This window comes from Castanea sativa, chromosome 9 (genome assembly GCF_040712315.1).
Source record: "Castanea sativa cultivar Marrone di Chiusa Pesio chromosome 9, ASM4071231v1".
In the NCBI taxonomy this organism is placed as follows: Eukaryota; Viridiplantae; Streptophyta; class Magnoliopsida; order Fagales; family Fagaceae; genus Castanea; species Castanea sativa.
Window position 1 is genome coordinate 41909594 of NC_134021.1, and position 72089 is coordinate 41981682.

The 72089-nt window shown below is 33.6% G+C and overlaps 2 protein-coding genes and 7 pseudogenes across 2 annotated transcripts; all 9 read right to left on the minus strand.

The window, feature by feature from the left end:
- Nucleotides 1-605: 605 nt before the first annotated feature.
- Nucleotides 606-4531, minus strand: LOC142609248 (glucan endo-1,3-beta-glucosidase, basic isoform-like; annotated as a pseudogene).
- A 4748-nt stretch (nt 4532-9279) lies between these two features.
- Nucleotides 9280-15132, minus strand: LOC142611166 (glucan endo-1,3-beta-glucosidase, basic isoform-like; annotated as a pseudogene).
- LOC142610420 (glucan endo-1,3-beta-glucosidase, basic isoform-like) lies at nt 11598-13273 on the minus strand (annotated as a pseudogene).
- Nucleotides 15133-24220: 9088 nt separating the features above from the next.
- LOC142610047 (glucan endo-1,3-beta-glucosidase, basic isoform-like) lies at nt 24221-27346 on the minus strand (annotated as a pseudogene).
- Nucleotides 27347-28023: 677 nt separating this feature from the next.
- Nucleotides 28024-29217, minus strand: LOC142610992 (glucan endo-1,3-beta-glucosidase, basic isoform-like; annotated as a pseudogene).
- Nucleotides 29218-37298: 8081 nt separating this feature from the next.
- Nucleotides 37299-40168, minus strand: LOC142610059 (glucan endo-1,3-beta-glucosidase, basic isoform-like; annotated as a pseudogene).
- A 715-nt stretch (nt 40169-40883) lies between these two features.
- On the minus strand, nt 40884-43648 carry LOC142609564 (glucan endo-1,3-beta-glucosidase, basic isoform-like). Its single transcript, XM_075781181.1, has 2 exons — nt 43493-43648; nt 40884-42035 (listed from the first exon to the last, which is right to left on the minus strand). Exons 1-2 carry the CDS (start codon nt 43584-43586, stop codon nt 41092-41094), a joined length of 1038 nt encoding a protein of 345 aa, XP_075637296.1. The 5' UTR covers nt 43587-43648; the 3' UTR covers nt 40884-41091.
- Nucleotides 43649-54120: 10472 nt separating this feature from the next.
- LOC142611170 (glucan endo-1,3-beta-glucosidase, basic isoform-like) lies at nt 54121-55164 on the minus strand. The gene has a single exon (XM_075783218.1). The coding sequence runs from the start codon at nt 55140-55142 to the stop codon at nt 54228-54230; it is 915 nt and encodes a 304-aa protein (XP_075639333.1). The 5' UTR covers nt 55143-55164; the 3' UTR covers nt 54121-54227.
- Nucleotides 55165-71320: 16156 nt separating this feature from the next.
- The window catches only part of LOC142609249 (glucan endo-1,3-beta-glucosidase, basic isoform-like), a 1956-nt pseudogene continuing 1187 nt past the window's right edge, over nt 71321-72089 (minus strand).

Genomic DNA, 72089 nt, shown 5'->3' on the forward strand with positions numbered 1-72089 from the left:
AAGAATGGGAGAAATATTTTCTCCATTTAGGCTCAGAGCAAGAAGGCTTCTTAGAAAGCTTTTTGTACAACATCCTCTCTTTTGAAAGTCGTTCATCAAAGGGTACGTATTTATAGGTAGGTAAAAGTTTAGGTTAAATCAATTTGCAAAATTGGTTCTCACTTGAGCAAAGGTCGAGCAAAGTCTCGATCTGCCTAGTTTTTTTTTAAGTGAGTCCCGAGCTAGCTCGAGGGAACCATCTAAAACTTGAGATCTTCAGCGATTCCTAATTTTAAAATTGACCTAAATTTTTTGCAATGATTACAACCCTCATTAGCACCTGTTTTGGCACATGGAATTTTGCAGCACAACATAAGTCCTAGCAATCTTCTCCTTTGACAATTCTCTAATAAGACATTACATATAACTCAATAAAACAAAACGCGACCCTAAAACCAAAAAAACTAGGACTATTAATTTTGCAAGATTGACCACCAATCTTGATGCCAAAGATTAGCGTGAAGTCATTAGGTATAAAGTTACCTTGCCTACATTTAAAAGTGAAAGGTATTTGGTGGTTTCCCAGAATAATTCTCCTAGAGCACTAAATATAATCAAATCCTTACTCATGATCGATGATGATCTTCTTTCATCGTGATAGCATCGATGATGATCTTCTTTGGAGTTCCTCCCTTCACATGTTGAATCAAATTGTTGATGTAAGTTCTTTCATTATCAAGTGTTGTCGTCGTCCCTCCAGCTGAAGGCCAACCAGTCTCCGATATAACAATCACCAAAGACCCCCCACCGGCCCTCTCTAAAGCCGTGTAAACAGCATCGAGAATGGCATTGAAAAGGTTGCGATAACTGACTGGAGGATCACTCACTACAGTTGAAGGAGCAGTGAAAAGATCATAGTCAAGGCGGATGCTATTGAGGTTATCCTTGTAACTAATACAAGGGTACAAGTTAACAAGTAATGGGGACTTGTTGTTCACTAAGAAGCTGATGATAGGATCAAGAAATGGTCAAAATTCGGGCTTAAGGGAGCCATTTGATGGAGGGTAGGATACTATTAGGATTCCGGTGTCAACGGCAGTGGAAACTTTGATTTGGTTGCCAAGGCCAGCAGTGGAAATTGCATTTTGTATGTTTCTCAAGGCAGGGACAACAAACCTTGCATTTGGACCTAAGGGGTCTACTTCATTTCCAACTGCAATGTTTTTGAATTTGACATTGCCATACTTTTTCACATGGTTTTGGATCCATGTGTTTGCATTGGCTTGGTTGGAAGCAATGTTTCCAAGCTGACCATTGGGGACACCAAGGATGAGCTCAATATTGGCGCCTATGAGGGCTTGTAGAGCAGCTTGGTTTGGATCATAGAGTCTCCTTCTTTGGATATTATATTGGTTGTAAAGCGCTACCACTTCTCGTTGTGGTGGTAGGTTGCCAAGCATTCCATAACAAACACCTATTTGGGCACCTACAGTACATCATACAAGAAGTCAGTAATTGTACACATGTTCTTTCTGAACGAATATTTTTGAGTAGGGATGACCATACCCATTGGGTAATGGATATCCAACCTTACCCGATCCAAATATTCCGGGTAATACCTGGTTCTTCATGGATAGAGCTTAACCGGGTAGGGTATGGATATTACCCGAATTGTTTGGGTAGGGTATGGATATTATCCAAACCCGACCTGTACTAAAAAAAAACCTAAACCTCTCTCACCGTCACTCACACTCTCTCTCTCTGGCAATAAGATTAGCTTTGGCGGAGCAGAGAGAGTACGAGATTTTGATACATTCATGAATGAGTGAGTATAACAGAATGTGAAAGATTAAGAGAGAGATAGAAACTCACTTGCTACCAATAAAATGACGACGTGCTGTGGAATTCCCTTTCTCCTAACCCGGAGCCAAGCTTTTTCTTTTAACCGGAGTCGTTTCTTATACACTTCTCAACACTCGCTCTCCTCTTCTTTTTCTTCAATACCTGGGACACCGCTCTAACTTAAGCTCTTTACTTGTCCCTCACTCACCACAGGAAAGAATTTTTTATTGTTTATTTCTTTAAAATCACCAAGATTCAATATAAAAACAATTTTTCCTTGGATTTTTTTTTAATTTTTAATTTTTTTATACACACAACAAGAATGGAGATGTCTTTGGGATACAAACTAACATATAATTTTGTAAAATTTTTTTTTATTGATTAGTTTTTTCTTTTTTAAGATTGGTTAGTTTTTACTTTTACGTTAAAATGTTTTGAATTAAAAAAAAAATAAATGGGCTTTGGGTTTCTGGAAGGGTATGGATATCCATGGATAATATATTCGGGTAAGATTCGGATATGGATACTAATGGGTATTGATATTCGGGTATCCATGGGCAGACTATTGGATAGGGTATGGGTATACCTGATCCATACCCTACCCATGGCCATCCCTATTTTTGAGGATGTTGTATTAATTAAACTACTAAGTTACCCCGTGCGATGCATGGATAGTTTTGTAATATTTTATGTAAGACGGTTTTAGATAATATTGTATATATATTATAAAGAAAAAGTAAACTAAATCAAAGTAAAGAAATATATACATTTTGAGATATTAAAAATTAGTTTAGTAGCTTCACTGTATATTTGTAGCCTTCTTAAGGTAAGATTATTATTATTTTTTTAAATCATAAAACAAAAAATAAATGCAAAAAAGTAACGGAACTATGAAAATCAACTAATTTGTGTTGTGTTCTCATTAAAGTACGTCCAACTCTCTGACCGTCTTCCACTTATCGATAGTGCGACATTAAGACATGGTGTGGGCAAGTGTGCATGCATGTGTCTTATAGATAATTTAAAATTAATCATGGTATAATATGACTTTACATTCCGCACCAAATTTTCTCTCTACTTATATACCCAAAGCAAAAACTATCCAATCAAATTATCTAAACCTAAATTATATTTAAGGCCCTAATTAAAAAAAAAAATTACTCGTAGGGGTTTTGGTGTCTTGATGGTGGTGGGAGGCTAGTATAACGGAGGTGATGATCCTTCAGAATCCTTTTTCTCTCTGTTTCAAATGTTTTGTTAGTCTCAAGTCTTTTATTTTGGTTATATATAGTGAAATAGTGCGTTTCATTTAACAACCCACACATTTTTGTGTCTCTCTATCTCTCTCCAAGGCCTTATCCAGTTAATTATTACTATTAGTCCTTACTTATTATTATTATTATTATTATTATTATTATTATTATTATTATTATTATTATTATTTGCTTTTAAAAAAAAAAACTAAAACAGTAGATATGCTAAAAGACATGAAGAATAGAGAAATGTGTGGTGTAAGCTTAGGCAATTAATGACATATTAATGAGATAACAGTAAAATTAGTTAATGTTAACTTTTGGGTAATAGTAAAAAAAACTTAATGAAAGAGGTAAAAAAAATGTTAAATACAAAATTAGAGCACCACTTGGCAAGACTTCATGCACTTTCATATGAGGTCTTTGCATATATATATTATTGATTAGGAATAAAAAACTATGAATGTATGGAATAAGATCCTCTAGAGTTTTTAGAGTAACTCTACCACAAAGTTCCTAAAATGACATAGCGAAATCTAATCCATTCATTTCAAAATGAATTCATTAGATATTTAGGAACATCGTAGTAGAGTTACGTAAGAGACTTTTAACGATCCTAATCTGAGGGCCTAGAAAAAGGATCATGATCCCACAAATGCTAAGATGGGGTTAAGAGAGATTTTAGGACACACATATGGTGCAAATTGAGAGAGACCTGTTACACAGATCCACAACTCAAAAGAGAGAGAGGGGAGATGCCTTTGTCATTATTTGGTATAATAGAAAGTCTATACAGACACAAATACAATTTAATGCCAAAGTAGCCAATAAAGCCAGTTATTATTAATACTAACTTTCTCTAGAAAGATCAATAGGAAGAGGGAAGCCACTATTGCTCATTAATGCTTCTTATTATCAAAAGTCACAAAAGATAAACCTTTTCCTCAGCCTTGAGTAATCCTGTCCTTATCATCTTCATTCCTACAGCTGCATAGAATTTCAAGGCATTTACGCCACAGGTGACCTCATCCGCAAGTCCAAAACCTTGCCCTGATTTTGGACTTGATCGAGCCTGGAAATAAAAGGTAATACGAGAAGGTAGACGGATTTCATCCTCACTACAACTGATAAAAAAAATAACATAAATAAAGAGGTTAAAAATGACCAAATATATCGTCTTCAACCTGATTAAGAAAAACAATAAGAGTTTGAGATTCGCATAATGAGTAATTGATTTTTCTAAGTGCTTGGGTCATTATTTGGGATTAAGTAAAACAATAAGAGTTTGAGATTGGCATAATGAGTAATTGATTTTTCTAATGAGCAATATGACCTGTGACACTAAGCCATATCATGAGGTACCCAAATAAGTTCAAGATTGCCCCAATTAAGAGGACCAACCATGGGGGTGTGATCTCGTTGATAAGCCCAGATAGGATTCCAAGGTTTCCACCCATTAAGGTTTAAGATAAGCACTCTCGAGGCATGGACTTACTTATGAGGAGGGAGTTAAGTACTTGCAATTTATATGGGAATGTGTATCTTATTTTATATTCTTTCAAGGCCTTTACTGGCATCTATTTAGATGGGTGCATGGTGGGCAGCTGCAATATATCAGTTTTGTTTGAAAAGGTTCATGTAATATACTTATATGCCAAAAAAAAAAAAAATTCACACACAAATACATTCAATATGGCGGTGCAGTTTTGTTCGAGTCCAAATCTTCTGTCCCACTTTTCCTGCTCTACTCTATACTCCACCAATAAAACTTGCCACGTGTTCATCTAATTAATTAAATACTATCATTATTGACTTATTAATGCTACAGTTATTAATTAATAGTAGTATTTAATTAATTAGGTGAACACGTGGCAAGTTTTTATTGGTGGAGTATAGAGTGGAGCAGGAAAAGTGGGACAGAAGATTTGGACTCGTTTTGTTCTGCCCTCCCACCAAAAAAACACAAAAAAAAACACTAAATATTTACAATTATATGTTTTGATATGCACATTTTAACACAAAAATATAATTTTTATACATTTATGTCATGGAAAGAGAGTGAAGGGGGAATGGGGGATGCCTTTGTCATTATTTGGTATAATAGAAAGTCTATACAGACACATAAATACAATTTAATGCCAAAGTACCCAATAAAGCCAGTTATTATTAATACTAACTTTCTCTAGAAAGATCAATAGGAAGAGGGAAGCCACCATTTTTATTTATTTATTTAGGTGAACAACAACAACAAAGCCTTAGTCCCAAATCTTTTGGGGTGGGCTATAGATCTACAACAAATTAATTAGGGTTGGCTATATGTATTCTTTTCCTCCATTCTATGCTATTCAAAGTCATAATCATTGTAACTTCCTTAATTGACACGTCTTTTTTTACTACTAATACAACTACTACTAATATTATTTTTCGTTCTCATCTACCATTTTTTGTTCTCTCAACTTAAATTAACTCACTCTTTCTTACCTGTGCATTAATCGCTTTCCTCTGAGCATGATAAAAAAAATATGTTGTTTTAATTACTCGATATTTTTAGGTTAGATGTCAGTTCCTGTTAGTTCATGTGTTAATAATCGTCAACTCTGGCATTAAAGTCAACGATCAACCATGCAAAAAGTCAACGGTCAAAGTTAACTAGAGGCGGTCAATAGAAGTCAGTCGAGATGACGTCAGCAAGATGATGTAAGCGGCTAATGTAAGCAAGTGATTGGATGCTGACGTAAGTTAGGGCTAACATGGCCCTGATAATGTCACGGGTGACGTCAGCCTGGGCGACATGTGAGGGTGCGTGAAGGCTTTGATGGTTGCAAGACTTCCAAAATTGAGAAGATCGGGGCAAATGGTACAAAACTAGAGACTATGAATGAGAGACGTTGGAGATTCAACGGCAAATGGCTGCAGTGGTGGCTGTGATGGCGGAAGCGACTGTGAGTTTGGAGTAACACCAAAGAGAGACAAGACTGTTAAGAAAATGTCAGAACAGTGACTCTAATACCATGTTAGAAATACTGAATGAATTGTATTGTATTTCACAAGTAATAAAATATATATGAGTTCTTTTATATAAGAGGTAAAGTATGCAGTACAAGATGCGTGCTATACAAGTAAAATAAGGTGGGCCTATGACCCATAGCCTTTTACAAGTTAATAGTCATATATACACTAATGGTTAAATTTACATGTATAGTTAGACTTTAACCCTATGTTTGGATTGTGGGAGATGAAGGGAGAGTAGAAGAGAGGAAAATGGAAGATGACTAGAATACAATAAATTTTAGTATATTTGCCCACTTTCCTCTCTCCCTCTATCTTTATTCGTGTCAAACAGTGTAAAAGTATCATACTACCCTATAGCTTTTTATGAGATCATTTTTACCAAATTTATAATTGGAGAGACATTTAATATATATTACCCACGTATCTGTCATTATCATGCTAAACAAATATCAAGATGATTAAAAATTATTTTCTCTATAAGTTTATAAAATATTCAAATCATGGTTTTATATATTATGCTTTATAAATAAACTAAAAACATGACTAGAATTGGATATTAAATAATTTTTTACTAAGGTAACATTTGGCATACAATACACAAGAATAAAGAGTCCATGTTACCAATTTTTTGGTTTTCTAAGATTATCTCTCATGTCATACATGTTAAATGTTCCAATAATGTTGCTTACACAAATAATTTCACAATTTTTTTTTTTAACTTTTGAGGTGACAGGTTATGATTAGTATAATTTCATATAGAAACATAATTGGAATTACTTCATTGTATATTAATCATTACCTGTCACCTAAGCTATTGTGAAATTTTTTGTGATTTTCACTTATCGAAATTGTTCAAGCAATACATGGAATATATATGGTTTATGAGAATTTATAAAGTGATCTTATAGAGGTTTTACTTTGTAAAAAGGTCTAGGGACAACTTTTGCCATAACTCGTGTGGTTGACTATAGTGGTGGAGAAAAGGTGGTGGATTTATTACCACTCATAGTCGACCAAACATCAAGTTGTGGCAAATGGTGTGCTTCCAGAAGGATTATTTACTTTGACTAGTTTTGATTTGGGAGCCTAATGTATATTGTGCAAAAGGAGTGAGAGAGAGGGAGAGAGAAAGAGGGACCCATTATGTCTAGGCTAGCCATCCGCATCACAAACATTAGCATTAAGGACATTGCTAAAGGGCTGTTCCCAGTTGAATAATACTTATCCATTGACAAAAACATAGAAGAGAAACGTAGACTAAGAGCTTGGATTGAAAGCAATTATGCTTCCAACACCATTTTTATAGAGAGGGATGCTTGTGCTTGAGATTGAGATTTTTGAGTGACTATAGCTAGTCAAGCACTCCATGGAAATGGGTTGTTTAATAGTTATATGCCACCACAATTTAACCCGTCAAGCACTCCATGAAAATTAACACAAAACTATCATCGGAAACCAAGTGTATCACTTAAAGCTCGTCTAACTGGTTGTTATTTTGGACTTTGTCTTTCCTCTAGAAAATGTTAGGCTTCTCAACCTTGCGATTTGAGAATGATTACATATTGAAATGACCTATTTCATCATAACCGGTTGCCTTTCTACGAGGTCATTATGGGTAACAGAAGCTCTAATATTAGTTCTAGTGTGATAGGATTTTAAATTTATATCATTTAGAGCAACCGCATCAGTCTGCCAAATTTTTTCATCTATTTTACATTAAGAACTTACTTTTTTCTATTTTACACTACCACTTTTCCAAAACACTCATATCAGTTCATCTATTTTACAATCTATTCTATTTAAATAATAATATTTTTATTATTATCTTATCCTTTTCTACTTTCCTTATCTTTTTCTTTTGTCCTTATCCCATTTCATTTGATCTCATTTTTTCACTCTCACGGTCAGATTACCTTTCCACCACAAGTCAAGCACAACCATCTTCTTCTTCTTTTTCTTCCTTTTCTTTTTTCTTCTTTGTCTCATGGTCCGATCAACTCTCCACCACAAGAACCAATCTCCACCACAAGCACCAATCTCAAAGATCTAAAGAAATCCCTCTCTGTCGAAGCTTGCATGGTTGAACCTCGCTCATTTGTTTTCAAGTGTTCTACCACCATTGAGTTTGTATTTTGATTCTAATTTTGGGTTTGGGTTATGGGTTTTCAGCTGATGGTTTGATTTTAAGTTGATTTTTTGGGTTTTTTGTGGATTTTGGGTAGATCAAGTTTAATTTTCGTTGTATTTTAGGTTTCTGTTATTTTAAAGGGTTTTGGTGGTGGTGGTGGTTGTTTTAACGGGTGATGGTGGTGGTGGTTGGGTGGTGATGGTTGGACAGTGTCGGGTGGATGGTGGGATCTGCGTTTTGGTGGTGGTGCTTTTGCAGGTTCTGTGCGTCTATGTGGGTGTGTTTGTGTTTGTGTGTATCAAAGGAAGAAGAAGATGATGACTCTGAGTTGGTTTTGCAGATGGAGAAGAGAGAAAAAAAAAAAAAAAGGAGCCAAACGTGAAATTAATAAAATAATAGGATACACATCTACAGTAACCGTGTATATATGCACGGTTACTGTAGCAAATGTGTAAATATACACAATTTTAAAAGGACTGATGTGGAAGATTTTTTGGACAAAATGTGTAAATTTGGTTAGTTTTTGCATTTTGCAAACTTTTACATCTATTGAAGCGAATGCTCTTACTCTCTAGTGATTGTTCATTCTCATCAAGTCAAGAAGCGAACAAGTTTCTTTTTAGCAAAGGTAGAATTCTAGACCCTTTATATAATAATAAGAAATTTTACTAATTAAGCTAATTGTTGAAATTCACGTATCACAAACATTTTGATTTTGAGATTTTCAATTTGCATATGCTATGATAATAACTAACGTACACAAATAGTTCATCTTATGTTATGAAAAATACTTATAACTCTAGCCCCAACCAAAAAAAAAAAAAACACTAGTCAATCCAACAAGCTCTGAAATAATATTTTGTAGATATTCAATACATCAATGAAACATGCCTAAACATTACATTAGAGATAAATGATTCTTAATAATATTACATCAGAGATATTGCACTCTTTTATTTATTGCCTGCGAGGTGATTACTTCTTATTTATTGTGAGTTAGCAAAAACTCTTACTTATTATAATAATAATTGTTATCCACCATAATAAGTTGCTCTTATTCCTTGATGCACTTAATAAAGCCCTCTTCTTAACTGAAATTGACTTGGAACTTAGGCTATTTGTTTGGAGAAAAGAGCCCCCAGTGTTTCTCAAAATCTGGAGTCTTGTTGTTCTCATCAAACATGGCAAACACATAAGTTTCAATAGGCCTTCCAGGCTGCTTTGGTGTCCCTCCCTTCACATGTTGAACCAAATTGGTAATGTAAGTTCTTTTATTATCAAGTGATGTTGCTACTCCATCATCTGAAGGCCAACCACTCTCTGATATAACAATCACCAATGATCCCCCGCTGGCCTTCTCTAAAGCCATGTAAATAGTGTCAAGAATGGCATCGAAAATGTTACGATAACTTAGTGGGGGATCATTCACAACAGGTGAAGGAGCTGTGAAAAAGCATAGTCAAGACGAATGTCTTTGGTGTTACCAGTGTAACTAAAATATGGGTACAAGTTAACAAGTAATGGGGACCCATTGTTCACTAAGAAGTGAATGAAAGGATCAAGAATTGGCCTATAATCGGCTCTGAAGAGCCTTTAGATGGAGGGAAAGAATCTGATCATGAAAGGACTCCAGTGTCAATGGCAGTGGAAACTTGGATTTGGTTTAGTCTAGCCCCAGAAATTGCATTTTGAATGTTTTGCATGGTGGGGCAAGGAATTGTGCAAATGAATCCAAAGGCTTTACTTCATTTCCAACTGCAATGTATTTGAATCTGACATTTCCAAAGTTTTTCACATTGTTTTGGACCCAAGCATTTGCATTGTTTTGGCTTGAAGCAATCTCTTGAAGCTTGTCATTTGGAAGGCCTAGCATGAGCTCAATATCGGAGCCTCCAAGGGCTCAGAGAGCATCTTGGTTTGGATCATAGAGCCTCATTCTTTGGATGTTGTTTTGTCTATAGAGTGCTACAACTTCTATTGGTGGTGGTAGGTTGTTACCAAGCATTCCATAACAAACACCAACTTGGGCACCTGCATTAGATTAGACAATAAGTCAATGGTTTTACATGCATACATATGCTTATGCAATTTATCTCATTCAGGGACTCAGGGAAGGAATGTTATAAATATATTGAAAGTGGAAGATTCATTGGGTTTGTAGGCTGACATAATATAATAATATATTAAAAGTGAAAGATTCATTGGATAATAATAGTGATGTTAGAGATATTATACATAAGACTTACTAACTGACGCGTTACCAATTATAAAAAATAATAATTCAAATATTCTTTCATTAAGTTGTTAAAATCCACCAATCACATTAATATGTAAACTTATTGTAATAAAATATGGACTAGCGTAGCATTTTCTACAAGATATATACTATATGATTAAGTAATCATGAAAATTTTCATTTGTTCAACTAATTGTTGCCACTTGCCACCACCATGAATTGGCTAGCGTAGCATTTTCTTGAAATAGACACATTTTTTGCAAGATCCATACTCTTTCTCCTTGTGGATTCAAAGATCCTTTTGAGATTCGAGGTTATTTTTCTTGAAATAGATGCATTTTGTTTTTTGTAGCTTCCACACCATGCACATCAAGTTTTTGAGAAAATTCATTGTTGTAATCATATATGCTTTTGTCAACCCTTCAAAATCTCTTATTGAAATACAAATTGTGACAGGCTTTCAGAATTTGCCGCATCTCTTTTCTAGTTGAAGCCATTTAATCTTTTAGGTACATAAGTTGAGAAATACCTTTTTCCACCCTTGTTATTGGTATATTTTTGGTGGTGTTCTTTTAATTCTAAGCTTAGCAAAGAGTTCCTTGGTATACACTTGGAATGAATAGTAGCTTGTTTGGAAGAACCTATTTTGAAATGTCTTTAAGTCTCCACTTATCCATCATTTTAAAGAAATGTGTTCTAATGAACAAATCAAAGGAAATTTCTCTCAAACATGATTTTCTACCATGGAATAAAAGCACCCTGATTCCCTATGGCCATTTAAAATTTTTCTGTAAAGGATTTGACTTGATAGACTATGCATGACGCCATAGAATTTTTCAAACAGAGATTAAGAAACAAAGGCCTCGGTCCTAATATGTAAAACTATGATGGTGTCAGAACTCCCGATTCATTAATAATTTTGAATACAAAATGAATGTGGTATTGTACCAAATATGCAAACATGCAAAAGTGATGATCATATTGTGACAAGAACAACACTTTATTAAGACTATTTTCACATCTTGGATAGATACAAATACAACAAACTTGGTTCCCTGCCATGCAAAGGAACTACAAGTCTTATTTATAGTGATAATACACATAAAAGCTTGCCTTATTATAAGTGCACTAGCTAGACTTGCTCATTCTAGTTAAACTCAATTTGGTATTTAGGCTGTTTGTTTGGATAAAAGAGCCCCCAATTGTTCTCAATACCAGGAGGAGTCTTCTGATTCTCATTAAACATGGCGAAAATGTAAGTTTTTATAGGCTTGTTAGGCCTCTTTGGAGTCCTTGTCTTCACATGCCTAATCAAATTTGAGTTGTAACTCTTTGCATATTCAGAACTTGTTGCATGTCCTCCTTCAGTGGGCCAACCAGTCTCAGACACAACGATCTTCAAAGACCCTCCATTGGCCTTCTCTAATGCTGAGTAAAAGGCATCCAAAATGGCATCAAAAATATTTTGGTATCCATGTTCGCCATCTTGCACTACGACTGATGGAGAAGTAAAAAGAGCATACTCAAGACGAATGTTTTGAGTGTCCCCAATGTAACTAAAGTATGAATACATGTTAACGAGTAATGGGTACTTATACTTCACTAAGAAGCCGATGATAGGACCAAGAAGTGATCCGGTATTCAGACGTAAAGGAGCCTATTGATGGAGGGTAGGACTGTGCAAGGGCAGGTTGATAAATGGGAGTGGAGACTTTAATATTCTTATATCCAAGGCCAGCATTATATATTGTAGTTCGAATGTTTTGCATAACAGGGAAAAGAAATTGTGCATATGGACCGCCAGGCTTTATTTCATTGTCAACTGCAATGTATTTGAATGTGACATCTCCATAGTTTTGCACATTGTTTTGGATCCATGTGTTTGTTTAATCTTGACTTGAAGCAATGCTTTGAAGCTCTTCATCAGGGACACCAAGCATTAGCTCAATTTTGGTGCCTCTAAGGGCCTGAAGAGCATCTTGGTTTTGGTTATAGAGTCGCATCCTTCCTATGTTGTATTGTTTGTACATATCTATAACTTCTCTTGCAGATGGTAAGTTGTTGCCAACCGTTCCGTAGCAAACACCTATCTTGGCAGCTGATTTAGATAGAACAACATGTCAAATTATGTACTAACCATATATGCTTGCCAAATATTTAATAAATCTACATTCAAGAACTCCCTGGATATTCATATAGTTTTGAAATTTTAAGTTTATTTATATAAAGAAAATGCGATATATATGGATGGAAGGGTAATTGACAAATGATTGATTTGAGGTTGTGCATGCATGATTTATCCACGGAGTGTAAATAAAGGTCTTATAGGTGTAAGGCCTAAGGCCATCCCAAAAAAAGTATTCAAGCTCCTAAGATAACTTTTCTCTTGCTGCCCCAAGCTCAAACCCAAGCCCTCCTACTCCATTCAAATTGGCCCTAGGGCTTTGAGAGGTGCTGGTTCGCCCAACAAGTGCGGTGGTAACTAGTAGTTTTACATATGGCGTGCAAGAATATAAGCATGATGTAAAAGAGTGTAAACACGGTTGAATGTGAAGAATCAAAATCCTTCTCAGGATATATGGAATATGTACTATTTATATGAACTTATAAATTGATCATATAGAGGTTTTATTTGATTAGTTTTGATTTTGGAGCATAATGTATAACATGAGAGAGAGAGAGAGAGAGAGAGAGAGAGAGAGAGAGAGAGAGAGAGAGAGTTGTTATGTCTATGCTAGCCATCAGCATCACAAACAGTAGCATTAAGGACATTGCTGAAGGACTATTTCTAGTTGAATTAAACTTAGCCATTAAAAAAAACATGGAAGAGAAGACTAATAACTTGGAATGAAAAGCAACTATGCCGCCAAATACTCTTTTTATAGAGAGAGATGCTTGTGCTTGAGATCAAGATTTTTGATTGACTATAGCTAGTGAAACACTCCATGGAAATCGATTGCTTAGTAGTCATGACACTACAAGCACTCCATGTAAATTAAGTTATACAAAATTATCTACAGCAACCAAGCGTATCACTTAGAGCTTGTCTAACTGGTTGTTATTTTGTTGGACTTTGCCCTTCCTCAAGAAAATTTAGGCTTCTCTACATTGCGTTGTGAGAATGTTTATTTATATGCTTATGCAATTTATCTCATTTAGAGACTCAGGGCAGGAATGTTATAAATATATTGAAAGTGGAAGATTCATTGGGTTTGTAGGCTGGCATAGTATAATAATATATTAAAAGTAAAAGATTCATTGGATAATAATAGTGATGTTAGAGATATTATACATAAGATTTACTAACTGACGCAATACCAATTATAAAAAATAATAATTCAAATATTCTTTCATTAAGTTGTTAAAATCTACCTATCACATTAATATGTAAACTTATTGTAATAAAATATGGACTAGTGTAGCATTTTCTGCAAGATATATACTATATGATTAAGTAATCATGAAAATTTTCATTTGTTCAGCTAATTGTTGCCACTTGCCACCACCATGAATTGGCTATTTTGTCTTCTAACTTCCCAGTTGAATCCACAAGGAATAAGTAATAACTAGAATTCAACGGAAAGAAAGGAGAAAAATATTTTTGAAAAATTCTTATTCATGGAATTCTGACCTGAATTTTTGTTTATATATTATACGCCTATTTAAAGGCTTATGAAAACTTATTTTTCTAGTAATATGATTATATTTTGACTAGCAGACCCTTAAACCTAGAATCAAGAAACTAAAATCCTGGGTACTAAGATAGCGATAATTATATAAAAATTAAAAAACTAACAAATGATAAACATTAAACCCCATATGTTGTCCTATATCACTTAGTAAAATGTCCTAGTTCTACACATGATTTTATTGGACTCCCCTCTCCCTTCTTTCTCAACCCATTATTTTGAGAGAGAGAGAGAGCCAAAACCAAACAAAACAAATGAAGAAAGGTCCCCCACACGCACACACACCCAGAGCTAAATACAACTAATGGGGTAGTTCTTAATTTAGAAGGCTAGTTGTGGCTCATTAAAGAGAAGTAATTTGGTGGCTTCCTTTTATTAGGTGCCCACTCTAAAGACACCTATTGAGTTAAGTGACGCTTAATTAAATGCTATTATTACATTCCAGGCTACTTTTGGTGAGCATGCAACGTGAACGTGCTTCAATTCTAAAAATGGCATGACCACCAAGACCGATTTGTGGAGATTGGACTAAGGTTGGTTCAATCAAGCTTAGCTCAAAGGAAAATCTATTGCCTAGAGGGCAACAATAATTGATTTAGGAGCCCGTCAACATTGGTGGTTTCTACTTTCTACTCTTATAGTTCCAGGGATAGTACTATATGGTGCCTTAATAATTGTACATCCTCTCACAACAACATAGAACCCACATGTGGGTGCAAGAGGCCAGGCAGTACACTGTGGGTGTGTGACAATATCACAGCTCCTCAACCTTGGGTTAATTAAGACACAAAAGCATTTGATTTGGGCTGTAAAAGGCTTTAAAATCATGTATCAATATGAGAGAGAGAGAGAGAGAGAGAGAGAGAGAGAGAGAGACCTGTTGTGCCTAGGGTAGCCATTAGCAGCCCAAGCACCAGCTTTATTGTAAAAATCATGGAAGGGCTTTTATCAGCATGACCGGATTTAGCCATTGAGAAAACTATATATGGAAGGAATAAGATAGCCAACTATGCCTTATACCATTGTTCAGCTGCCCTTTTATAGAGTGAGAGATATAGATGGATGCTTGTACTATATATTTTTTTGAGTGACTATAAGGATATCCACATTCTACATTTTTGTTGGTCGGGCACTCTACGTGAACCAAGTTGTACACGAACCAACTTGCATCATTCAAGTCACATCTAACTGGTCATTAATTTGTGGAAATTTCTCCCCATGCCTTGGAATTGTCTTCAATTTTTCAATGACCCACTGTGTTTGGTTTTATTTGAGACAACCAGTCTTATTGGTTGCCTTCCTACGGAAATTTACATGTTTATGTGAAGGACGCATAGAGCTTTCCAATTGGATGGTATTTGAAATGGATTCATTTAATTTATGGTTCAAATTAAATATTATAAATCTAAAAGTATATCTAGTCTTATGGTATGAAAATTGTACACCGTTAAATAAAGATGATTTTGTTTTTTAGAGAGTTTCAACCTATGACATCCGCTCTTAATGATCGCTTTTTATCATCAGACCAAGACACCAATCAGTTTTTGGTGTAGGCAGGGATTGAACCCTAGGTCTCTTATACAACCATCAGAGATTTTACCGGTTAATTGCTTGGAACCCACTAAATAGAGATGATCTTGTTCCTATGTTTTTACATCCTTGCAACATTTAATGGATGGACTGTGTCTTTCATTTCTACAATCAATCATTTTCCAATTTTATTTGTATCATGTACAAAAGTTGGATCACTTGTAGTGCTATTAGATGTAAAAGAACGTTGCTTCTACAAGGACTCCTTTTTATCAAGGGAGTACTCCCATGGAAGTGAATAATTTTTCATATCAAAGACCATTCGGCAATTGGCACACCTCCGACATTCTCAATAGCAACATTTAGGATCTAGGGTCTCCACCCCTCAATTTAACAAAAGGATATATAGTAACACATTTTTAGCAAATTTTATATATTTTGTATTACGCTTTATTTGGTAGGAAATAAAAGAGAGAGAGAGAACGAATAAGAATCGCGTCAAGATTAAAAGTTTTTCTATTGTTTAAATGAGTAGAAAATAAGTGGGAAAGCAAAAAGAGTGGATGCTAATTTCCACCAGGTCCACTGTAGGGTCATTGGGCCCAGTAATATGTGTGGGGTGGCCCAAGAGTATTCTTTGGGCTAAAGGCCCAATCCGAGGACACTAAATGGTCCGAGAATGTATGAATGCCAACTCATAAAGCAATACTAAATAGTAAAATGGTAATGCCTTAACAAGTATGCCCAAGAAGTGATAACGCCATAAAATGTATACTCATTGTATATTTATGTGGACGTTATCTCCTTATTACTATGCTTAATTTGTATAAGTAAGTCATGATTTGCATTAATCCCTATTATTTATCTTTACATAATTTCTTGAATAAGATGTCATTCATTGTGTGTAATTTTCTACTTTCAGGAAATTATGTGAGAAAGATAAGTTTACAGGTATTTGTGAGAGAATGGAGGCCAAACTAGAATTAAAGTGGAGCTAAAGGACCATGCTTAAATGTCTAAGGAGGTGCAATTGGAGTACTTGGATCATCTACTCTGATTGAAAGCTTCAAATAAGAAAAGAAACCAAAGAGGCAGAATCTGAAAAGGAAAAATCTGATTTGAGCATTGATCAGCATTTTGGGCGTATCTCTCTCATAAAAAATCCAATTGACACAAGTTCAGATGGATTGGAATTGTGACTTAATTATTTACAACTTTCCAGTTTTATATTTTTCGAAATTCTCAATTTTTGAAGGCCGAAATTAACTCACAAGTTACCGCTGTAAACCTAGACAGGAATTAAAATAGAAAAAAGTTTTATTTTCTTTGGACACTTAGACATTAGGGTTTCGAAAGGGAGGCTGTGAGAATGAATTTTGGACAAAGAAAACTTGTATTTTCCTTTCTCTAATGGCAGCCTAAACTCTTTGCTAGGGTTAGGGGTTATGTTTCTTCTATACGGTATGAATATTCAATGTGATTCTTTCTAGGATTTTATCAACGACATATTTCAAATGTTCAAATAGATTTCTTTTAATGTATTAGTTCTTCCATGCTTTCAATAAGTTCAATCATGTTTTTCTTATTGTTTAGATGAATTTCTAATAGTTTCAAATAGAAATCAGATTTTAAAGTGAATGGGTTTTTCTGAAAAATTTTTCTAACCGCATTACTAATTGAGGTTATAATGCGTTCTTGAATTGTCTCAGTTCAACCGAATCATAAGTTTTTAATTGTATAAGAACAATCAATTATAAAATAGATATTTTCTTAGATCACAAAGAATTTCGTGTCGATATATGGAAACACCTCGATGCCCTAGTATTTACATTATTGATTTGAATCAGTTTTTATTATTATTCTTGTTAACAATCACCAAGCAAAAGTATTTTTTTTTCTTCACTCAAATTGTCATTTAGTTATATTGTCTTTGAATTTACCTTGCTCCTTGTGGTTCAACCTTGGTACTCCGAGAATTATATTACTACGATCTCCTGCACTTGGGAGTGAACAAGGAAGAAGATGGTCCGAGGAAGATTATGTCCTCGACTATGTAAAGCCAAGGTAGGTAAAGGGCTGGTTAACATTCACAGGCAATGTTCTAGAAAATCCTATAGGTAAGGGTAAACATGGTAAACGGAAGATAAGAGGAAGGGCGGTGGAATATTTAGAATAAAGTTGTTACCACCGCCCCCGCATTGAATGCTCTGCAACTGTTGTTCTGGCCGCATTACTAGGGAAATGAGACCTGAGCATTAGAGTTTAGCCTAACTCCTGTCTCCAAAGACTTCAGGGGAGATGGATGGGACAAGTATCTAAACTCGCAATCTAACCCTGACATGGAGGATGAAGAGGAGAAGAAGGATGGGATATAAAAGGAAGAAGGGACCTTCAGCAAAAGGGGGCAGAAAAGGAGAGAAAAAACATTGTATACGTCGATATACATAATTGTAATCTATCAATTTTGTTATCTATATCTCTAGAACTTAGATTTCAAGCTCACTCTCTACAAATTTAATTGTAAAAAGGCCTTTAAGGTCCATCCCCTTCAAACTGTAGGTTAGGGCCCAAATTGTGTCCTTACACTATAGTCATATGGGCCGAAAACCAAATAGTAATTAGATTTAATTAATATGCATTATGGAAAATTTTCACTGACTTCCCTAAGGATTTTTTTTTTTTTTTATATTACACTCACCTCTCCTTTAATTTTTAATTAGAAACTCACCTCCCATAAATTACAAACTATTGACACTAACCTCCCTAGATGATTGAAATATATAATTTAAAAATCTTGAAATAAAAAATTTTTTTTAAAAAAAAAATTCAAATTTCCCATTAGAGGGGGTATACAAGTTGAGGGTAAAATAGAAAATTCAAGATTTTTAAATTCTTTTTTCAGTTATCCAAAATTATCTACGGCAACCAAGTGCATCACTTAGAGCTCGCCTAACTAGTCCATGGAAATTAAGTTATACAAAATTATCTACGGCAGCCAAGTGCATCACTTAGAGCTCGTCTAATTGGTTGTTATTTTGTTGGACTTTGCCCTCCCTTTGGAAAATTTAGGCTTCTCTACATTGCGTTGTGAAAATGTTTATCTATATAAATGATCTCTCACTATAGCATGTTGCCTTTTACGAGGTGCTCATTTAATAATAGAAGCTCTGATACAGTTGTGTGATAGTGAAAACTCTAATATGAAATAACATTTGTGCAAATACTAGAAGTTCTAGTATCTCTTGTGCAATAAGACTCATAGATTGGAGCAAATAACAGAAAAGACAAATAACGCACCAAGCACACAAAAATGCAAGAAATTATGTGGTTTAACAAGTAGCCTATCTCCATGGAAAGAGAAATCAAATCCACTATATTCAATAATAATTGCAATGCACGATCTCTCTTACTCTCATCTGGGTATTCTTTTAACTCCATAGAATAATCGATTATAAAAAAAAAAATCCATAGAATGATCGAATTGCTCTTCTTCTAAAATTAATTTTCTCCTAGGAGAATTCTTCTTCTAATAATCTTCTCTTCTTCTCAAGGAATCCAAATCCCCAAGATTTACCTTAAACTTTAACAAAAGACACAAGACAAGAAAAAATTCAAGCAAGACTACAATAGTAGCACAATAACTATTTCAAGAAACCCAAATCCCACAGTTTGCCTTAAACTTTTCCTAATGACACAAGACAAGAAAACAATGATGCGGCACTCTCACTCTCACTCTCACATACACTAAAACTAAATAGGTGGCTTTGTATATATACATGATTATAGTGGCTGGAGTGCACGATACATTGTTTGCCACCTACTTTAAGAATTGGCTAATAGTAGTCTTGTTATGGGCAAGGTGCTTATAATGTAGTGACAATAAAGCCATTATAACAAATTCCTATTTGGACTTGGGTCCTGTTTGACTTTTCAACTTTTCATGGCATGAAAAAGAAGTTGACTTGATTACTTTTTTGAAGTTTTTTTTTGTATAGAAGGAAACTTTATTCATTGTCAAAAATTAAAGTATTATTCTTCAAAAAAAGTAATTAACATTTGTTTGTTAAGAGCCTTGTAGTTTAATTGATTGACATCTCCTGATATTTTTAGTGAAGACATTTAGGGTTCAAATCCCCTTTTCCCTATTATAACTATCAAATTATATTATATAGTGCACAAAAATTAGTGTAAGTAGTACTGTATTACAGTTTCAGCTATCACACAATAGGCTTCCAAGCTATACAAAAATGGGCTCTCTTCCTCTGTGAATTAGATTTTTTTCCTAGGAAATGAAAAATCCAACTACAGATATATGAGGTGCAAATAACAAAGGATAAACATAATATATATATAAAAAAAAAATCAAAGTAAACACATTAATCATGTAGTTTTCCTTAAAATTTTTTTTTTATGAAGATTAACTTAACGAATTTCAAGGATCATGGATATATATACTGAAAAATTCAATATTGATCCTAGTAATCTAATTATCGCATTTTTTGCCACTTGTATCCTAATTAATCATTAACAATTTAACAATGACCATGATAAAACACCAACATGAATATCACCACAATCCAAAAGCAATAAAATAAAGCAAAAATATGACACAAGAATTTTCATGATGAGTGGAAAACTTTTGTAGAACTTTTAAAAGAAAATCCACTTCGGATAACCAATCCCACATGAAGTTTCACGATAAGATAAGATTCTTACTGCTAGCCTATACTTACAAAACTTTGCAAAGTCAGAATTGATGTGTCACCTAGCAAATGACCGATTTGTCTCCCACTGCAGATTAGAATCTCCACCATGAATGAACTCATTTGCACCAATCCAAAACTTCAGTATGATAGTGTACTCACTGACAAAGGTTCAGAATTTCTGTTCTTTGGATGGAAATCAGTTTAGGTTCACAGTGTGAAAAGAATGGGAGAAATATTTTCTCCATTTAGGCTCAGAGCAAGAAGGCTTCTTAGAAAGCTTTTTGTACAACATCCTCTCTTTTGAAAGTCGTTCATCAAAGGGTACGTATTTATAGGTAGGTAAAAGTTTAGGTTAAATCAATTTGCAAAATTGGTTCTCACTTGAGCAAAGGTCGAGCAAAGTCTCGATCTGCCTAGTTTTTTTTTAAGTGAGTCCCGAGCTAGCTCGAGGGAACCATCTAAAACTTGAGATCTTCAGCAATTCCTAATTTTAAAATTGACCTAACTTATTTTGCAATGATTACAACCCTCATTTGCACCTGTTTTGGCACATGGAATTTTGCAGCACAACATAAGTCCTAGCAATCTTCTCCTTTGACAATTCTCTAATAAGACATTACATATAACTCAATAAAACAAAACGCGACCCTAAAACCAAAAAAACTAGGACTATTAATTTTGCAAGATTGACCACCAATCTTGATGCCAAAGATTAGCGTGAAGTCATTAGGTATAAAGTTACCTTGCCTACATTTAAAAGTGAAAGGTATAAGTCATTAGGTGTAACCGTGCAAGTCCTAGAGCACTAAATATAATCAAATCCTTACTCATGATCGATGATGATCTTCTTTCATCGTGATAGCATCAAGGAAATATCCAAAACCTGCTGCACAAATCTTGGCTTCAACTTCTGAACAAGCCCTAAACCACCATGAAGAGGAATGGCACAAGGACCCTTGATTCTTGCAAGTCTGGGCTTACTACGACAAAGACAGAGTGAGTTATGTATGAGATTCCAAAATAGTGCACGCTCAATCACATGCACATCATGATCATGCAACTGATGCAAGCATGCCATTCCATCAATGACATCACACCAATACACGACTCATGGAATCAATTTGAAATAATTTCAAATCGTGCCAAGACTTGTACACATATCTCATGCAACCAGGCATATATATGTTATGCCCCAATCTCAATTGTAAAGTATTGCACTTAATGACATCAACTACATTGCAAGATTTATCATTTGGAAAAGGTTACGTGTCTTCATTAAGTCACGTTATCAAAAATTTCAAAAGGTAAGAAGATGGCTCATGTTAAGGTTTCTTTCAAACTTCATGGAATACTGTGTTTCATCAAAGTCACGTATAAGTGTAATGAGCTTTGTCACCTAAAAGTCCAACATTGCCAAGAATGATCTTTGATTTTAAAATAATATTTTATTTACTGAAAACAAACAAAATTCTAAGAAGAATTCATGTACAAATTCTCAAAAAAATAATGATTTTCTATCGTTGTGGCATTTTATCAAGCATGTGATATGCAACGAAGACTAACCAGATTTTCAGGTGCGTTCAACCAAGTAGTGCAAACTAAATCTCCGAGCAAATTTATCGAAATATAATCAAGACTCATCAAGAACAAGTCACATGCATCAAGAAATCATTGCAAACCTATAAAAACACAAGAAAAACAAGCAGGAACTTCAAGCAACATCATTGTGGAAACCCCATAGGGTAAAAATCTAGAATTTTTCTCAAGAAACAAAGGCTAAAGATAAGAAAATTGACTAAAAGATTTATGAATTTGGGTTCTTGCAATAGCTTATGCTCCTCATTTGTTGGTGAGAATCACATCCTTGTTCACATTCTTTCTTGATGGATGGAGTGTGGGGTTGAGTTTATGAAGAGGAAGAAATTGGGCAAAATGTGCTTAATAGTACTTTTTTAGAAAAAAAATTTGGGTGAATAGCATATGTTTGAAGTTTTTTAGTTTGTTGGACTATTTTTGTAAGTCGAGTTTGTGAGTTTGGGTTAGAAGTTGAGTTTGACAAACTCGACTTCCAAGCATTATTGATGCATCCTACTTCGTCCTACTTGGAAGTCGAGTTTGTCAAACTCAACTTCCAGCTGAAACTCGAGTTTGCCAAACTTGACTTCCAAAAACAGTTTAACTAATTAAATAACTCCTTTGAAGTACTGCTTTCCTAAAATTTTTCTAAAGACATTATTTGGCAAATTTTGTCGAAGAAATTGTGTTTGAAAGTTTGAAGGAAGAGGAGAGGAGAGGCAAGGTGAGTGGTTTTTTTAGTAGTGTGAGATGAAATAATAAAGACATTTAAACAACCGACATACTTCTTTTTTCTTCTTTTGTACAATTTAAAGAAATATATATATTTATAAAGATAAAATTGACAATTCAATTTTTTTTGGTTAAAATGCAAATTGTATCCCAACGTTTGAATGAAATTCATTTTATCTTCTGACTTTACTTTCGTTAAATTAAGTTATCTAAATTCCAAATTTATTAAATTTAGGCTTCTAATCCAATTTTACTAAAATATTGTGATTAAGTATGCAATTAACTAACGAAAAAAAAAATTGAAAAAAAATCTCACATAAAAAATCTATAAAATACTTTTATTAATTTTATAGATTTTTTTTCATGTGAGAAAAATAAATTTAAAATGGAAATTAAAAAAAAAAAGGATGAAATGCTTGAGTTGAATAAATTTAAAATTTAGAAGACTAAGTTGAACAAAAATAAAATTAGAGGACTGAAATGAATTTTATTCATACTCAAAGGGTTCATATATATATTTATATATATGGAGAAAATTAACATTGTTGGCATAAGTAGCCAAAACTAGTAAAATAATTATCTTAAAGTTGCTTTGATTTCCTGCTAAGACTGTACTGGTTCCCTAGTAAAGCTTCAGATTCTTACTAAAGATACACTTATATATATATATATATATATATATATATATATATATATATATATATATATATATATATATATATATATATATATATATATATATAGTGGAACCCTCTCCTCCCCTCCAAATTCCCCTATTTGAAGGATTTGGAATTGAAAGATATCTCACCCTCTTTAAATCCCTTCAAAACCTCTTCTCCTTCCCTTCAAAAATCACTTCCAAAAACATAAAATCAAAACTTTCAATTTAATTTAATCTAGTCATATTTTTCAAAAGACTAGTCAATTCGAAATTAGGATTCCTTGTAATCACTTATAAACCCATAATTCATCTAATAAACATCTAATGTGGGATTCGACACACATGCATAATACAAACTCAAATAAACAAATCCAATCAAATTCATTTAAAAAATAAAAACATGTGTTCTTATGACAAATCATGTGAAAACATTTTCTACCATGGAAGAGAAGCACCCTGATTTCTTTGTGGCCGTTTTAAAGTTTCCCATAATGGATTTGAGTTGATAGACTATGCAGGGTGCCATAGAATTTTCCAAAAAGATTAAGAAACAAAGGCCTTGGTCTTAATATGTAAAACTATGAATCTGAAAAAACCCTCTTTTTTTTTTGACGTTAAGATGATAGAACTTTAATTCACGTATAATTTTGAATATATAAAGTGAATGTGGTATTGTACCAAATTAATATGCAAACATACAAAAGAGATTATCATATTTCGATAAGAACAAAATTTTATTAAGACTATTTTTCATATCTTGGATATATACATAAACTTGATTGCCTGCCATGAAAAGGAACAACAAGTAAGTCTTATTTATAGCTATAATACACATAAAAGCTGTCCTTATTCCAAAGTGAAATAGCTAGTGCTATTCTTAACTAAACTTAATTTGGAATTTAGGCTGTTTGTTTGGAGAAAAGAGCCCCAAGTTTTTCTCATAATCAGGAGTCTTCAGATTCTCATTAAACATGGCAAACATGTAAGTTTCTATAGGCCCGTTGGGCCTCTTTAGAGTCCCTCCCTTGACATGCCTAATCAAATTTGAGTTGTAAGTGCTTGCATATTCAAAACTTGTTGCTGGTCCCCCTTAAGAGGGCCAACCAGTCTCTAGACACAACGATTTTCAAAGACCCCCCATTTGGCCTTCTCTAATGTTGAGTAAAAGGCATAAAAAATGGCATAAAAAATGTTTCGGTATGCATGTTCTCCACCTTGCACTTCAATTGAGGGAGTAGTTAAAAAAGCATACTCAAGACGAATGTTTTGAATATTGCCAATGTAGCTAAAGTATGGATACATGTTAACGAGTAATGGGTACTTATGCTTCACTAAGAAGCTTATGATGGGATCAAGAAGTGATCGGTACTCAGACGTGAAGTAGCCTATTGATGGAGGATAGGACTCTGCAAGGGCAGCTTGATAATTGGGAGTGGAGACTTTAATATTCTTATATCCAAGGTCAGCATTATAAATTACAGTTTGAATGTTTTCCATGGCTGAGAAAAGAAATTGTGCATATGGATCGTTGGGTTTATTTCGTTGCCAACTGCAGTATGTATCTGAAATTGACATCTCCATAGTTTTGGATCCATGTGTTTGCATAGTCTTGGCTTGAAGCAGTGCTTTGAAGGTCTTCATTATGGACACCAAGCATGAGCTCAATATTAGTGCCTCTAAGGGCTTGGAAAGCACCATAGTTTTGGCCATAGAGTCGCATTCTTCCGATGTTATATTGTTTGTACATATTTATAACTTCTCCTGGGGACAGTAAGTTGTTGCCAAGCATTACATGGCAAACAATTATCTTGACAGCTAATTAAAATAGAACATGTCAAATTTTGTGCCTTGACCATATTTCCATCATATGCTCACAAAGTACATAATAAATCTACGGTCAATAACTACCTGATTCATATAGTGTTGAAATTTAAGTTTATTTATCATAACATTTCAAATTAGTAATTCAAAATCAAATCGTTTGTTGGATTGTCGGTGACGATAGCAAGCCTCAATATTATAGCCAAGACGTTTGCAAAAATTACAAAATAGTTTGTTGGATTGTCGACGATGATTATTGTGACAAGAAGAAGACATTTCCTTGTTCTTCATTTAGAAGAAAAATATGAAAAAACGGACTGCAAAAATGAAATCTATGCGAAAATCTGGATAAGGAACACATTGATTGCAAAAAGTCAACTCTAGCATTAAAGTCAATGGTCAACCATGCAAAAGTCAACAATCAAAGTCAACTAGAGCCGGTCAATAGAAGTCAATAGAGATGATGTCAGCAAGATGACATAAGTAGGTGACTGGATGCTAACGTAAGTTAGGGCTGACATGGCACTGATAACGTCATAGGTGACGTCAACTTGGAGTAGAAGACATCGTGTTATACGTGCGCTCTCACGCAGATTGCTTGGGCAACGTGTGAGGGTGCGTGAAGACTTCAATGGCTGCAAGACTTCCACAATTGAGTAGATATGATCACAGTGGTACTTGCAAAAGCATAATTGCGCTAGATTCATGGTAGCGAAAATAATGGCATTGGTCCTTGTGGTGTGAGACTCCTAAATGACGACAGTTGTACGTCCAGAACTAGAGACAATGACTAAGAGACGTCAGAGATTCAACGGCAAATGGCTGCAGCGGTAGCTGTGATGGCGAAAGTGACTATGAGTTTGGAGCAACACCAAAGAGAAATAAGACTGATGAGAAAAGGTCAGACCATTGATTCTAATATCATGTTAGAAATAATGAATGAATTGTATTGTATTTCATAAGTAATAAAATATACATGAGTTCCTTTATTTATATAGGAGGTAAAGTGTGTAGTACAAGTATGTGTGCTATACAAGTAAAATAAGTTGTGCCTACGGCCTATAGCCTTTTACAAGTTAACTGTCATATGTACACTTATGGTTAAATTTACATGTATAGTTAGACTTTAACCTTATGTTTGGATTGTGGGAGATGGGAGAGTAGAAGAGAGCAAAATGGAAGATGACTATAATACAATAAATTTTTGTATATTCGACACTTTCCTCTCTCCCTCCATCTTTCTCTGTTTCAAACATAGTGTAAAAGTATCATACCCTATAGCATGTTATGAGATCATTTTTACCAAATTTATAATGCAGACTCAGTTTTACCAAATTTATAATTGGAGAGATATTTAATATATATATTACCCACGTGTCTGTCATTATCATGCTAAACAAATATCAAGATGATTAAAAATTATTTTCTCTATAAGTTTATAAAATTTTCAAAATCATGGTTTTATTATGCTTTATAAACAAACTAAAAACATGACTAGAAGTGGATATTAATTTTTTTTTTTACTATGGTAACATTTGGCATAAAATACACAAGAATAGAGTCCATGTTACCAAATTCTTGGTTTTCTAAGATTTTCTCTCATGTCATACATGTTAAATGTTCTAATAATGCTGCATACACAAATAATTTCACAATTTTTTTATTACAACTTTTGACGTGATAGGTTATGATTAGTATAATTTCATATAGAAACATAATTGTCATTACTTTATTGTATATTAATCATTACCTGTCACTTAAGTTATTGTGAAATTTTTTGTGATCTCCACTTATCGAAATTGTTCAAGCAATACATGGAATATGTATGGTTTATGAGAATTTATAAAGTGATTTTATAGAGGTTTTATTTTGTAAAAAGGTCTAGGGACAACTTTTGCCACAACTCTTGAGTGGTTGACTGTAGTGGTGGAGAAAAGGTGGTGGATTTATTACCATTCATAGTCGACCACACATCAAATTGTGGCAAATGGTGTGCTTCCAGAAGAATTATTTACTTTGACTAGTTTTGATTTGGGAGCTTAATGTATAACGTGCAAAAGGAGTGAGAGAGAGGGAGAGAGAAAGAGGGACCTATTATGTCTAGGCTAGCCATTCGCATCACAAACATTAGCATTAAGGACATCGTTGAAGGGCTATTCCCAGTTGAATAAGATTTATCCATTGACAAAAATATAGAAGAGAAACATAGACTAAGAGCTTGGATTGAAAGCAATTATGCTTCCAACACTATTTTTATAGAGAGATGCTTGTGCTTGAGATTGAGATTTTTGAGTGACTAGCTAGTCAAGCCCTCCATGGAAATGGATTGTTTAATAGTTATATGCCACCACAATTTAACCCTTCAAGCACTCCATAGAAATTAAGTAACACAAAATTATCTACGACAACCAAGTTCATCACTTAAAGCTCGTCTAACTGGTTGTTATTTTGGACATTGTCTTTCCTCTTAAAAATGTTAGGCTTCTCTACCTTGCGATTTGAGAATGTTTACATATTGAAATGAACTATCTCATCATAACCGGTTGCCTTTCTACGAGGTAACAGAAGCTCTAATATTAGTTCTTGTGTGATAGAATTTAAAATTTACAGCATTTACTCTATGGTGATTTTTATTTCTCATCAAGTCAAGAAGCCAAAAAGTTTCTTTTTAGCATAGGTATATTTCGAGATCCCTTATACAATAATAAGAGATTTTACTAATTGAGCTAATTGTTAGAATTCGCGTATCACTAACATTTTGATTTTGAGATTTTCAATTTGCATATGCTATGATAATAACTAACGTACACAAATAGTTCATCTTATGTTATGAAAAATACATATAACTCTAGGCCCAACCAAAAAGCAACAAAACACTAGTCAATCCAACAAGCTCTGAAATAATATTTTGCAGATATAAAATACATCAATGAAACATACCTAAACATTACATTAGAGATATTGCACTCATCTTTATTGTCTGCGAGGTGATTACTTCTTATTTATTGTGAGTTAGCAAAAACTCTTACTTATTGTAATAATAATTGTTATGCACCATAATAAGTTGCTCTTATTCCTTGATGCACTTAATAAAGCCCTCTTCTTAACTGAAATTGACTCGGAACTTAGGTTGTTTGTTTGGAGAAAAGAGCCCCCTAGTATTTCTCAAATTCTGGAGTCTTGTTATTCTCATCAAACATGGCAAACAAATAAGTTTCAATAGGCCTTCCGGGCTTCTTTGGTGTCCCTCCCTTCACATGTTGAACCAAATTTGTAATGTAAGTTCTTTCATTATCAAGTGTTGTTGCTGTTCCACTAGCCGAAGGCCAACCACTCTCTGATATAACAATCACCAACGATCCCCCGCCGGCCTTCTCTAAAGCCAAGTAAACAGTATCAAGAATGGCATCGAAAAGGTTGCGATAACTTAGCGGGGAATCATTCACAATAGGTGAAGGAGCTGTGAAAAGAGCATAGTCAAGACGAATGTCTTTGGTGTTATAAATGTAACTAAAATATGGGTACAAGTTAACAAGTAATGGGGACCCATTGTTCACTAAGAAGCGAATGACAGGATCAAGAATTGGCCTATAATCGGCTCTGAATGAGCCTTTAGATGGAGGGAAAGAATCTGATGAAAGGACTCCAGTGTCAATGGCAGTGGAAACTTTGATTTGGTTCAGTCCAGCCCTAGAAATTGCATTTTGAATGTTTTGCATGGCGGGGACAAGGAACTGTGCAAATGAATCTGCAGGCTTTACTTCATTTCCAACTCAATATATTTGAATCTGACATTTCCAAAGTTTTTCACATTGTTTTGGACCAAAGTATTTGCATTATTTTGGCTTGAAGCAATCTCTTGAAGTTTGTCATTTGGAAGGCCTAGCATGAGCTCAATATTGGAGCCTCCAAGGGCTCGGAGAGCATCTTGGTTTGGATTATAGAGCCTCATTCTTTGGATGTTGTTTTGTCTATAGAGAGCTACAACTTCTGTTGGTGGTGGTAGGTTGTTACCAAGCATTCCGTAACAAACACCAACTTGGGCACCTGCATTAGATTAGACAAGAAATCAACGGTTTTACATACATAAATATGCTTACGCACTTTATCTTAGTCAGGGACTCAGGACAAGAACGTTATAAATATATTGAAAGTAGAAGATTCATTGGGTTTGTAGGCTGGCATAATATAATAATATATTAAAAGTGAAAGATTCATTGGATAATAATAGCGATGTTAGAAATATGCTTACGCACTTACAAACTGATGCGTTATTATAAAAAATAATAATTCAAATATTTTTTTTATTAAGTTGTTAAAATCCACCAATCACATTAATGTGTAAACTTATTGTAATAAAAATATGGACTAGCTTAGCATTTTCTACAAGATATACCATATGATTAAGTAATCATGGACATTTTCAATTGTTCAACTGATTATTGCCACTTGTCACAACAATGAATTGACTATTTTGTCTTCTAACTTCCCAGTTGAATCCACAATGAATAACTAGAATTCAACGGAAAGAAATGAGAAAAATATTTTTGAAATTCTTATTCATGAAATTCTGACCTAAATTTTTGTTTACATATTATATGCCTATTTAAATGCTTAAGAAAACTTATTTTTCAAGTAATATGATTATATTTTGACTAGCAGACCCTTAAAAACACCTAGAATCAAGAAAATAAAATCCTCTATTCTAAGATAGCAATAATTATATAAAAAATTAAAAAATTAACAAATGATAAACATTAAACCCCATATGTTGTCCTATATCACTTGGTAAAATATCATAGTTCTACACATGATTTTATTGGACTCCCCTCTCCCTTCTTTCTCATCCCATTATTTTGAGAGAGAGAGAGAGAGAGACAACACCAAATAAAACAAATGAAAAAAGGTCCCCCCCCCCCCCCCAAAAAAAACACACACGCACACACACACACACACACACACACGCATAGAGCTAAATACTACTAATGGGGTAGTTCTTAATTAATTTAAATGCTTAGAAGGCTAGTTGTGGCTCATTTAAGAGAAGTAATTTAATGACTTCCTTTTATTAGGTGCTCACTCTAAAGACAACTATTAGAGTGGCGCTTAATTAAATGCTATTATTACATTCTAGGCTCCTTTTGGTGAGCATGCAACGTGAACGTGCTTCAATTCTAAAAATGACATGACGACCAAGACCGATTTGTGGAGATTGGACTAAGGTTGGTTCAATCAAGCTTAGCTCAAAGGAAAATCTATTGCCTAGAGGGCAACATTAATTGATTTAGGAGCCCTTCAACATTGGTGGTTTCTACTTTCTACTCCTATAGTTCCAGGGATAGTACTATATGGTGTATTAATAAGTGTACATCCTCTCACAACAACATAGAACCCACATGGGGGTGCAAGAGGCCAGGCAGTACACTGTGGGTGTGTGACAATATCACAGCTCCTCAACCTTGGGTTAATTAAGACACAAAAGCATTTGATTTGGGCTGTAAAAGACTTTAAAATCATGTATCAATATGTGAGAGAGAGAGAGAGAGAGAGAGAGAGAGAGACCTGTTGTGCTTAGGGTAGCCATTAGCAGCCCATGCACCAACATTATTGTGGAGATGATGGAAGGGCTTTTACCAGCACGACCAGATTTTGCCATTGAGAAAACTATATATGGAAGGAATTGGAAACAAAAAGCTAAGATAGCCAACCATGCTTTATACCATTGTTCAGCTGCCCTTTTATAAAGTGAGAGATATAGATGGATGCTTGTACTATATATTTTTTTGAGTGACTATAACTATATCCACATTCTACATTTTTGTTGGTCGGGCACTCTACGTGAACCAAGTTGTACACGTACCAACTTGCATCATTCAAGGCACATCTAACTGCTCATTAGTTTGTGGAAATTTCTCCCAATGGCTTTGAATTGTCTGTGTTTGGTTTTATTTGAGACAACCAGTCTTATTGGTTGCCTTCCTATGGAAATTTACATGTTTATGTGATGGACGCATAGGGCTTTCCAATTGGATGGTATTTGAAATAGATCATTTAATTTATGGTTTAAATTAAATATTATAAATCTAAAAGTATATCTAGTCTTATGGTATGAAAATTGTACACTGTTAAATAAAGATGATATTTTTTTTTAGAGAGTTTCAACCTATGACATCTGCTTCTGATGATCGCTTTTTATCATCAAACCAAGACATCAATCAGTTTTTGGTGTAGGCGGGGATTGAACCCTAGATCTCTTATACAACCATCAGAGATTTTACTAGTTGAGCTAACTAGAACCCATTAAATAAAGATGATCTTGTTCCTATGTTTTTACATCTATGCAACATTTAATGGATGTACTGTGTCTTTCATTTCTACAATCAATCATTTTCCAATTTTATTTGTATCATGTGCAAAGTTTGGATCACTTGTCGTGCTATTAGATGTAAAAGAATGTTGCTTCTACAAGGACTCCTTGTTACCAAGGGAGTACTCCCATGGAAGTGAATAATTTTTCTTATCAAAGACCATTCGGCAATTGGCACACCTCTGACGTTCTCAATAGCAACATTTAGGATCTGGGGTCTCCACCCCTCAATTTAACAAAAGGATATATAGTAACACATTTTTAGCAAATTTTATTTATTTTGTATTACGCTTTATTTGGTAGGAAAGAAAAGAGAGAGAGAGAACGAATAAAAACCGTGTCAAGATTAAAAGTTTTTCTATTGTTTAAATGAGTAGAAAATAAGTGGGAAAGCAAAGAGAGTGGATGCTAATTTCCACCAAGTCCACTATAGTCATATGGGCCGAAAACCAAATAGTAATTAGATTTAATTAATATGCATTATGGAAAATTTTCACTGACCCTCCCTAAGGATTTTTTTTTTAAATTTTTTATATTACACTCACCTCTCCTCTAATTTTTAATTAGAAACCCTCCTCCCATAAATTACAAACTATTGACACTAACCTCCCTAGATGATTGAAATATATAATTTAAAAATCTTGAAATAAAAGATTATTTTTTTTTCAAATTTCCTATTAGAGGGGGTATACAAGTGGGGGGTAAAATAGAAAATTCAAGATTTTTAAATTCTTTTTTCAGTTATACAAAATTATTTATGGCAACCAAGTGCATCACTTAGAGCTCGTCAAATTGGTCCATGGAAATTAAGTTATACAAAATTATTTATGGCAACCAAGTGCATCACTTAGAGCTCGTCAAATTGGTTGTTATTTTGTTGGACTTTGTCCTCCCTTTGGAAAATTTAGGCTTTTCTACATTGCGTTATGAGAATGTTTATCTATATAAATGATCTCTCACTATAACATGTTGCCTTTTGCGAGGTCCTCATTGAATAACAGAAGCTCTGATACAGTTGTGTGATAGTGAAAACTCTAATATGAAATATCATTTGTGCAAATAGTAGAAGCTCTAGTATCTGTTGTGCAATAAGACTCATAGATTGGAGCAAATAACAGAAAAGACAAATAAAGCACCAAGCACACAAAAATTGCAAGAAATTATGTGGTTTAACAAGTAGCCTATCTCCATGGAAAGAGAAATCAAATCCACTATATTCAATAATAATTACAACGCACGATCTCTCTTACTCTCATCTGGGTATTCTTTTAACTCCATAGAATGATCGATTAAAAAAAAAAAAAAATCCATAGAATGATCAAATTGCTATTCTTCTAAAATTAATTTTCTCCTAGGAGAATTCTTCTTCTAATAATCCTCTCTTCTTCTCAAGGAATCCAAACTATTTCAAGAAAGACACAAGACAATAAAAAATTCAAGCAAGACTACAATAGTAGCACAATAACTATTTCAAGAAACCCAAATCCCACAGTTTGCCTTAAACTTTCACCAATGACACAAGGCAAGAAAACAATGATGCGGCCCTCTCACATACACTAAAACTAAATAGGTGGCTTAGTAGATATACATGATTATAGTGGCTGGAGTGCACGATATATTGTTTGCCACCTACTTTAAGAATTGGCTAATAGTAGACTTGTTATGGGCAAGGTGCTTATAATGTAGATACATTAAAGCCATTATAACAAATTCCTATTTGGACTTGGGTCCTGTTTGACTTTTCAACTTTTCATGGCATGAAAAAGAAGTTGACTTGATTACTTTTTTGAAGTTTTCTTTGTATAGAAGGAAAGTTTATTCATTGTCAAAAATTAATGTATTCCTTTTTCAAAAAAGTAATTAACATTTGTTTGTTAAGAGCCTTGTAGTTTAATTGATTGACATCTTCTGATGTTTTTAGTGGAGACATCTAGGGTTCACATCCTCTTTCCCCTATTATAACAATCAAATTATACTATATAGTACACAACAATTAGTGTACGTAGTACTGTATTACAGTTTCAGCTATCACACAATAGGCTTCCAAGCTATACAAAAATGGGCTCTCTTCCTCCGTGAATTAGATTTTTTTCCTAGGAAATGAAAAATCCAACTACAGATATATGAGGTGCAAATAACAAAGGATAAACATAATATAAAATAAAAAAAAAAATCAAAGTAAACACATTAATCATGTAGTTTTCCTTATAAATTTTTTTATGAAGATTAACTAAACGAATTTCAAGGATCATGGATATATATACTGAAAAATACAATATTCATCCCAGTAATCTAATTATCGCATTTTTTCCACTTGTATCCTAATTAATCATTAACAATTTAACAATGACAATGATAAAACACCGACATGAATATCACCACAATCCAAAAGCAATAAAATAAAGCAAAAATATGACATAAGAATTTTCATGATGAGTGGAAAACTTGTCTAGAACTTTTAAAAGAAAATCCACTTCGGATAACCAATCCCACATGAAGTTTCACTATAAGATAACGATTCTTACTACCAGCCTATACTTACAAAACTTTGCAAACTTAGAATTGATGTGTAGCCAAGCAAATGACCCATTTGTCTCCCACTGCAGATTAGAATCTCCCCCATGAATGAACTCATTTGCACCAATTCAAAACTTCGGTATGATAGTGAACTCACTGACAAAGGTTAAGAACTTCTGTTTCTTTGGATGGAAATCAGTTTAGGTTCACAATGTGAAAAGAATGGGAGAAGTATTTTCTCCATTTAGGCTCAGAGCAAGAAGGCTTCTTAGAATGCTCCTTGTACAACATCCTCTCTTTTGAAAGTCGTTCATCAGAGGGTAAAAGTTTAGGTTAAATCAATTTGTAAAATTGGTAATCTCACTTGAGCAAAGGTTGAGCAAAGTCTCTGCCTAGTTTTTTTTTAAGTGAGTCACGAGCTAGGTCGAGGGAACCATCTAAAACTTGAGATCTTTAGCAATTCCTAATTTTAAAATTGACCTAACTTATTTTGCAATGATTACCTATTTTGGCACATGGAATTTTGCAGCACAACCTAAGTCCTAGCAATCTCCTCCTTTGACAATTCTCTAATAAGATATTACATATAACTCAATAAAAAAAAACGCGACCCTAAAACCAAAATAACTAGGACTATTAATTTTGCAAGATTGACCACCAATCTTGATGCCAAAGATTAGTGTGAAGTCATCAGGTACAGAGTTACCTTGCCTACATTTAAAAAGTGAAAGTTATTGGTGGTTTCCCAGATTAATTCTGCTGGAGCACTAAATTTAATCAAATCCTTACTCATGACGATGATCTTCTTTCATAGTGATAGCATCGAGGAAATATCCAAAACCTGCTGCGCAAATCTTGGCTTCAACTTCTGAACAAGCCCTACACCACCATGAAGAGGAATGGCACAAGGACCCTCGATTCTTGCAAGTCTGGGCTTACTTTGACAAAGATAGAGCGAGTTATGTATGAGATTCCAATATAGTGCACGCTCTATCTCATGCAGATCATGATCATGCAACTGATGCAAGCATGTCATTCCATCAATGACATCACAACAATACATGACTCATGGAGATGGAGTCAATTTGAAATAATTTCAAATCATGCCAAGACTTGTACACATATATCATGCAACCAGCAGGCATATGTTATGCCTCAATCTCAATTGTAAAGTATTGCACTTAATGACACCAACTACATTGCAAGATTTATCATTTGCAAAAGGCTACGTGTCTTCATTAAGTCACATTATCAAAAATTTCATAAGATAAGAAGATGGCTCATGTTAAGGTTTCTATCAAACTTCATGGAATACCGTGTTTCATCAAAGTCATGTGCAAGTAGTGTAACGAGCATTCTTTGTCACCAAAAAGTCCAACATTGCCAAGAATGATCTTTGACTTTAAAATAATATTTTATTTCATGAAAAGTTTTCAGAACAATTCATGTATAAATTCTCAAAGAACAACGATTTTCTATCTTTGTGGCATTTTATCAAGCATGTGAAATGCAACCAAGACTAACAAGATTTTCCAATGCGTTCAACCAAGTAGTGCAACCTAAATCCTCCGTGCAAATTTATCGAAATATAATCAAGACCCATCAAGAACAGGTCACATGCATCAAGAAATCATTGCAGACCTATGAAAACACAAGAAAAACAAGGAGGAACTTCAAGCAACATCATTGCGGAAACCCCATAGGGTAAAAATCTAGAATTTTTCTCAAGAAACAAAGGCAAAAGATAAGAAAATTGACTAAAAGATTTATGACTTTGGGTTCATGGCATTCTTGCAATATCCTATGCTCCTCATTGTTGGTGGAATCACATACTTGTTCACCTTCTTTCTTGATGGATGGAGTGTGGGGTTGAGTTTATGAAGAGGAAAAAATTGTGTTTGACAGTTTGGAAGGAGAGGAGAGGAGAGGGGAGTGGTTTTATTAGCAGTGGGAGATGAAATAATAAGTCATCTAAACAATTGACATACTTTTTTTTTCTTCTTTTGTTCAATTTAAAGAAATATATATTTATAAAGATAAAATTGACAATTCAATTTTTGTTGGTTAAAATGTAAATTGTATCTCAAAGTTTGAATTAAATTCATTTTATCTTTTAACTTTACTTTCGTTCAATTAAGTTATTTAAATTTGAAATTTATTAAATTCAGGCTTCTAATCCAATTTTGTTAAAAATATTGTGATTAAATATGCAATTAACTAATGAAAAAAAAATTTTGAAAAAAAATCTCACATAAAAAATCTATAAAATTCTTCTATTAATTTTATAGATTTTTTTCATGTGAGAAAAATAAATTCTCAATGGAATTTAAAAAAGAAAAAAATGGATGAAATGCTTGAATTGAATGAATTTAAAATTTAGAAAATTTAATTGAACAAAAATAAAATTAGAGGACTTAAATGAATTTTATTCATACTCAGAGGGTTCCACTTATATATATAACCCTCTCCTCCCCTCCAAATTTCCCAATTTGAAGGATTTGGAATTGAAAGATATCTCACCCTCTTTAAATCCCTTCAAAACCTCTTCCCCTTCCCTTCAAAAATCTCTTCCAAAAACATAAAATCAAAACTTTCAATTCAATTTAATCTAGTCATATTTTTCAAAAGACTAGTCAATATGAAATTAGGATTCCTTGTAATCACTTATAAACCCATAATTCATCTAATAAACATCTATAGTGGGATTTGACACACATGCACAATACAAACTCAAATAAACAAATCCAATCAAATTTTTTTTTTTTTTTAAACATGTGTTCTTATGACAAATCATGTGAAAACATTTTCTACCATGGAAGAGAAGCACCCTGATTTCTTTGTGGCCGTTTTAAAGTTTTCCATAATGTATTTGAGTTAATAGACTATGCAGGATGCCGTAAAATTTTCCAAACAGATTAAGAAACAAAGGCCTTGGTCTTAATATGTAAAACTATGAATTTGACAGAACCCTCTTTTTTTTTTTTACGTTAAGATGATAGAACTTTAATTCACGTATAATTTTGAATATATAAAGTGAATGTGGTATTGTACCAAATTAATATGCAAACATACAAAAGAGATTATCATATTTTGATAAGAACAAAATTTTATTAAGACTATTTTTCATATCTTGGATATATACATAAACTTGATTGCCTGCCATGAAAAGGAACAACAAGTAAGTCTTATTTATAGCTATAATACACATAAAAGCTATCCTTATTCCAAAGTGAAATAGCTAGTGCTATTCTTAACTAAACTTAATTTGGAATTTAGGCTGTTTGTTTGGAGAAAAGAGCCCCAAGTTTTTCTCATAATTAGGAGTCTTCAAATTCTCATTAAACATGGCAAACATGTAAGTTTCTATAGGCCCGTTGGGTCCCTTTAGAGTCCCTCCCTTGACATGCCTAATCAAATTTGAGTTGTAAGTGCTTGCATATTCAAAACTTGTGCTGGTCCCCCTTCAGAGGGCCAACCAGTCTCTGGACACAACGATTTTCAAAGACCCCCCATTTGGCCTTCTCTAATGTTGAGTAAAAGGCATCAAAAATGGCATAAAAAATGTTTCGGTATCCATGTTCACCACCTTGCACTTCAACTGAGGGGGTAGTTAAAAAAGCATACTCAAGACGAATGTTTTGAATATTGCCAATGTAGCTAAAGTATGGATACATGTTAACGAGTAATGGGTACTTATGCTTCACTAAGAAGCTTATGATGGGATCAAGAAGTGATCGGTACTTATACGTGAAGGAGCCTATTGATGGAGGATAGGACTCTGCAAGGGCAGCTTGATAATTGGGAGTGGAGACTTTAATATTCTTATATCCAAGGTCAGCATTATAAATTACAGTTTGAATGTTTTCCATGGCTGAGAAAAGAAATTGTGCATATGGATCGTTGGGCTTTATTTCGTTGCCAACTGAAATATGTATCTGAAATTGACATCTCCATAGTTTTGGATTCATGTGTTTGCATAGTCTTGGCTTGAAGTAGTGCTTTGAAGGTCTTCATTGTGGACACCAAGCATGAGCTCAATATTGGTGCCTTTAAGGGCTTGGAAAGCACCATAGTTTTGGCCATAGAGTCACATTCTTCCGATGTTATATTGTTTGTACATATTTATAACTTCTCCTGGGGACAGTAAGTTGTTGCCAAGCATTACATGGCAAATAACTATCTTGACAGCTGATTAAAATAGAACATGTCAAATTTTGTGTCTTGACCATATTTTCATCATATGCTCACAAAGTACATAATAAATCTATGTGAAAAACTGGATACGGAACACATTGATTGCAAAAAGTCAACTCTAGCATTAAAGTCAACGGTCAACCATGCAAAAGTCAACGATCAAAGTCAACTAGAGCCGGTCCATAGAAGTCAGCAGAGATGATGTCAGCAAGATGACATATGTAGGTGACTGGATGCTAACGTAAGTTAGGGCTGACATGGCACTGATAACGTCATAGGTGATGTCAACTTGGAGTAGAAGACATTGTGTCATATGCGCGCTCTCACGCAGATTGCTTGGGCGACGTGTGAGGGTGCGTGAAGACTTCAATGGCTGCAAGACTTCCACAATTGAGTAGATTAGGGCAAGATGATCACAATGGTACTTGCAAAAGCATAATTGGGCTAGATTCATGGCAGCGAAAATAATGGCATTGGTCCTTGTGGTGTGAAACTCCTAAATGATGATAGTTGTACGTCCAGAACCAGAGACAATGACTAAGAGACGTCAGAGATTCAACAGTGAATGGCTGCAGCGGTAGTTGTGATGGCGGAAGTGACTGTGAGTTTGGAGCAACACCAAAGAGAAATAAGACTGATGAGAAAAGGTCAGACCATTAACTCTAATATCATGTTAGAAATGCTGAATGAATTGTATTGTATTGCATAAGTAATAAAATATACATGAGTTCCTTTATTTATATAGGAGGTAAAGTGTGTAGTACAAGTATGTGTGCTATACAAGTAGAATAAGTTGGGCCTACGGCCTACAGCCTTTTACAAGTTAACTGTCATATATACACTTATGATTAAATTTACATGTATAGTTAGACTTTAACCTTATGTTTGGATTGTGGGAGATGGGAGAGTAGAAGAGAGCAAAATGGAAGATGACTATAATACAATAAATTTTTGTATATTCGACACTTTCCTCTCTCCCTCCATCTTTCTCTGTTTCAAACATAGTGTAAAAGTATCATACCCTATAGCATGTTATGAGATCATTTTTACCAAATTTATAATGCAGACTCAGTTTTACCAAATTTATAATTGGAGAGACATTTAATATATATTACCCACGTATTTGTCATTATCATGCTAAACAAATATCAAGATGATTAAAAATTATTTTCTCTATAAGTTTATAAAATATTCAAAATCATGGTTTTATTATGCTTTATAAACAAACTAAAAACATGACTAGAATTGGATATTAAATTTGTTTTTACTAAGGTAACATTTGGCATAAAATGCACAAGAATAGAGTCCATGTTACCAAATTCTTGGTTTTCTAAGATTTTCTCTCACGTCATACATGTTAAATGTTCTAATAATGCTGCATACACAAATGATTTCACAATTTTTTTCTTACAACTTTTGAGGTGATAGGTTATGATTAGTATAATTTCATATAGAAACATAATTGGCATTACTTTATCATATATTAATCATTACCTGTCACTTAAGTTATTGTGAAATTTTTTGTGATCTCCACTTATCGAAATTGTTCAAGCAATACATGGAATATGTATGGTTTATGAGAATTTATAAAGTGATTTTATAGAGGTTTTATTTTGTAAAAAGGTCTAGGGACAACTTTTGCCACAACTCTTGAGTGGTTGACTGTAGTGGTGGAGAAAAGGTGGTGGATTTATTACCATTCATAGTCGACCACACATCAAGTTGTGGCAAATGGTGTGCTTCCAGAAGAATTATTTACTTTGACTAGTTTTGATTTGGGAGCTTAATGTATAACGTGCAAAAGGAGTGAGAGAGAGGGAGAGAGAAAGAGGGACCTATTATGTCTAGGCTAGCCATTCGCATCATAAACATTAGCATTAAGGACATCATTGAAGGGCTGTTCCCAGTTGAATAAGATTTATCCATTGACAAAAACATAGAAGAGAAACATAGACTAAGAGCTTGGATTGAAAGCAATTATGCTTCCAACACTATTTTTATAGAGAGAGATGCTTGTGCTTGAGATTGAGATTTTTGAGTGACTAGCTAGTCAAGCACTCCATGGAAATGGATTGTTTAATAGTTATATGCCACCACAATTTAACCCGTCAAGCACTCCATAGAAATTAAGTAACACAAAATTATCTACAACAACCAAGTTCATCACTTAAAGCTCGTCTAACTGGTTGTTATTTTGGACATTGTCTTTCCTCTTAAAAATGTTAGGCTTCTCTACCTTGCGATTTGAGAATGTTTACATATTGAAATGAACTATCTCATCTTAACCGGTTGCCTTTCTACGAGGTAACAGAAGCTCTAATATTAGTTCTTGTGTGATCGAATTTTAAATTTACAGCATTTACTCTATGGTGATTTTTCATTCTCATCAAGTCAAGAAGCCAAAAAGTTTCTTTTTAGCATATTTATATTTCGAGATCCCTTATACAATAAAAAGAGATTTTACTAATTGAGCTAATTGTTAGAATTCGCTTATCACTAACATTTCAATTTTGAGATTTTCAATTTGCATATGCTATGATAATAACTAACGTACACAAATAGTTCATCTTATGTTATGAAAAATACTTATAACTCTAGCCCCAACCAAAAAGCAAAAAAACACTGGTCAATCCAACAAGCTTTGAAATAATATTTTGCAGATATAAAATACATCAATGAAACATACCTAAACATTACATTAGAGATATTGCACTCATCTTTATTGTCTACGAGGTGATTACTTCTTATTTATTGTGAGTTAGCAAAAACTCTTACTTATTGTAATAATAATTGTTATGCACTATAATAAGTTGCTCTTATTCCTTGATGCACTTAATAAAGCCCTCTTCTTAACTGAAATTGACTTGGAACTTAGGCTGTTTGTTTGGAGAAAAGAGCCCCCAGTATTTCTCAAAGTCTGGAGTCTTGTTGTTCTCATCAAACATGGCAAACAAATAAGTTTCAATAGGCCTTCCGGGCTTCTTTGGTGTCCCTCCCTTCACATGTTGAACCAAATTTGTAATGTAAGTTCTTTCATTATCAAGTGTTGTTGCTGTTTCACCAGCTGAAGGCCAACCACTCTCTGATATAACAATCACCAACGATCCCCCGCCAGCCTTCTCTAAAGCCGAGTAAACAGTATCAAGAATGGCATCGAAAAGGTTGCGATAACTTAGCGGGGGATCATTCACAACAGGTGAAGGAGCTGTGAAAAGAGCATAGTCAAGACGAATGTCTTTGGTGTTACCAATGTAACTAAAATATGGGTACAAGTTAACAAGTAATGGGGACCCATTGTTTACTAAGAAGCGAATGACAGGATCAAGAATTGGCCTATAATCGGCTCTGAATGAGCCTTTAGATGGAGGGAAAGAATCTGATGAAAGGACTCTAGTGTCAATGGCAGTGGAAACTTTGATTTGGTTCAGTCCAGCCCCAGAAATTGCATTTTGAATGTTTTGCATGGCGGGAACAAGGAACTGTGCAAATGAATCTGCAGGCTTTACTTCATTTCCAACTGCAATGTATTTGAATCTGACATTTCCAAAGTTTTTCACATTGTTTTGGACCCAAGCATTTGCATTATTTTGGCTTGAAGCAATCTCTTGAAGTTTGTCATTTGGAAGGCCTAGCATGAGCTCAATATTGGAGCCTCCAAGGGCTCGGAGAGCATCTTGGTTTGGATCATAGAGCCTCATTCTTTGGATGTTGTTTTGTCTATAGAGAGCTACAACTTCTGTTGGTGGCGGTAGGTTGTTACCAAGCATTCCGTAACAAACACCAACTTGGGCACCTGCATTAGATTAGACAAGAAATCAACGGTTTTACATACATAAATATGCTTACGCACTTTATCTCAGTCAGGGACTCAGGACAAGAACGTTATAAATATATTGAAAGTAGAAGATTCATTGGGTTTGAAGGCTGGCATAATATAATAATATATTAAAAGTGAAAGATTCATTGGATAATAATAGCGATGTTAGAAATATTATACATAAGACTTACAAATTGATGCGTTATTATAAAAAATAATAATTCAAATATTCTTTTATTAAGTTGTTAAAATCCACCAATCACATTAATGTGTAAACTTATTGTAATAAAAATATGCACTAGCTTAGCATTTTCTGCAAGATATACCATATGATTAAGTAATCATGGAAATTTTCAATTGTTCAGCTGATTATTGCCACTTGTCACAACCATGAATTGACTATTTTGTCTTCTAACTTCCCAGTTGAATCCACAATGAATAACTAGAATTCAACGGAAAGAAATGAGAAATATATTTTTGAAATTCTTATTCATGAGATTTTGACCTGAATTTTTGTTTACATATTATACGCCTATTTAATGGCTTAAGAAAACTTTTTTTTCAAGTAATATGATTATATTTTGACTAGCAGACCCTTAAAAACACCTAGAATCAAGAAAATAAAATCCTCTGTTCTAAGATAGCAATAATTATATAAAAATTAACAAATGATAAACATTAAACCCCATATGTTGTCCTATATCACTTGGTAAAATATCCTAGTTCTACACATGATTTTATTGGACTCCCCTCTCCCTTCTTTCTCATTCCATTATTTTGAGAGAGGGAGAGACAACACCAAACAAAACAAATGAAAAAAGGTCCCCCCCCCCCCCCCAAAATACACACACACACATAGAGCTAAATACTACTAATGGGGTAGTTCTTAATTAACTTAAATGCTTAGAAGGCTAGTTGTGGCTCATTTAAGAGAAGTAATTTGGTGACTTCCTTTTATTAGGTGCTCACTCTAAAGACAACTATTAGAGTGGCGCTTAATTAAATGCTATTATTACATTCTAGGCTTCTTTTGGTGAGCATGCAACGTGAACGTGCTTCAATTCTAAAAATGACATGACGACCAATACCGATTTGTGGAGATTGGACTAAGGTTGGTTCAATCAAGCTTAGCTCAAAGGAAAATCTATTGCCTAAAGGGCAACATTAATTGATTTAGGAGCCCTTCAACATTGGTGGTTTCTACTTTCTACTCCTATAGTTCCAGGGATAGTACTATATGGTGTATTAAAAAGTGTACATCCTCTCACAACAACATAGAACCCACATGGGGGTGCAAGAGGCCAGGCAGTACACTGTGGGTGTGTGACATTATCACAGCTCCTCAACCTTGGGTTAATTATGACACAAAAGCATTTGATTTGGGCTGTAAAAGACTTTAAAATCATGTATCAATATGAGAGAGAGAGAGAGACCTGTTGTGCTTAGGGTAGCCATTAGCAACCCAAGCACCAGCATTATTGTGGAAATCATGGAAGGGCTTTTATCAGCATGACCGGATTTAGCCATTGAGAAAACTGTATATGGAAGGAATAAGATAGCCAACTATGCCTTATACCATTGTTCAGCTGCCCTTTTATAAAGTGAGAGATATAGATGGATGCTTGTACTATATTTTTTTTTGAGTGACTATATCCACATTCTACATTTTTGTTGGTCAAGCACTCTACGTGAACCAAGTTGTAGACAAACCAACTTGCATCATTCAAGGCACATCTAACTGCTCATTAATTTGTGGAATTTTCTCCCCATGCCTTTGAATTTTCTTCAATTTTTCAATGTCCCACCGTGTTTGGTTTTATTTGAAACAACCAGTCTTATTGGTTGCCTCCTACAGAAATTTATATGTTTATGTGAAGGATGCATAGTTCTTTCCATTTCCAATTCGATGATATTTGAAATTGATTTATTTAATCTATGGTTCAGATTAAATATTATAAATCTAAAGGTATATTTATTATAGTGTGAAAATTGTACACTGTTGAATTCAAGAAATAAAATCTTAACCGTAAGATATACTTTCTCTGTTTACATGAAAGTATATCAAATAAATAGAGATGATCTTGTTCCTACGTTTTACATCAATGCAACATTTAATGGACGGATTGTGTCTTTCATTTCTACAATCAATCATTTTCCAATTTTATTTGTATCATGTGCAAAGTCTGGGTCACTTGTAGTGCTAGCTATTAGATGTAAAAGAACGTTGTTTCTACAAAAACTCATTGTTATCAGGGGAGTACTTCTCCCATAGAAGTGAATAATTGACCATTCGTCAATTGGCACACCTCCGACATTCCTAATAGCAACATTTAGGATCTAGGTTCCCACCCCATCCCCAACTTAATTTAACAGAAGAATAGTAATGCATTGTTAGTAAGTGGGAAAGCAAAGAGAGGGGAAGAACGAATAAGAACCGCATCAAGATAATCGTTTAAATGAGTAGAAAATAAGTGGGAAAGCGAAGAGAGTGGATACTAATTTCCACCAGGTCCACTATAGGCCAACTATAGTACATGAGCTGAAAACCAAATAGTAATTAGATTTAATTAATATGCATTATGAAAAAATTTCGTTGACCTTCCTTGAGGTTATTATTATTATTATTATTATTATTATACTCACATTTACTCTAATTTTGAATAAAACACTCACCTCTCCTAAATTACAAACTATTTATTCTGACCTCCCTAGATAATTGAAATATATTTTTTAAAAATCTTGAAATAATTTTTTTTTTTTAAATCTCAAATTTCCTATTAGAAGGGGTATGCAAGTGGAGGGTAAAATATAAAATATAAGATGTTTAAACTCTTTTTCAGTTATTGAGTGAAAGTTAGTATAAATAGTTGACATTTTTAGAGGAGATGAATATTTATTCTAAACTAGAAGAGAGGTAAATGTTAGAACGAAAAACTTAATAGAAAATCTTTGCAGTTTTTCTTATATAATATTCGAATTTTGAGTATCCAAATTAAATCAATGACCGACCATTTCATACATTACCATCGAACAGATATACATTTTCTACACTGTGTTATCTCAAGTTCTAACTTGTTTTTCTTACCTAAAAAAAAAAAAAAAAAAAAAACACCTCCCATTTTTCTTGCATCGACTAATATTAAAAAAAGTGAGAAATATATACATATTATTTTCATATTATGGTAACATAGTCAAATGATTTTTGCTTTCATTTTTCTTCTTTACCAAACAAATAAATGTCATATTCATTCGCCATTCTTTCACCTTTGCATTCTTCCTATCAAATATCTAAGATAAAATAACAATCTCTTTTTTCTTCTTCATGTTTATATCCTTCCTACTTTTGTGCAGTCCTCCCTATCAAATTATAGGAGAAAACTTTAAAGTAACAGAGCTATATACGATTAATCTTTGATCTTGGCAGGTTTAAATACAAGAAGAATCAGAGAAAAGCATTATTCCATATCCTACAATTTGGTACTTCAAGTTTCTGTCGGTCAGCTAGACGATGAAACGAGTCTTTCTACAAAAGATAATTAAACAATCTCTGTCCCACAAGGTCTTGGCTTGAAAGTCCCTGCTTTTTATATATATTTTTTGAAACTCCAGCTTTTTATATTTAAATGTTAATTAAATTTTTTATATTATTATTAATAATTAAACTATTTTTCTGCTTCTTTTGAAATATAAATTTCATAATTTAGTTTTTAATGTGATAAATGAAAAAGATCTTTTACATTTTACTGTAATCACATCCGGCCTAGCAGCATGTCCAATTTTGCTACAAAGATTAGTACACAAGTAACATGTGTAAAGAGAAAAACTTAGAAAGCTAGTTGATAAAGGAAAAAAAATATTATATATATATGTAAAGGCTTCTATACATGTAACGTGTGTAAAAAAGAGAAAACCTAAATCTAAATAAAAAATATTTGGGAAAGGGAGATGAGATAAGTGAATATACTCATATGCCAACATCAAGACATTTAGTGTCGCAGAGCAAGTGATCATAAATGTGTGTGTGTGTTTCTCAACAAAAAAAAAAAATGATAGATTAGGATAAGCATTGAGTAGATAGCATTAAGTCAATGAGTTTTGGAGGACCTCATACTTAGAAATAAAAAAAAAAAAAAATATAGAGATAAAGTTACTCTTCCATTCACCACCAAGAACAACAAAAGAGAGAAAACTTTGCAATGGTAAAATAAAACATGAAGAAGAAGATCAAAGAGAGAAGGAGAGTAAATAAAAGTCAACTTGAGATGAATGTTGAAAAGAAAGTGGTTAATATACAACCGATTTATGAGCAACTAAAAAAAAAAAAAAAACCTGAAAAGATAATCAAGATGGAGAGCAGCAAGGTAAGCAGAAAAGATGGGTAGATATTCCTTCAAGGATGAAGATAAATATAAAGTTTATTTATTTAATTTTAGAGATTAAGTATTGAACTTTGGATTTCATTAATTAACTTGTCCATGCTCCATAAAACTAGTATTAATTTTAATTTTGAATTTGAATTTGTTAGACTCTTCAACTTCTGCTCTTGGGAGGGTAAAAATTTGTACAATCTTAACTACGGTAGATAGAATTCAAATTTAAGATAATTCACAACATTCAATGAGGAAATTAAAGTTTTTGTGGAATTTTTTTTTTTATTCCTAGGTTTTTTTTATTTTAAATAATACTTAATTTTTATTGATTAAATTTTTTGTGACAAAATTTTTTTTTCCCTAAGTGAAAAGGCCTTAATAGAGGGGACCTTCTTCCATTTGGGAGCTTAGGCAATTGCCTCAGTCTCCTTTGAGCCAACCTTGGCATTATTATACTTTTTATAAGAACATGAGTTGAATAGTTGTGATGAACACACCTCCCTCTCTTCCTTGAGCTATGGGATGTATATAAGTTTATTTATTTATTACTATTATTTTTTAAGGGTTGGTGTCCACTTCCCCTCCAGTTGATTAAAAGGAAGGATTTGTAAGGTGCTTGTCCCAAGGTTGTATGGTGGATTTAATGTAGAAGGAGTGGTGTTAGGTTAGAGCATTAAATGTCAATTTGACGGGTAGACTTTTCTCCGACGCTTATATCAAGTTCGATGGGAGTTCTGGGTACCCGGCTCTTAAAGTCCTTAATTGTATAATGGTTAAAATTTAATTTAGTTCCTTGACTTTTTCAATTGTACAATTAGTTATATAATGGTTAAAATTTAATTTAGTTCCTTAACTTTTACTTCAATTGTACAATTAGTTATATAATGGTTAAAATATAATTTATTTCCTTAAATATTGCTTCAATTATTAAATTACTATCTAAGGTTTAATTTTTGTCAATTTAGTCCCTAAGTTTGTTGTTTCGTTGATTTCATTAACTTAATTTGGTGGCTGCAGAGGATCATTGCAAAGTTTGTGAGGAAAATTGGGGATGAGTTGTCCAATGCTGCCACACAAACTCTTCCCTATGGTGGTATTTGGCAAGTGGGATTGGAGAAATCTAACAAAGAATATTTTGGTTTTTTGATGGTTAGCAACTTAGTAGGATTTTGTTGAATACAATTCTATTTGTTGTGAGTACGTATTAGTCTTCATATATGAAGGAAATTCAAATTTCCATGTTCTTGTATTTGATTAGACTGCCACTGAAATTCAATATCCAGTGATCAAGAATTGTAAATTGAAAATGAGTCAATATGATCATTTTGTCCAAATTTGTAATTAGCAGATGATATCATTTAAACTTTTTTTTTAAATTAAAAATCTAGTTGAAAGCATTTATGAGATTCGTCATTTAATAGATCTTATTTTTTGATAAGTATTACTTAAAAAAATTATATTTAAAAAACTTAATTTACTAACAGATTTGTATAGATCATAGGACTGGGTTCTATTGACTCATTTTGACAAAGTATGGGAATAAAATTGGCAAAAATTAAACTAGAAGGGCTCATTTGTCATTTGACAATTGAAGTAAAAATCAATAGACTAAATTTTAGTCATTTTGTAACAATAAAAATATCTTCTTCCTTTTTTTTTCGGTAAAAAAATGCATTGAAACAAATATACACTTCTAAAAATTTGAATAAAATCATGGAAAAGTAGAAGTGAAATGACCATAAAGGGTGTGAAAATTATTTGATGCATCATTGCACTAGGTTTGCTTATTTTCTTAAAGGTGAGTCAAAAATTAACTTTAAACAATAATATAAGTTGTTATTTGATGAAAATTTTTTGTCTCACCTTTAAGCAAATTAATTGGAGTAGTGCATTTGACTAGCTTATTTGTGGTCAATTTATTTTCTTAAAATGTGAGATAAAAAACGACTTTATGTAACAAGTTACTTTATTTCTTATTTAAAAATTTTTGTCACACATTTAAGCAAATAAACTAATTGTAGATAGTTTCTCAAAAAAAAAAAAAAAAAAACTAATTGTAGATAAGCTGATCAAATGCACGCAGAATCCTACACCGTTGATTTGAATTCTAAATATTTCTGTTAAAAACACCAAAAGATGCTAACCAGTTGAATTACAAACTCTTGGCCCTAAGTTAAAAATCTTGTAAAATACAATGGTTAATATTTCCACGAAGCATTTCAATGTGCACAAACTATTAAAAAATAAAGACAGTGAATATGTGCTAAAGAATTGAAGGAGGTGGCTAAGGAGTGGAGACCAACCCACATGAGACTAGACTCTAGACCTGCCAAATTTTTCTCATTGACATTTCAAAACAAATGATGCTAATACTGACAAGTGACAATCACCAAAGAGAATGCTAGTGAAACAAAATATCAGAAAAAGAGGTCCTTATCTTATCTGTAAAGCAAAATGCCAATTCCTAGCTTCCAGAAATGAACAAAGGTGTGATTTAAAGAGCATTTGGAAGTTAGTAATCCTTAATGTACTGTAATGTGAAAAATCGAGATTCCAATGGTTGTTTGTGTCCAAACAACATGACCTCTTTCCTTAGAGGCGTGCGATATAGCTGATTTTATCAAGATTTGTAGACCATGACTTAGAAACTTCTGGCTGCTGGACTCGGCGTGCTCAATAGGTCAATAGGTGACAACCGCAAATTCATGCGGTCACTAGGGGAAGGGAGCCACCTCAAAAATTGATGGGACTAATTCAGTTATCATATTCTAGCCTCTTCCTAAATATGAACGTGTATATTCAAAGAAATCCTGGGCAAAATTTAATTACAAACTTAGTTGTATTCAATAATTACAACTCTTATTATAAAAATTAACATGACTACAAATTTTGAATATCTGACCATAGGATTACATGATATTTATGTTCTTAACATGCATGTCAATTTCTGTATTAATTGGATGTTATTTACTATTCCATTTATAAACTTATTTTTTATGCATAATTTTAGACTATAAAAATTTGAAATTTAAACATTTGATTGATGAGTTAATTATTGATCTTTGTTCTTTTATAAATTTTATAAATATGGAAGATATAAAAAGAAAATGTAATTCAATAGTAGATTTGTCAAAATTTATATCCAATAAAAATATATTGAATAGAGTTGTAATTATTGGCAACTTTGTTCTTTTCTTATTTTGTGATAATGGGAGGGAAAAAGAGAGAGGAAAGATATGATAGTTTATGTGGTTTGGCCATGTGGACTACATCCATTGGACAAGTGCTCAAACCACTAGATTTTCTTATTTACTTTTCTTGATAATATTTTACAATGAAATCTATATTTGCATATTTGTAATGGAGATTATGTACAAAATTCAATGATATAATTCAAATTTAAATTGTATATTGAGTGCTTCAAAACCACAATTTTTTTAACAATCAATTTCCTGATTTATTGTTTCTCAAAAAAAAAAAATTTCCTGATTTATTAGCTAAGCCCACAAATTTTTCTTGACTTTTTTTTTTTTTTTTTTTTTTTGAGAATCCATTATCATCTTGACTTGGTCTTCAATAACATTGAAAGTAAATTGTACTTTTCTAATATACTTATATATTCTAACATCCCCTAAGACTCAAGTTGAGGTGTTACCAAAACTTGTTATTGAAAGTAAATTATTATTTTCTAATATACTTATATATTCTCACATCCCCTAAGACTTAACTTGAGGTTTCACCAAAACTTGAGATTGGAAGGAAAGTTTTCAATTTACAAAAATCCTTAATGTTCATTGTTTACTTGTATTGTTTTGGAGTGTTAATTAGGGACATCAATTTTCAATCCTAGGCAAGGCGCAAGTCTTCACTTATACATAAGATCTACTAAGTAAACACTAGATTCGAGACTCAATACACAACCAAACATAACACAAGACACACATACAATCCAATTCAATTCAATCCAATCAATTTGACTCCACACAATTTAAAGAATCGTTATATTCCCCACTTAAATTTCTAACACCCTCGTTAAAGTCCCTGTTGTGCTGCAATACCCTTGAGCCACATGATGTACTAGGTTTGTTTTGATTCTATTTGTAATGATATGAAGAAAAGGTAGCATATTTGTGTCTATACCCCAAAAGGACTCGTCAAGTTACATTTTTGGGGCTCGTCGTAATCACTTAGAGCATTAGCATTAGCATGTGTAAAATCTTGAAAAATAGAAAAAGTTGCTCATTTTACACATTTTGAGCAAATAAAACACCCACATTAGTGGGTGTAAAATTGTGCATTTATGCATAATTGCTACAGTAACCGTTTATATATGCACGGTTACTGTAACTGTGCATATCATTATTTTATTTTTTTTCTCTCACCTCTCTTCTTTCTCCATCTAACTTTTCTCTCTCCCTCTCCCTCTCCCTCTTCCTCTGAATCGGACAAAACTGATCAACCACCGACCATTGTGCAACCACCACCGCAACAGCACCACCCACCGTCGCAACCTAGCAACACCCACCATCACCATCACAACCAATCACAACACCTTATAATCTAACACAAAATTGACTCAAAAATCAACAGAAAATTAAACTAAAATCAACAAAGAAATCAACCCAAAATAAACAAAAACACAAACCAAATTCAAAGGAAACCCAGAAAACCCACTTTGCCTCAACCCAGAAAACCCGTTTCACCTCGACCCAACTTCATCTCAACCCATTTCCCCTCAACCCAAAAAACCCATGTTCGGGTCATGGGTGAGATCAAGTGAGCTATCAACTCAAAAAACTAGTGATTCTGTCTTGTTGCCGATCAGATTGCAAGAGAGAAACGTTGGGGTTTTGGCTGAGTCAGATTGAGAAAAAAAAAAAGAAGGTAAAGAGTAGTGGTGGGTTGAGGGTGGTTCAAATTGAGAGAGAGGATGGCGATGAATGGAGCGAACGGAGAAAACAATGAGAGTGTAAAATACAGAGGACAGAGAAAACAATGAGAGTGTAAAAGAAAACATGTATTCTTTTATGGGTTGAGGGAAGGGGAGAATACAGAGGACAAAGAAACCAAGACAAGCCGATGAGAGAGAATCGGAGAAATTAAAGGTAAAAATAAAAATAAAAAATGATTATTTAATTAAAATAGAGTGTAAAATAGACAGACTGATGTGGTTGTTTTGTAAAAATAATTGTGTAAAATAGAAAAAGTAAGTTCTTAGTGTAAAATAGACAGAAAAATTTAGACTAACTGATGTGAATGCTCTAAGCTCAAGATCTACCTAGTAAATATCCAATGTGGGACTTAGCTCAAGCTATCCATAGGTTAGTTGGAGCGGTCAACTTGGCAACCAAGCTGGTCTTAATGGTTTTGGGATCACGCAAATTGTTACCAACCTCAGGCATATGGATCATCAACTCCCACAACTTGAGAGTTACAATCACCAAATCGATTAAAATCAAGTGAGATTTGGTGGCATTGACACATAGTGATGTAGCTATCATATCCAGTGGACTCACAAGTTTGGGTAGAGATCTCATCAAATTTGCAAACCATGTTGGCACACGATGAAGAACAAAAACTCTTGGTGAAGGGAGAAGGAGGAGTTATCATATTGGTCAGAGTCAGATTTCAAATCATGAAACCTATCACTCAACCTGAGATCGTCAGGTTTTCTTGGTACACACCCACCATTGACCGATCCAATGATTAAACCTGATGGCCTTTGGTTCGGATTCCTCTCGATCAGAAGCTTTTGTTAGGTTTGGGTCAGGGTTGGACAACCTTAAACTCAACACATACCCACACATCTCACTTATACAAAAATAAACACAATTAATATAAAAAAAAAAAAAAGATTTATCGAACTTTTACCTTTTGCTAATTTAAAATTGGATGTCTAACTACAGATAAAGCTTTGCAAGTTCTCAGAGATCATAAATTCTCATTTCTGTTAGAAGAATTTTGAACTTCTCATGTTCCTTTATACAATACGACCATGTTTGAACAATAAATTTAGGATCAAAATAAAAATTCACAAAAATTTTTACACTACTTCCAAATTTATCTATCAACTCACATAAAAGGGTTATCAAAAGAATTTTTTTTGTGACTTTAGAACGGCTCATGTTGAAATCTTTGTAATCTTGAATTATTATTTATGGCTAGCTATTCTTGCCGCATACTAGCAAAATGTATTTTCTACAAATGGAACATATTTATGATGAAAGAACTACACTCATACGTTGCTTTGGTATACTTTATTTCAATTAGTTTAAAAAACTAGTTAAATAAAAAAAATTGTATTTATTAAAATTAAAAATAAAAAGTTGTGCAAAAACAAATTTAATTTTACGAAAAAAGAAAAAGAAAGCAAAACCATTAAACCATGCTGTTAGGACAAAAAAATAAATATATTCACATGTGTGAGCATGTGAGTCAAATTGTCCACCAAAGTGTGACTTGAGAGGGCTGGATCTTATTTTACATGGCCCAAATAAGCAAACTTGCAAGGCCCATTATAAAAGAAAATAACACAGTACACTTTTTGGAGGTCCACGTAACTGAAGGCTTTTGTAAAAGTGAGCATGTGAGTTAGTTATCCACTAAGTCAGAATACAATAGAAGTTACCAAAATATAAGGAGGGAGCAGTAACTGTTTTTGTCTACTATAAATAAAGATTAAAAATATTATTAGAGGGGCACAACAAAAAATCTGACAAACTAGATTCACATACCTAGTCAACGGAAGGATAACTTCATGTTTGTAAGTGCGTTTGCTTCACATGAATTATCTAAGGATAGTTTTGTTATTTAACTTAGGAGTTTGTGTGATTTGAACCTTTCTTATTTGTATGAACTTGAATTGTGAAATAAAATATCTACATATTGTGATCACATTGCTTGTTCCCTTGTTTTTCTTAGTTGAATATTTTGTACTTTTAAAGTCCTATTAATTTAGGCAGTGGCAGAGCCCATCATTTTGGTGTGAAGTTTTGTCTTCCAAGTACTTATTTTTCAAGATAGTTTGTATTCTCACAAACACATGCTATGTGAAATTGTGAATGTGACTAAGAATTCATCAACATGAGTCATGCTCTCTCCCACGAATAGAAAAACTATTTTGGCTTTTTATTTTTGTTATTGTATATTGTGTCGAAAGAAACAATCTATTATTTTAAAGAAATTTGCTTCTTAATTGAAATCATGGAAAATGTCTTTTTAAGTATGATAATCCCACACAAAAAAATAAATAGATAAAGAGAAGTGCCTCACGACCGAATGGAAATTCCTTCGTAAGTTCTTGATAGTACTCTCCTTCCTAAGGTAAGTTACTAAAGTTCCATCGTTGGGTGAGTTATAAGTTTGCCTAAGGTAGTCTCTCCAAAGCATAATATTTTGTTTATTAGCTGCACAATGTTCGAGTCGATAGAAACGTTAAGCACACAGTATCTCCATCTTTTAGGTCATAGAATATGATTATTTTTTGTTAAATTTCAGCAAGAAATGTTTTTTGTCGTTGTGGACAATTACATGTAGGGGAAAGTGTGACCATCAATGTTGTGTTGTGCAATAATGTACAAATATAAGACAAAATATGTGTGTGAATATTGAAACCTATCTATTATAGGAAATTCACTTCCTAGATGATCTCTTTGTACTTTGTAGTCAGGAAATAATATAGAGTAATATACTAATATTTAGTCCAAGATTATTTGCCTTCTTTATTTATGATCATAATAAAAAGGAAGAACAAGAAGCTTTCTTATTCCATGCATAAAGTGCTCATGATATGCACTCTTTAGTTGAAATTAACTTGGAACTTAGGCTGCTTGTTTCGTAGAGAAAGCCCCCAGTGTTTCTCAAACTCTGGATTTTTCTGATTCTCATCAAACATGGCAAACACATAAGTTTCTGTAGGCCTTCCAGGCTTCTTTGGAGTTCCTCCCTTCACATGTTGAATCAAATTGTTGATGTAAGTTCTTTCATTATCAAGTGTTGTCGCTGTCCCTCCAGCTGAAGGCCAACCAGTCTCCGATATAACAATCACCAAAGACCCCCCACCGGCCCTCTCTAAAGCCGTGTAAACAGCATCGAGAATGGCATTGAAAAGGTTGCGATAACTGACTGGGGGATCACTCACTACAGTTGAAGGATCAGTGAAAAGATCATAGTCAAGGCGGATGCTATTGAGGTTATCCTTGTAACTAATATAAGGGTACAAGTTAACAAGTAATGGGGACTTGTTGTTCACTAAGAAGCTGATGATAGGATCAAGAAATGGTCGAAATTCGGGCTTGAGGGAGCCATTTGATGGAGGGTAGGATACTTTTAGGATTCCGGTGTCAACGGCAGTGGAAACTTTGATTTGGTTGCCAAGGCCAGCAGTGGAAATTGCATTTTGTATGTTTCTCAAGGCAGGGACAACAAACCTTGCATTTGGACCTAAGGGGTCTACTTCATTTCCAACTGCAATGTTTTTGAATTTGACATTGCCATAGTTTTTCACATGGTTTTGGATCCATGTGTTTGCATTGGCTTGGTTGGAAGCAATGTTTCCAAGCTGGCCATTGGGGACACCAAGGATGAGCTCAATATTGGCGCCTATGAGGGCTTGTAGAGCAGCTTGGTTTGGACCATAGAGTCTCATTCTTCGGATGTTATATTGGTTGTAAAGCGCTACCACTTCTCGTTGTGGTGGTAGGTTGCCAAGCATTCCATAACAAACACCTATTTGGGCACCTACAGTACATCATACAAGAAGTCAGTAATTGTACACATGTTCTTTCTGAACAAATCTTTTTGAGTAGGGATGACCATACCCATTGGATAATGGATATCCAACCCTACCCGATCCAAATATTCCGGGTAATACCCGGTTCTTCATGGATAAAGCTTAACCAGGTAGGGCATGGATATTACCCGAATTGTTTGGGTAGGGTATGGATATTATCCAAACCCGACTTGTACTAAAAAAAACCTAAACCTCTCTCACCGTCACTCACACTCTCTCTCTCTGGCATTAAGATTAGCTTTGGCGGAGCAGAGAGAGTATGAGATTTTGATACATTCATGAGTGAGTGGGTATAACAGAATGCAAAAGATTAAGAGAGAGATAGAAACTCACTTGCTACCAATAAAATGACGACGTGCTATGGAATTCCCTTTCTCCTAACCTGGAGCCAAGCTTTTTCTTTTAACCGGCGTCGTTTCTTATACACTTCTCCACACTCGCTCTCCTCTTCTTTATCTTCAATACCTTGGACACCGCTCTAACTTCAGCTCTTTATTTGTCCCTCACTCACCACAGGAAAGAAATTTTTATTGTTTATTTTTTTAAAATCACCGAGATTCAATATAAAAACAATTTTTTCTTGGATTTTTTTTAATTTTTAATTTTTTATACACACAACAAGAATGGAGATGTCTTTGGGATACAAACTAGCATATAATTTTTTTTTATTGATTAGTTTTTTCTTTTTAAAGATTGGTTAGTTTTTACGTTAAAACGTTTTGAATTAAAAAAAAAATTAAATGGGTTTTGGGTTTCTGGTAGGGTATGGATATCCATGGATAATATATTCGGGTAAGATTCGGATATGGATACTAATGGGTATTGATATTCGGGTATCCATGGGCAAACTATTGGGTAGGGTATGGGTATACCCGATCCATACCCTACCCATGGCCATCCCTATTTTTGAGGATGTTGTATTAATTAAACTACTAAGTTACCCGTGCGATGCATGGATAGTTTTGTAATATTTTATGTAAGACGGTTTTAGATAATATTGTATATATATTATAAAGAAAAAGTAAACTAAATCAAAGTAAAATAATATATACATTTTGAGATATTAAAAATTAGTTTAGTAGCTTCACTGTATATTTGTAGCCTTCTTAAGGTAAGATTATTATAATTTTTTTAAATCATAAAACAAAAATAAATGCAAAAAAGTAATGAAACTATGAAAATCAACTAATTTGTGTTGTGTTCTCATAAAAGTACGTCCAACTCTCTGACTGTCTTCCACTTATCGATAGTGCGACATTAAGATATGGTGTGGGCAAGTGTGCATGTATGTGTCTTATAGATAATTTAAAATTAACCATGGTATAATATGACTTTACATTCCACACCAAATATTCTCTCTACTTATATACCCAAAGCAAAAACTATCCAATCAAATTACCTAAACCTAAATTATATTTAAGGCCCTAATTAAAAAAAAAAAAAATTTACTCGTAGGGGTTTTGGTGTCTTGATGGTGGTGAGAGGCTAGTATAATGGAGGTGATGATCCTTCAGAATTCTTTTTCTCTCTCTTTCAAATGTTTTGTTAGTCTCAAGTCTTTTATTTTCGTTATATATAGTGAAATAATGCGTTTTATTTAACAATCCACACATTTTTGTGTCTCTCTATCTCTCTCCATGGCCTTATCCAGTTAATTATTACTATTAGTCCTTACTTCTTCTTCTTCTTCTTCTTCTTCTTCTTCTTCTTATTATTATTATTATTATTATTATTATTTTCTTTTAAAAAAAAATACTAAAATAGTAGATATGCTAAAAGACATGAAGAATAGAGAAAGGTGTGGTGTAAGCTTAGGCAATTAATGACATATTAATGAGATAACAGTAAAATTAGTTAATGTTAACTTTTGGGTAATAGTAAAAAAAACTTAATGAAAGAGGTAAAAAAAATGTTAAATGCAAAATTAGAGCACCACTTGGCAGGACTTCATGCACTTTCATATGAAGTCTTTCCTTTTATATATATATTATTGATTAGGAATAAAAAACTATGAAGGTATGGAATAAGATCCTCTAGAGTTTTTAGAGTAACTCTACCACAAAGTTCCTAAAATGACATAGCGAAATCTAATCCATTCATTTCAAAATGAATTCATTAGATATTTAGGAACATCGTAGTAGAGTTATGTAAGAAACTTTTAACGATCCTAATCTGAGGGCCTAGAAAAAGGATCATGATCCCACAAATGCTAAGATGGGGTTAAGAGAGATTTTAGGACACACATATGGTGCAAATTGCGAGAGACCTGTTTTGTCTAAGCTAGCCATCAGCATGGCAAATAGTAGTGGCGCTATGGAAATCATGGAAGGGCTTATAGTACTAGCAGAATGGGATTTAGCCATTGAGCAATACTGATGAGAAGAGGAAGAATGCCCCAAATTTAAAACCACCAAATGACAAAATCTCACCATGAAACTTTCAATAAAACATGCAACAACATTTTTTCCAAGCCAAGAAACCAAAGAAAAACTGACCTTGGTGTCTACATGACAATATGGAGCATGGGTCTTAGGGTTTTGAAGAAGTCCATCATCATCATTCCACTCAAATGTTGGATCATATTTCTTACCATGAGAAGCTAGAAATGAAGACCCTTTGGAAGAAGAAGCCATTTTGATGCAAAGAAAATGGGTTTTGAAAAATGGGTTTCACCAAAATGGGTATATGATGAAAATGCTCAAAACTCAAGGAACTAAAGAATTATTGATAGAGATGGATGAGGAAAACTTGAGAAGCTTAGAAAAGTGTTTTTTATGAGAAGAGATGATGAAATGAAGAAGAAATCCAAGGGGAAGAAGAGAGTGAATAGTGACAATGGAGGAAGAGAGGTGGAGAAAGATGAAACAAAAGAAAAAAAGAGAGACAAAAGAGAGTGGGGGGCCAAAAAATTCAGCCTCCACACTTAAGAGCCAGCAAAACTTGAGTCAACTTAGTCAAACTGAGTTGACTCAGTCAACCCTTAAAAAAAAATTTGGACTCCAATTCTCAAAATTTCCACCTCCACATCATAAAAAAAAAAAAAAAATCATATTTTTCTCATAACCTCCAGTTTTCAAAGAAAAAAAAAATTCAAACCCTAGGTTTCATGATCAAAATTTCAAGTCTTACTTTTCAAAATTCCAAATCTTAAAATTTCAAATTTCATTTTCCAAATTTCAAATCAAAATCTCAAAGTTTTAAATTTCAATTTCAAAACTTTCTCAAAATCAAATCTTTCTCAAAAATAAAATCTTTTTCAATCAAAGCTTTTCTTGACAAAATTCAAAATCAAGAGTAAGCAAATAAAAATCACCCATCTCAGAAATGGTAGGACATTGAAATAGCTATTAGCTAAAGTCTAACTCTAAATTTTCCCTTTTTTACAGAAAGCAACTCTAGGTTGAGGTAGAGGAGATCCCCTTGATCATCAAATTATCAAAGTAGAGAAGATCCCTTTGATCATCACTCCAAAGCTAGATCAAGGTAGAGGAGATCCCCTTGATCATTAGATTATTAAAGTAGAGTAGATCCCTTTAATCATCATTCCAAAGCCAGATTGAAGTAGAGGAGAACCCTTCGGTCATCATTTCAGTTCCAGATTATCAAAGTAGAGGAGATCCATTTGATCATCATTCCAAAGCCAGATCGAGGTAAAGGAAATCTCCTTTGATCATCAGATTATCAAAGTATAGTAGATCCCTTTGATCATCATTCCAAAGCCATATCGAGGTAGAGGAGATCCCCTTGATCATCAGATTGTCAAAGTAGAGTAGATCCCTTTGATCATCATTCCAAAGCCAGATCGAAGTAAAGGAGAACCCTTCGGTCATCATTTCAGTTCCAAATTATCAAAGTAGAGGAGATCCCTTTGATCATCATTCCAAAGCTAGATCGAGGTAGAGGAGATCCCCTTTGATCATCAGATTATCAGAGTATAGTAGATCCCTTTGATCATCATTCCAAAGCCAGATCGAGGTAGAGGAGACCCCCTTGATCACCAGATTATCAAAGTAGAGTAGATCCCTTTGATCATCATTCCAAAGCTAGATTGAAGTAGAGGAGAACCCTTCGGTCATCATTTCAGTTCTAGATTATCAAAGTAGAGGAGATCCCTTTGATCATCATTCCAAGGCCAAATCGAAGTAGAGGAAATCCCTTCGGTCATCATTTCAGTTCCAGATTATCAAAGTACAGTAGATCTCTTTGATTGTCATCCCAGCAACTCCAGATCTAAGTGGAGGAGATCCCTTTAATCGTTATTTTAGCAACTCCAGATCGAAGTAGAAGAGGACCTTTGATTGTCATACAAGACAACTCCATTTTCAAGATCAAGATTAAAAAATCCTTTGGTCACCCCAATTGCAAAGAATCATGTCCAGAGTCATCAACCACCAGCTAAGTCTGATATTTTCATTCCTTTTGTCAAAAGATAAGGCTAGTTCTATGTTCCAAGGTTTTAGGTTCGATGGCTAGGTGATTTTTGAAAATTCAACCTCAATTAAATCATGGTCGCTAAAATCAGTGTCTTTGTTTTACACTGACATTCTCTTTTCAAGCTCTGTCAATGAGAGGCATTTTTTAGACACTCGATTTTGCACCCATGATTTAATCGAGGAGAATGACTCAAATGACCATCCATGTACCAACAAAAAAAAAATCATAATTGCATCACATGCATCATTCTGTTCTTGCATCACATGCATTAATTTGTCTTTGCATTACATGCATCATGTCATTCATTACATATCATCATAATAACCTTGAGATTCTAACGGTCACAACGGTGTTTCTGGTTTCTAAATTAGACCATCGGATCGAAAGATATCGCATGATCAAGTTTGCACGGTCCATATGCATTGTGTCTAGGAGGAGTCGACCACAAACGATTAATTTAAATTAATTCTGATTGGTCAAACAATTAAAATAAATTAATTAAATAATTTTGTGATTGATTGATAATTAGTGTTTAAGATAGAGATGCATGCATAGGAATAAAATGGATGGTTGGATAACAATAAAATTGAGGATAATCTGAACTTTTTCAGGATTTATTTTAAAAGATTTATCTATAAGATAATTGTTCAAGATAATGGTTCTTAAAAAGCCTGAATTATCCAAAAAAGAGATAAAAAATCATAAATGGAGGATGAAAACGTGTTTAGATATAAGGACCGGCCAAAAAACCCTAGAAAGAGAGTCCAATTAGCACCCGAACACGAAAGCGCGTTCGGACTCCAATAGCCAATTTGGCACTTTTTGAGTGCCGAATTTTCCTTAGTTGGGTTTTGGCCCAACGGCCTTCGGGTGATGATAAAGCACACCCTTTTTAACCTTTTCGCAAAAAGATGCGTTCGGATTCAAACCCTAATCGTCCATACCTATTTTTAAGGGATTTTTGACCTCTATAAATAGGGGCTGAACCTCATAATTCAAGATCTTTTTGCTACGCTTTGAGAGGCATACGTTTTTGGCTCTCAAATCCCTCATATTTCCTAATCCCTTCTCTAAGTGTTCCTGCCTAAATTAGGGTTTTTAGGTTTCAAAGAGAATTGAACAAATTTCTTTGAACCCTAAAACATCCTTTCAAGGACAAAGTGTGCTCATGCAAGAGGTTGTTCTCTAACCCTTTTGGTTTTATGCTTTTCTTTATCAAGATGATGCATGTTTAATTGTTTTAGATATTCATATTTTACCATGATCAATTTAGTTCATGCAAATTTGTTCTTGATTTCTTTGTTGTTGATATAATCTGTTTCCTAATCTTAAAGATCTACATGTGAACAATTCTTTTTCTCAAAATAAAAAATAGATCTGCATCTTTATAAGATGTAGATCTGAATTTTTCCCAAAATAAAAACAAATCTGCATCTTTATAAGATGTAGATCTGACTTTTTCTCAAAATAAAAACGGATCTACATCTTTTTAAGATGTAGATCTGAATTTTTCTCAATTAAAAAAACTGATTTGTATCTTTCTTAGGTACATATATGATTTTTTTAACATATGTAGATTTTTGAAATAAAGAAAAAGATTAAACATGATTGTGTCTGTGTTTGTTGCATAAATTTAAATTATGAGTGAAACTCTCTTCTTAAAGAAAAATCCTTTTCATTTTTTTTAACATATTAAAAAACAAGTCTGATTTTTCTGTTATCAAAACCATTTTTACATATACAAAACAGATCTAATCTTTTACAAAACTCCAAAACCATTTTTTTTATCTCTTAAAAACAGATCTGAATTTTTTAAACCAACCAAAAGACTTTGTTTTTATTAAATAAAAACAAATCTGAATTTTTTCCTTTAAAAACCACTTTTTTTCTACATACTACAAAACAAATTTGGTATTTTGACAAATCAAAAATCAATTTATTACCAACCAAAATAATCTGATTCTTTTCAAAAGAAGAGACTTCATTCATAATAAATTTGTGTGATTTAATTTTTATTTCACATGTACATAACATATCATTCATATCATGCATAAAATGGTACATTGGTCATAAGAGTCTAGAAGACCAGACTTTTTTTGGGCGGAATGGGTGCCTAACACCTTCCCATTCCGTAACCTAGCCTCTAGATTTAGGTCTTTGGCTAAGCAGATCTAGTCTTATCTTTATTTATTTTGGGTAGATTGTAACTAGGACAAAAAACCATGTATATTTGGTAGATTGTAACTAGGACTCAAAGCCATGTAAAATTCAAAATTTCAAATTTGTATTTTTTATTCAATCAATGAAATGAAGCAGTGCAGTCATGTATTGTATTTTTAATTAGTTTTTCTTATTTTTTGTACATAAAAAATAAGTAGCGACTTCACACCATTTACCCAAAAAGAGAGGTACCCTAAAAAGCACACAAAAAATCTCTCCTTTTTGAGAGGCAATTTTCCCGATCTCTCACAGTGGCAGTACAAACAAATCACCAACTAAAATAAAATGCAGCGGAAAATAAATTTGACAAGATGATTTGTTTTCGAATGTGGAAAACCTCCAAGGCAAAAACCCCACCGGATGATATTAAGGTCACCACTCCCGAGAATTCACTATTATCACAACAAACGGTTACAAGTAAAGGAATCATTGTACCTTATACCAACCTACAGTTGAATCCTTATTCCAAAACCCAATTGGACTTGTTCTGTAGTGACAATCTCTCCTTTTAATGCACGACTCTCAATATGTGACTAACCAATAGATGCGCGATCCCAGTACGCTACTTAATCACCAACTTAAGAAGGATGTTGGCTGCAAAGTTTTTTAGTTCATCACACGATGAAGATCACGAAGTTGCTTGGTCACAAAACCCTACGGTATACAAACATAACAGCTTCTTCAAGAGAAAGATGAACTAGGGAAAATTAGGTTTCCGGTCACAATTTTCATGAACAACTCTTTGCTTCACACTCGTGCAACTGTGCTCACTATGACAGCCCTTAAAATAATCTTTATATATATATTTAGGGTTGTGAGAAAAGAAAGCCTAAACACATACTCACAGATTGGAATGAAATCAGAACTAAAAATCTAATTTTCATAATTCTCGGTAGATACCCTATCTATCGAGCAACTATCGAACTTCAGGCTTAGACAACTTTTTAAATCTCGATAGATACTAGCTGTCGATCTTTAAAACTCAGCACTTCATCACTTGATTTTTGGACAAACTTACATGGCTTTAACACTTGAACTTGAAACCTTATTCCTTGAAGCATTAAACACATCGTAGATCTACCCAATTACAAGTAAAGTGCGTTTTGTCAAAAAATTAGCCAATACATGATGACATATGTTCCTAACATGAATCACATATGTCCTAACACTAAAGTTGAGTTGGAAGCCCACTCCCCCCTCCCCCCACCTTTTTTTTATTTTTTATTTTTATTTTTTATGGTTGTGGGATTTAAATTAGCTTAGGGAGGCACTTACTATCCATCTACTCATAAGAACCAAGGCTTTTTAATTATTGGTTTTTTTTAGAAAAATGGCAACCTTAAGTTTTGTTCTTGGTTGAATAATAGGATTAACTGCTTTAATGATAAATTTGTATAATGTTTTTTACCAATCTCACTTTTTTGTGTTTACTAAAGGGAAACACCCCTGTAATTAACCTACTAAAAATTTGTGGGAACTAGTCAGATTGCTCTAAAAGTAGCTGACCTACTTATTATAGTTTAAGGTACTTATTTCAAGCTTTATGGAAATTCGGGATAATGTGGCAAATATAGCAATCTAGATTAGTGTTTTTAGTTTTGTTTGTGACCAGCACATAGGCTTGATCATAGACCTTTATGACACGTTTGGTAGACTGTAATAGACACTGTAATGTAATAGATTTTTTTATGGCATAACTATTCGGTTGTTTGGTTATGTTTTTATTACAATGAATAGTTATTCCTTATGAATAGCTATTCTTCAAAACGAAAAATAACTATTCCTTATCAAAAGTACTGAATATCTATTCTTTCACGTTATGTAATAACTTTTTTTTTTAAATTCCTAAAAAACCATTAGTTGCCACATCTTCAAAAGGAAAGAAAAAAAAATTTCCTTATTGTTAATTATTAGCTTTATTTTGAACACCCTAAAATAATTGTATTTTAGGAAATTTGACTTAGAAATGATTTAATTACACCTTCTTTTTATACTCTACTAAATTGTGGATGCATACTCAGGATTCTATTCTTAAATGGTCACCAAACTAATGAATAGTTATACTTATTATTACATTCCAACTTAATGAATTTCTTATAATACTTATTCTTATTCTCATGTAATAATCATTGCAATGTATCAAACGTGCCCTTAGGTTTTACAAGTATTCAAAGCTAACTTTGTAAAATGCAAGTTTAGGCTCTGGAATAAGCCCAAATAGGCTCACTATTTACCTCAAGACCACACTCCTTCAATGTCCCCAAATAAAATATATAAGCTTAGGCTATGTATGAAAAAATAAAATATGATACAAAATGTATAACGGGTCCAAAGAGTACGAAGCTTTTCTTGCATTGGGCTTGTAGAATATTCGCAAAATTTGCCATCAACACTGGGTAATACTCATGCCCAGAACAAAAATTAAAAGAATGGATAATAATGAAATTGTTTATTGTTTTGTGGTTTGAGCATAGAGAAAATGTAATGGTTTTTTATTTCTTAATCCTCTAATCAAATTTTACCTATTTTGTTGAAAATTTTAGTGTCCTAAAAGGAAAATAGTATAAAAATATTTTTCAAATTTCTTCACTCTCTCCCTATTGAGAAATCAACAGAATTTTTAAAATTAAATAAATGAACGGATTGTAAATCCCATCATTTTTAAATATAATCCTTTCATTTATAAATTTATATAAAATAGTGAAATTCTTTATCCAAACACATGGTAATAGAGTTTCGTTTGGCCAAGCCTCTAATGAAGGTCTGACAAAGTCTGTGTCTTTGTCTCTAAGGTCCAACAAGCATTGAAACAATATTTTACAGATAATACATCAAAGAGTACTCAAAATTGATGTTTTTGGTGTTCTTTGCAACTACTCTAATATTACAACAGAGATTTATAATTCATTATCGAATATTTAAAATGATTTTACAAGATAACCAAGCAAAGAATGAAAGTCTGAAGATAAACCAAAGGACCCAACCACACGAGCTATTATGTCTTTCTTCTGAAATAACAGAAGGGAACTGCAGATTAAATTAATTCAATTAGTGTTGTTGTTGAATGCTCAATTCACATCAAGAGGAAGACACTGTTGTAATCTCAAGTTTTAGGATCCTACAGGTTAGAAAAGTGGCTGGGTCCTTCGACATCTAACTACCATATTTGAGTAAAACTCATCCATTCAAGGATCTAACGTGATGCTCTTTTCTCTTTTCAAACGACTGTCTCCTTAATATCAAGACTATCTTATTGAGAATTCCGTCATTTTCGACTAATAACTGCTCAGCTTCATGTTTACCACTGAAAAGTTTCCCTTCTATTAGGTAGTTGCTTCCTTCTTTGACAATGACTCCATGTTCACAAGCTAACTCAAGACCTCAGCTTCACAGCAAAAGCCTCTCCCAAATTGTATCCCCAATTCGGCCTTTTTCATTGAAGGCGCCAGATTGTTTTTCACCACTTGGACGCAAACCCCAAGGCCAGTTACCTTGAATGTAAGTTATTATCAAAAATACCAATAAAAAATATAAACAGAAACAAGTAAAATAAGATTAAAGCAAACACAATAAGTCAAAAGAAAAATGCTCAGAATAGTAAAAAGAAAGAGCAGAAAAAATCCTCTAACAATCAATGAAACAAAATTCGTAAAAAATATGAAAATCCCTGCATAATCCTAGATGCAATAGGCTGCAACCACCTTTCTTGTCCATGGCTAATTTAATTCCTTATTTACCCATCAAATTTAGGAGCTTCCACCATCAAATTTTAAGCAAAGATAAAATTATTGTTCACAAAACAGCAGCGTTCTCAGTATTTTGACACATTTTTCAAGAAAATAGATCTAGGAAGAACATCTACAGCTTACTCATCTGACCAGAATACTTGGCTCTACTGCAAGTGTCAGTCTGCACAAGCTGCTGACAGTGAAATTTTGCGGTTATATATAACCTTCAAATGCTAAATTAATCTTTATTTATCTATTTAACATTTTCCTTTATCTTTCCACTCAGCTTAAGATCTGACTTTATGTTGTTACTATGAAGACAACAAAATTTGAGACAATGACACCATCAATCACAAACCAACACCATATACTTGAAACACAGATCCACAACTCAAAAGAGAGAGAGAGGGGGGATGCCTTTGTCATTATTTGGTATAATATAAAGTCTATACAGACACAAATACAATTTAATAACAAAGTAGCCAATAAAGCCAGTTATTATTAATACTAACTTTCTCTAGAAAGATCAATAGGAAGAGGGAAGCCACTACTGCTCATTAATGCTTCTTATTATCAAAAGTCACAAAAGATAAACCTTTTCCTCAGCCTTGAGTAATCCTGTCCTTATCATCTTCATTCCTACAGCTGCATAGAATTTCAAGGCATTTCCGCCACAGGTGACCTCATCCACAAGTTCAAAACCTTGCCCTGATTTTGGACTTGATCAAGCCTGGAAATAAAAGGTAATACGAGAAGGTAGATGGATTTCATCCTCACTACAACTGATAAAAAAATAACATAAAAATAAAGAGGTTAAAAATGACCAAATATATCGTCTTCAACCTGATTAAGAAAAACAATAAGAGTTTGAGATTTGCATAATGAGTAATTGATTTTTCTAAGTGCTTGGGTCATTATTCGGGATTAAGAAAAACAATAAGAGTTTGAGATTGGCATAATGAGTAATTGATTTTTCTAATGAGCAATATGACCTGTGACACTAAGCCATATCATGAGGTACCCAAATAAGTTCAAGATTGCCCCAATTAAGAGGACCAACCATGGGGGTGTGATCTCGTTGATAAGCCCAGATAGGATTCCAAGGTTTCCACCCATTAAGGTTTAAGATAAGCACACTCGAGGCATGGACTTACTTATGAGGAGGGAGTAAAGTACTTGCAATTTATATGGGAATGTGTATCTTATTTTATATTCTTTCAAGGCCTTTACTGGCATCTATTTAGATGGGTGCATGGTGGGCAGCTGCAATATATCAGTTTTGTTTGAAAAGGTTCATGTAATATACTTATGTCAAAAAAAAAAAAAAAAATTCACACACAAATACATTCAATATGGCGGTGCAGTTTTGTTCTGCCCTCCCAACAAAAAAACACAAAAAAAAAAACACTAAATATTTACAATTATATGTTTTGATATACACATTTTAACACACAAAAATGTAATTTTTATACATTTATGTCATGGAAAGAGAGTGAGGGGGGAATGGGGGATGCCTTTGTCATTATTTGGTATAATAGAAAGTCTATACAGACACATAAATACAATTTAATGCCAAAGTACCCAATAAAGCCAGTTATTGTTAATACTAACTTTCTCTAGAAAGATCAATAGGAAGAGGGAAGCCACCATTTTTATTTATTTAGGTGAACAACAACAACAAAGCCTTAGTCCCAAATCTTTTGGGGTGGGCTATAGATCCGCAACAAATTAATTAGGGTTGGCTATATGTATTCTTTTCCTCCATTCTATGCTATTCAAAGTCATAATCATTGTAACTTCCTTAATTGACACGTCTTTTTTTACTACTAATACAACTACTACTAATATTATTTTTTTGTTCTCATCTACCATTTTTTGTTCTCTCAACTTAAATTAACTCACTCTTTCTTACCTGTGCATTAATCGCTTTCCTCTGAGCATGATAAAAAAATATGTTGTTTTAATTACTCGATATTTTTAGGTTAGATGTCAGTTCCTGTTAGTTCATGTGTTAATAATCGTCAACTTTGGCATTAAAGTCAACGATCAACCATGCAAAAAGTCAATGGTCAAAGTTAACTAGAGGCGGTCAATAGAAGTCAGCGGAGATGACGTCAACAAGATGATGTAAGCGGCTAATGTAAGCCAGTGATTGGATGCTGACGTAAGTTAGGGCTGACATGGCACTGTTAATGTCACGGGTGACATCAGCCTGGGCGACATGTGAGGGTGCGTGAAGGCTTTGATGGTTGCGAGACTTCCACAATTGAGAAGATCGGGGCAAATGGTACAAAACCAGAGACTATGAATGAGAGACGTTGGAGATTCAACGGCAAATGGTTGCAGTGGTGGCTGTGAGGGCGGAAACGACTGTGAGTTTGGAGTAACACCAAAGAGAGACAAGACTGCTAAGAAAATATCTGAACAATTACTCTAATACCATGTTAGAAATACTGAATGAATTGTATTGTATTTCACAAGTAATAAAATATACATGAGTTCTTTTATATAAAAGGTAAAGTATGCAGTACAAGATGCGTGCTATACAAGTAAAATAAGGTGGGCCTACGACCTATAGCCTTTTACAAGTTAATAGTCATATATACACTAATGGTTAAATTTACATGTATAGTTAGACTTTAACCCTATGTTTGGAATGTGGGAGATGAAGGGAGAGTAGAAGAGAGGAAAATGGAAGATGACTAGAATACAATAAATTTTAGTATATTTGCCCACTTTCCTCTCTCCCTCTATCTTTCTCTGTTTCAAACAGTGTAAAAGTATCATACTACCCTATAGCTTTTTATGAGATCATTTTTACCAAATTTGTAATGTAGACTCAATTATACCAAATTTATAATTGGAGAGACATTTAATATATATTATCCACGTATCTGTCATTATCATGCTAAACAAATATCAAGATGATTAAAAATTATTTTCTCTATAAGTTTATAAAATATTCAAAATCATGGTTTTATATATTATGCTTTATAAACAAACTAAAAACATGACTAGAATTGGATATTAAATAATTTTTTACTAAGGTAACATTTGGCATACAATACACAAGAATAGAGAGTCCATGTTACCAATTTTTTGGTTTTCTAAGATTATCTCTCATGTCATACATGTTAAATGTTCCAATAATGTTGCATACACACATAATTTCACAATTTTTTTTTTTTTAAACTTTTGAGGTGACAGGTTATGATTAGTATAATTTCATATAGAAACATAATTGAAATTACTTCATTGTATATTAATCATTACCTGTCACCTAAGCTATTGTGAAATTTTTTGTGATTTTCACTTATCAAAATTGTTCAAGCAATACATGGAATATATATGGTTTATGAGAATTTATAAAGTGATCTTATAGAGGTTTTACTTTGTAAAAAGGTCTAGGGACAACTTTTGCCATAACTTGAGTGGTTGACTATAGTGGTGGAGAAAAGGTGGTGGATTTATTACCACTCATAGTGGACCAAACATCAAGTTGTGGCAAATGGTGTGCTTCCAGAAGGATTATTTACTTTGACTAGTTTTGATTTGGGAGCCTAATGTATATTGTGCAAAAGGAGTGAGAGAGAGGGAGAGAGAAAGAGGGACCCATTATGTCTAGGCTAGCCATCCGCGTCACAAACATTAGCATTAAGGACATTGCTAAAGGGCTGTTCCCAGTTGAATAATACTTATCCATTGACAAAAACATAGAAGAGAAACGTAGATTAAGAGCTTGGATTGAAAGCAATTATGCTTCCGACACTATTTTTATAGAGAGAGATGCTTGTGCTTGAGATTGAGATTTTTGAGTGACTATAGCTAGTCAAGCACTCCATGGAAATGGATTGTTTAATAGTTATATGCCACCACAATTTAACCCGTCAAGCACTCCATGAAAATTAACACAAAACTATCATCGAAAACCAAGTGTATCACTTAAAGCTCATCTAACTGGTTGTTATTTTGGACTTTGTCTTTCCTCTAGAAAATGTTAGGCTTCTCTACCTTGCGATTTGAGAATGATTACATATTGAAATGACCTATCTCATCATAACCGGTTGCCTTTCTACGAGGTCATTATGGGTAACAGAAGCTCTAATATTAGTTCTTGTGTGATAGGATTTTAAATTTATATCATTTAGAGCAACCGCATCAGTCTGGCCAAATTTTTCCGTCTATTTTACATTAAGAACTTACTTTTTTCTATTTTACACTGCCACTTTTCCAAAACACCTATATCAGTTCATCTATTTTACAATCTATTCTATTTAAATAATAATATTATTATTATTATCTTATCCTTTTCTACTTCCCTTATCTTTTTCTTTTGTCCTTATCCCATTTCATTTGATCTCATTTTTTAAACTCTCATCTCCACTCCTTTGCCGTTTATGTCAAGACTCCATTTCATTTGATCTCATTTTTTCACTCTCACGGTCAGATTACCTTTCCACCACAAGTCAAGCACAACCATCTTCTTCTTCTTTTTCTTCCTTTTCTTTTTTCTTCTTTGTCTCATGGTCCGATCAACTCTCCACCACAAGCACCAATCTCAAAGATCTAAAGAAATCCCTCTCTGTCGAAGCTTGCATGGTTGAATCTCGCTCATTTGTTTTCAAGTGTTCTACCACCATTGAGTTTGTATTTTGATTCTAATTTTGGGTTCAGGTTATGGGTTTTTAGTTGATGGTTTGATTTTAAGTTGATTTTTTGGGTTTAGGTTATGGGTTTTTTGTGGATTTTGGGTAGATCAGGTTTAATTTTTGTTGTATTTTGGGTTTCTGTTGTTTTAACAGGTTTTGGTGGTGGTGGTTGTTTTAACGAGTGATGGTGGTGGTGGTTGGGTGGTGATGGTTGGACAGTGTTGGGTGGATGGTGGGATCTGCGTTTTGGTGGTGGTGCTTTTGCAGGTTCTGTGCGCCTATATGGGTGTGTTTGTGTTTGTGTGTATCAAAGGAAGAAGAAGATGATGACTCTGAGTTGGTTTTGTAGATGGAGAAGAGAGAGAAAAAAAAAAGGAGACAAACGTGAAATTAATAAAATAATAGGATACACATCTACAGTAACCGTGTATATATGCACGGTTACTGTAGCCAATGTATAAATATACACAATTTTAAAAGGACTGATGTGGAAGATTTTTTGGACAAAATGCATAAATTTGGTTACTTTTTGCATTTTGCAAACTTTTACATCCGCTGATGCGGATGCTCTTACTCTTTGGTGATTTTTCATTCTCATCAAGTAAGAAGCGAACAAGTTTCTTTTTAGCAAAGGTAGAATTCTAGACCCTTTATATAATAATAAGAAATTTTACTAATTGAGCTAATTGTTGAAATTCACGTATCACTAACATTTTGATTTTGAGATTTTCAATTTACATATGCTATGATAATAACTAACGTACACAAATAGTTCATCTTATGTTATGAAAAATACTTATAACTCTAGCCCCAACCAAAAAAAAAAAAAAAAAAAAACACTAGTCAATCCAACAAGCTCTGAAATAATATTTTGTAGATATTCAATACATCAATGAAACATGCCTAAACATTACATTAGAGATAAATGATTCTAAATAATATTACATCAGAGATATTGCACTCTTTTATTTATTGCCTACGAGGTGATTACTTCTTATTTATTGTGAGTTAGCAAAAACTCTTACTTATTATAATAATGATTGTTATCCACCATAAAATGTTGCTCTTATTCCTTGATGCACTTAATAAAGCCCTCTTCTTAACTGAAATTGACTTGGAACTTAGGATGTTTGTTTGGAGAAAAGAGCCCCCAGTGTTTCTCAAAATCTAGAGTCTTGTTGTTCTCATCAAACATGGCAAACACATAAGTTTCAATAGGCCTTCCGGGCTGCTTTGGTGTCCCTCCCTTCACATGTTGAACCAAATTGGTAATGTAAGTTCTTTCATTATCAAGTGATGTTGCTACTCCACCATCTGAAGGCCAACCACTCTCTGATATAACAATCACCAATGATCCCCCGCTAGCCTTCTCTAAAGCCGAGTAAATAGTGTCAAGAATGGCATCGAAAATGTTGCGATAACTTAGTGGGGGATCATTCACAACAGGTGAAGGAGATGTGAAAAAAGCATAGTCAAGACGAATGTCTTTGGTGTTACCAGTGTAACTAAAATATGGGTACAAGTTAACAAGTAATGGGGACCCATTGTTCACTAAGAAACGAATGAAAGGATCAAGAATTGGCCTATAATCGGCTCTGAAGAGCCTTTAGATGGAGGGAAAGAATCTGATCATGAAAGGACTCCAGTGTCAATGGTAGTGGAAACTTGGATTTGGTTTAGTCTAGCCCCAGAAATTGCATTTTGAATGTTTTGCATGGTGGGGACAAGGAACTGTGCAAATGAATCCAAAGGGTTTACTTCATTTCCAACTGCAATGTATTTGAATCTGACATTTCCAAAGTTTTTCACATTGTTTTGGACCCAAGCATTTGCATTGT

What these genes read in the sequence shown, in the direction of transcription:
- LOC142609564 (XM_075781181.1), bottom strand. Translation starts at nt 43,586, where the DNA reads ATGGCTAAATCCGGTCATGCTGATAAAAGCCCTTCCATGATTTCCACA. An exon ending in GGCTACCCTAAGCACAACAG is followed by an intron (nt 42,036 to 43,492) that starts GTCTCTCTCTCT and finishes AATCTAATGCAG; the next exon opens with GTGCCCAAGTTGGTGTTTGT.
- LOC142611170 (XM_075783218.1), bottom strand. Translation starts at nt 55,142, where the DNA reads ATGCTTGGCAACCTACCACCACAACGAGAAGTGGTAGCGCTTTACAAC.